Source organism: Psammomys obesus, unplaced genomic scaffold, assembly GCF_907164565.1.
Source record: "Psammomys obesus unplaced genomic scaffold, mPsaObe1.curated_primary_1811, whole genome shotgun sequence".
Classification (NCBI taxonomy): domain Eukaryota; kingdom Metazoa; phylum Chordata; class Mammalia; order Rodentia; family Muridae; genus Psammomys; species Psammomys obesus.
In genome coordinates, this window is record NW_026596162.1 from 683886 (window position 1) to 755974 (window position 72089).

Sequence of the window (72089 nt, forward strand, 5' to 3'; positions counted from 1 at the left end):
TGGCTAAAGAAACCCTCCAGATGACCTGGTGGCCCTTAACATGCTTTTTATTCTTTTCCTTTACCCATCTCACCCCTTTCCCTTCATCCTTGTTCAAGCTACGCTTCTGTATGGTATGGAATATGCTATCTTCTGTTCTTAGAGGACAGAGACAGCGTCTTAAACATCCCTGAATAGAGTGCCTTGTACAGTGTTTGGGATTCTATGAAAGTCCTTCCCCTTCTCCTCTTTCCATTCCTTGGGGAGTGATGGCGAGACATTTTCATCAGTGGTGTAGCCACCTGCTAGTTGGCCATACTCCTATAATTAACCCCAAATAAACTCAGTGGTTCACAGAGCAAGGAAGCAAACAAACCAGGAAAACTTGTCCACCAGCTGCCCTGGTTTCCCTCCTAGTAGTTTGACATGGATGGTTGTAAAACCAGTATAGGCCTCTTAAGTCATTACCAGGTTCCACTATTGATACAGCTGTCTTTTCATTTCGAGTATTTCTATTTGAGAAAGTTCCCACTCATTTTCAAAGACAAACTTAATTTTATACTAAGAACTGATGGGAAGTAGCTCCATGTTGAAGAGTTTAAGCTAAAATAATTATGCTAAGACTCTAAGTATTATTTTATTAGTTTTTAATCTCTATTGAACATTAACATTAATTGGTCAAACTCTATCTTGATTTCAAAATAATTTATCTTAAAATTTCACACAAATAAAGTAAGTTTGGTTTAACTGTATTATTTCTACTGGCTTTTGTTCATTGTGATTATTATATTTAATCATGAAATATTTCAGATGATTCCAAAGCTAACAGTTCAGGGATGTCACTTTGGAAATCACTTATCTCCTTTTTTTTAATGTTTCTCTTCCCAATGAATGAATGAAGCCAATTTTCATCTCTAGAAAATTTACATATATTACATTAAATGTAGCACCAGAAACTTTCAGTTCATACTGCAGGTTTTTGTTTGTTTGTTTGCTAAGAACAAGACAATCACTCTATTCCTCCTGAGTGGCAGAATGCCTCCTCCCCACAAGCTTATTTTTTCCAAAATATTCTTTTGACTCCTGAACCCCCACCTATAACCCACCCATACTCCACCTCCACTCGGGCCTTTCATCACTCTGGCTGTCTTCCTGCTCTTTCTAGTTCATGTTTCTTTACTGTGGGATACTTCAAAATGTAACATAATAAAAATTTTTGGTCAATAAGAAATGAGGCCTTTGGGGCACAACTAGTCATGGGTCTTCAGTATCATGAATGGGATGAGCTCTCCTATGAAAGAGGCTGGAGGGAGTCTGCTCGGCCTTTTTGCTGTGCGGAAACACATACAAGGTGATGACCTCTCAATAGACTCAGATCTACTGGCTTCTTCATCCTGGACTTTCTAGTCCTCGGAACTGTGAATAATGAGTTAGTTCCTGTTCTTCATAAATTACCCAGCCTAAGGCATTTTGTTATAGCATCCCAAATGGACTGATACTAGTCTCCTCAGCCTCATACCCTCAAATCTTTTCTCTACCTCAAACCAAGAATGACCCTTACACACAGCCCGTCTGTGCTCAAAACCCTACAGCATTTCCTGTCTCACTCAGAATAAGGCTAAAGTCTATGATGGTTCTGAGCTCCTCGAGGCTCCCGAAGGACCTGCCCTACACCTCCCCCCCACCTCCTAGTATTTGTTCAAATTTCATCTTCCCAGGTGAACTTACGTGGTCACCACATTTCAAACGGCACTACTACCGTCAGATTCATTTTCCTTGTTCAGCTTTCTCCAGGTCTCCTGCCAATCTTCTAACCATCTACACAGAGTTCACTTGTCTACTGCATTCCGCATCTGCTGGAAATGAAAGGCACTGTTCATTGCTGTACCCCTAATGCTAGAACAGCCTGTGTCCTTGCAGATGACCTATCTTTTAGACCTTGTACCTAGCTTTTAAATTAAGAGTGGGCGAGTAACATTCTGAAGTATATGATTTTGAGGTTTTAATTAAAAGAGAAAGGGAACAGAAGTTTTACGAGGAACTGTAAGAAAGGAAAAAGTCTAGCTTAGCCAAATAAAACGACATCAGTAAAAAGAACGAGATGGCTCTACCAAGAATCCGCATCCAAATCGTTAAGTGCGAAATGCAGGTGCATGAGCAAGTATGCTAGCTTTTAACAAAATTATATGCTTTTTGGGTGTTACCCGGGAAACTGGTAATGACAGCTGTTCCTAAATAAGGAAAGTGAGTAGCTGGGAAACAAGGGTTAGCAGGGACTAGCATTTCAGTGGGCAACACTTCACTCTTGAAGGTGGTACCATTACTGTGCCAACGGTATCTATTAATTCAAAATTTAAAATGAAATCCTAAGAGCAGCAGCTATAATTTGCAAATCACAAATGATCACCCAATTGATTAGGAATGAGTGGCATGTTCTTCGAGTAGGAAGACTTCGTCCCAAGACTTCAGTGTGAGACTCATCTGGACAGACTCAAATATTTAGAAAAGAAGGGACTCAGGGGCTGGCAAGATGGCCCAGCAGGTGAAGGTGATGGTGCAATTCCTGGGACTCCCCCGGTGGCAGGAGAGAATACGCTCCTGCAGACTGTCCTCAGACCTCCACAAGCATGCCGAGGCACTTGTGCAAGAGTGCACGTGCACACACACTAAATAAAAATAAATAAATATATGCAAAAATAATAAAAGGAGCATCCCAGGAAGGGCAGTCAGCTGCATCGGCTCTGAAGGGGCAAAGCTATTCAGCCCCACCAAACACCAGCTGGTAGAAAAGGGATCTTGACCAAGGTAACAAACTTGGAGTATCATATCCAGACTTTGGCTATTCCATCCACAAGGACATGGTTAGAGTACGAAACGTGTCCCCTCCCACTGTCCCACAGACACTCTCCTCCTGGAGAAGCATTTTCCTGATGATCAAGGGTGCTCCAGGACAAGGAAGAGGGTCCTCCCTCATAACTCCTTTTCTGACCATTTTCAGTCACATCGCCTAAGCAGGGCCATTTAGATGAGGAGAAACGAGAGTTCAGCTTCCCATTGGTGACACCGCCCTATTGCCTCTTCATTTGCCTCAAGGTTTCCAATAAATTCACTGCCCGTCTATGTCACATGTTCCCTGACTTGTAGGGAAATGAGGAACAGTCACTTTAAAGCAATTTATTCATTTATGTAATATGTGCCACAGAGTATGTTTGGAGAGTAGGGAACAACTCTCGGTTGTAGATTCTCATCTGCCACCTTGTGGGATCCGGGAATTAAACTCAGATTGTCAGGTCCATGCACAAGGGCCTCTACCCACTGAGCCAAAACAATAAACCAAATTCTTTATGTTACTGATTTATTGGATCTTGCAGGTAAGAAACACCTTCCAGGAAGATTCCAAACATTGGTACCGATGCTGTTTTCAGTAGTATTGATCTAATAAATTCTCTCTATTCTAATTACTGGTAGTAAGTAGGTGAACGCACTGGCCATCCATCCACTCTAAGTGTTGTCATTTCTGAGACATTCACATCTGGACATCTGGACATCTGGACATCTGGCTCAGGATAGTCTAATATGTGTGTTTCTACATGAGGTTGACATTCAAATCTACCTTCTGCAAGTCTGACAGCAACCCCTAGCATATGATGATCTGACCATTCTAGAACCTTCCACTACTCTATGTTTACCCTACCCACAAAATGGGAGCCAAATAACAGAAAAATCTATTACCTAGAAGCCTGAAAAAAATCAAACATGTCTAAAGAATCATGTGTTCTTATTAGCTAAACCCTTAAATATTTTGGTGTGCTTGAGTGTTTGAACGCTTAGTCCCTGGTGCACTGTTTAGGGACCGGATCATAGGGGTACTGGCCGAATTAATGAACTACTCCATTGATAGATTCAAAGCTAAATGGATCCTGGGAAGTGGTGGAAACCATAAAATGTGGGTCTGACTGGAGAAACTGGACTGTTTTTGAAGAGATTTTCACGTCCAGGCCTCTTTCTGTCTCTCTGTTTCTTGTGTGTGATGAGGTGGATGCTACTACGTCTTGCTGCTGTCAGGAGGCTCTTTCTCACCATGCACATACCCAGAAACAAACATTTTCTGTTTGTTTCAGTTGGCTATTTTGTCACAATGATACAAAAAAACAAAACAAAACCAAAAAACCAACACATCATGCATACTTTTGGGTGAGAGGTAAAATTTAACAAGGGTGACAAAATTGTTTCTGATGTGCCTATAGAGCAAACGGTTCCAGACTTACTGATTGATCACAAATGACAACTTATAGAGTTACAGAGGATCTCGAGCTGCTGCTTAAGAAGTGTATTTACCTGTTAAGTATTTGCATTATATCGTTGAGTGGGCTGAGTATGATAGCACACACCTGTAACTTCAATGCTTAGGAATTTGAAGCAAGAAGACCGTGAGTTAGAGGCCAACCTGGGCTATATAGAGAGAAACCCACATTTCAAAAACCCAAAGGGTTGGGATATACTCCGTGGCAGAGCATTTGCCTAAAGTAAAAGAACTTGGGTCTGATCCCTAGTACTGAAAAATACCACATATATGTGATGGTTGCATTAAACACTAAGCAATGTTTGTGAGGAGCAGAGTGGAAACAAAAATGCTGAAACCCTCTTTATTCTAGTTTTTGGACCATGAGAATAAGAAAAAGCAGCTACATGAAACCCTGTAGCCTTTGCAGAGTGTAGATTTTATCATGAGGCATATAGACATGCTACACTTTAAGTTTTCTTGGTATCGCTAAATGGGGTAAAACCATATGTACCCATGTATTAGGGTTCATAAAGTCAGGTATGTGATAACCACATTTTCTGGTTTCTGTATTTGATGTTTTGGCACCTTGGGGACACACTGACTCGGCTGTCTCTGATGGGTTAACCAGTTCTTAGAGATCCGTAATAAGGATTCACCAATCCAGAACCACACCCCCAGCCACCTCCTTTGCTGGCTTTCATATTCTGGGACTATCCACTGGCCCCAGTCAGCTTGGGCCCAGATACCCAACAAGTCCAGATGGTCTTCTGCCCCTGAAAGAGTTAAATTTTCTACATTGGCCCTTCCCATATGCCCTACCTGGTCCTTCTCACAGAAGCCAGGCTGAAGGCGCTTGCTAGATGTTCTGCTGGCCTTTCTTATGTGGCTCCCATGACATGTGTCTCTCCACTGGGGAACTGCAAAGATAATAAACTATCCCTTCAGTGGCTGTCACCTCCTGATCTATTGGGGATGTGAAAGCCAAGAATGTCACCTCTCCCCAGGAGGAGGAAGTAATGAAGGTTAGGATATGAGGGGGTCCCTGTAGGGTATCACACAGGGAAGCAAACCTCAGGAAGAGATAAGAATGAAAACCCGGTGCAGACTGACTCTGTCAACCTGGATCAGACTTTGGGGAGTCTAAGGCTCTGCGGTTAATCGTCGGCATATTGAAAACACAGTACAATCTGGGAAAAGGTTCCCAGGCAACCATCAGTCCAATCAGTCCAATTCTGGGTGCACAATAAAGCTTAAGGGGTAAACTCTTACAAAGTACATGTGACGACGTGGGTGGCTTCTATAGCTAAAAGCCTAGAATCTCGTGTGGTTTCTGACCAATAGCACGGAGGTCAGTAGGCCACAAAGTACATGTGACCTCTCCCCTAAAGATGGGTAACAGTCTAGGGAGGGGGGAGTCTGGTATAATCCTTCTGGGGAATTTGGGTGAGGTCTGCCTCCACAGATAGCAAACAGGTCACCAGGTCGTTAACAAAAATCCACTCTCAGCTTTCTGTATGGAATGCAGTATATTTGATTTTTTCATCTTCTCCATTGAGAAGACACTCCTACCTACATGATTCACATTCCTGCTCCTCTGTGAGTACAAGGCCTCTGTGTCACCAACAAGGATACTTGGCTCTGGGCAAGGTGGCTGCCAGCACCCCTATAAGAAGGTCTACTAAGTGCTCTCTGGGTGAGACCTGTGGCTCACAAAATGACTAGGTGGTGAGTGGTCTTCCAGGACGGCATGCTCTACAGAGCACGTGAATTCTGCGTGCCATGACCAGAGGACACATCCTGTTTGTGGATGATCGTATTTTGCATTTTTACTTTATGTAAGCCTCATATGAAAAAAACCCAGCATTTATTGTGTGTGTCTTGTGAATAACACGTATCCAAGGAGTCTTTTCCAATTTAGTTGACTTCAATGATCTTACTGGGCAAAACACCTTTAATTGCACACTGCTTGTCCCTTGTGAATGGGACCCAGAAGAGCAGCCAGCACACAATTCAAGTAACAAAGGGGACTGCTTAGACCAGGATGGTCTTTTGGCTGCCAGAACAGCTGGAGGAATGTGGTCCTTCGCCCAGGAAGCAAAGCGCACAAGTCACGCTTGAACCTGCTCCTCTGTCCATTCTCAGAATTGACCATTTAGAGGCTGCAAGCTCATGATTCTTTTCCTTGGTCAAGTTTCTTGTCCTTGTTTTGTGCATAACTGGGATCTCTCATCTAAGATGTCAGACTTTTTCTCTGTATTGCACACTAGTATATCTTATACGACCACGAGCAGCCATACTGAACAGTAGAGGCAGCTTCCTGTGTTCTTTGCCTATCACAGCTCTGTTGTCTGATGCGCCCCATGAGGGTGCTGAGTGGAACCATTCCATTATACCGTAAGGAATATCCATCTGCAATCCCAGCACTCAGGAGCCTGAAGACGGGGGATTTTGAATTAATGTCAGCCAGAACTTGTCTTAAAAAAATTCAAAGGAATATTCATTTATACTTCTGACTTTTTCTCCTTCTGGGGTGGGAGTGATAAAAGTTGAGATAGAGTCTCATGTATCATCAAGTGTCATTGAATTCCATATAGAGCCAAAGATGACCTTGAATTGATTTTCCTACTTCTATATCCCAAGAGTGGAGAAAAGACATGTGCCACCATGCCTGGTTTTACATGAACCCAGGGCTTTACATATGGCACATTAGCATTCTACAAACTGAGCTTCACCCCTTTTGCCCCCTTCCCACACTATATGGTTCTTTGCAATGTGGACACATGAAGAACTGGTTTGGAAGCACAGTTTCCCACATACAGACAGAGAACGTGCTATTTTAGAGGCCTCATTGTGAATTTCTGGAAGGAAAAAGAAAAAAAAAAGACACTTCCTCAGGGGAGAGCTGAAAGAGGCTGAGGAACTAAACTCACAGTGTGACAGAGAACTAGTCTGAGCCAATAGTTTGAGCAAGGAAAAACGTCACTGGCAAAATGCTGGATTGAGAAGCATGTCTGTAGAATGTGATCAATGGAGATTATCCATGCATTGAGCACTGAAAGATGGATTGGAATTCACTGAACACACTGGGTTCTGTTTTGTTTTGTTTTTATTTGTTTTTTGAGACAGAGTCTCATTATGTAGCACAGACTGGTCTTGAACTCAGAAAGATTCCCATGTCTCTGTTTGCCTAGTGCCGGGATTGAAGGTGTACTGACCACAAACATTGGTTTCATTGTAAATTGCTAAAGGAAACTATTTTTCTACCGATTGTAATTTGGTAGTAAGATAACCGGTCAACCGCAGTCAGTCTTTCAGTAGCATCAGTAGCATATATGAAAAGCAGGATGCATCAAGTTGAACACAGCTGGAAGGCAAAATTCACGGAAATACCATTTGTATTGTAGCTCTGGGTCACCAGAGACACTTCCTGTGACTGCCAAAGAGGAAAGCAGAGAAGGGAAAACCCCTAAGTTAAAATGAAAGCAAACCCAAGCTATTTGGTTCATTATCTTGTTTGACTAGATCACTCCCTGGAGTGAGAACACATTTCCTGAGTGTATCAGGAAGAGTATGAGGGCCAGATCTCAAGATGGAGATGGGGTAGGGGTGGATATCATCATTTGCCTTCTTTCTCCTCCCTAGTAGGGCATCTTTTTATGCAAACATCCTCACTAGATCAAAGTAGAGCAATAGATTTTATTTAATTAAAATAGATTAAAAACAGACTGTGTAAAAGAATTAGAATTTTCAATAAGTTACTATTATTTACATTAGCAAGTGCTGGTCATTAGTAGACACGGTGAGGAGATGAGCTTGCAGGACCCAGACCTTCCTGTGGTCTAAGCTGTAAGCTTCCCCTCCTCCCCATCCTTTTCTTTATGATTCATCCTGGCATTTATGCCACTGGGTGCTCCATGGGAGGAACTTGAAGCACCCTAGGGTGTGGTGACAGCATCGCTGCCTGGCAGGAGAGCTGACAGGTGCTGGCAGACAGGAAGACACTCACTTCTCTGGAAGAAAACTTTTACACTGGGTTCATGTGCACGTGACTGTGAATGCTCTCCCTTCCTGGAAGCCAGCACTCCTCTTCAGGCTTGATGTTGTGTAGATACTCCTTCCAAGCTGATGCCAAACCCAGTTTCCAAGGAGGAGATGTAAAGGCAAACCAAACAAAACCAAACAAAACCCGAAAGCCACACATCCTTCTCGGGGAAGTCCTGACTCACTTAATATCCCTTGCCCATTAGGTCCAGAACTTGATGACTTATCAAAAGTCCTCTTGAAAGGCTTTGTGCCTTTGATACACAAGAGGAAAGTGGAGAGTCAGGGCCATGTGACCAAGAGGAATGCTCCCCTCAAGTAGGCAGTAATAACAAGGGGAAGCACGGCCCGCAGGAACAGTGTGTCCCGGGAAAAGAGGCAGGCTGGCAGAGCTGAGTGCATGTAGAAGGCCCCACAGAGCTGCAGGACCCATAGCCTCCTGTTGCTGGAGACTTAGGGTTAGCCTGTGGTGGTTGAGGGCCCCTGTGCCTCCACTTTCAGGACACTCAGGCCTGGTGAACCTCAGGACTCTGGGCGGCCCAGGCTGAGCAGCAGCTTTGGCCCTTGGGGCCCACACAGTGAACGGCGTGAGGACATGCAGTCAAGAACCGAGGCAGAGAAGGCCTGATGGAGAGGCTCAGTCCAAAATGTCTGTCTCAAATGGAACCAGGTGGTAATAGGACAAGTTGGTGACATAAGCTGCTGGGTCATCACCATCTTCCAGCTCTGAGGTGAACTCACCACCATTCTCAAACCTGAAAGAGATGACAGAGGTAAAGGACACATTACAGGACTCCAGTTAGAAGAAGGAAGATAAGAGGTAGCCAGCACAGTGCAAGGATACTGAGGGATCCAGGCTCTATGGAAGAGGATGAGGGACATCAACAAGAGGAGGTCCTTCCCAGGTATGCGGCCGACACGTGGGAAGAACCGTGAATATATACACTGTCTAAAATGGGTGGCACTTCTAAGCTTTGCGGTCTTTGCAATTACTTTCTGCATCTGCAGGTTACTGAGTGAGGCCTTCACACTTCCTGATATTCTGGCTCCTGTTCTGTGCCAGGCCCTGTGTCAGCTTGGAGGTCAGCAGTGGGCAGGCAGATGTAGGTGATGTATCCTCAGGGAACAGGAGTTTGCAAGGACAACAGGGAAAGACACCACAGGAGGCTTCCTATGGCATGAGGGAAGGCTTTACCTGGTATCCAAGCCTGGTTTGATCTACAGTGATTCAGGCTCTGAAGGATGAAAATTGTGTGGATGTGGGAAGCTTACACAGTGTGTGCACGGGACCATCCTGACCTTCCCTCCACCTGCTCTGCCTTCACCTCCCCTCAGACTAGAGGATGTCCTGAAGATGGGAGGAAAGAAAGGACACCAGAAGAACATGCCTAACAGACAGAAGCCCTTATTCTGGAGCACTGTTTCTGAGACTACTAAAGAACTTTCACAGAGGGCATGATATTAGAAGCTTGCATGAGAACGTGGTGAGAAGCTATGTTAATGGAGTTCCCATGGCCTGCCTAGCCTCTAGGCTTGCCTCACCAAGACACCATGGGATGTTTCACCCACATGAGGTTTCTTGGGGACCCCTGGCTGGCAGGAATGGCATTCTGGTGCACACTGAGTGGGTGTTAAGAGAAGGAAAACCCCTCAGCTTTGTGTGAGATCATGATGGCTGGGGATTGTCGCAGTAGAAAAGTCGGATGGAGGCTTTTTCACATCACCAACTCCTACAGGGCCTAGGTCTGCCTCTGTAGCATTGCCAGGGACCCCTGTCTGTCCCCAGGGACACCCAGCAACAAAGCCTGACCTCCTGTCACCCTATCTGGTGACTCTGCTCCCCATGTAATTCACCAAGGAGCTGACTGGTAAGAGCCAAGCAATGTTGCTGCTGGTTTCTGGGTGGCAGGCCCTCCACACACAGTCTAGCCAGAAGTTCCATTGCAGAGGTGGGTAGAAAGTGGGCAACCTGTGGCCTTTGGCTGTCCAGCCCTCAGTAATCAAAGCTCCTCTCTAGAGCAGGGTTCTAACGCATCACCCGTAAACTTGGGAGGCAAACATATGTGTCACAGCCCCGGTCTAGGAAGTGTGGAGGCATGTGGATCCTGGATTTCGGATCAGAGGAGAGGGTTTCACACCTCAGAGCCAACCCAAACTAGATCCTGGAGTTTTGCAACTCTGCCTGAATGCCCCTCACATCTAGTGATTGGGTGACTATTCCTCTCCCTAGATCAATTCATCAAATTCTCACCAGACTATGAGACACAGTTTTAACATAGGAGCCTCCAAACTGGCAGAGTCTGCTGCTGTCCTCAACCTGTGGGTCACAACCCCTTTGGGGGAAGGAGGTTGAATGACACTTTCACAGGAGGTGCATACCATCTGCATAGTTATGCAAAACTACAGTTATAAAGTAGCAATAAAATAATTTTGTGGTTGGAGTCATGAGAAACTGTTTTAAACATACAGAACTGCATTAAAGGGTTATAGCAATAAGAAGGTTAGGAACCACTGCTACAGCTCATTGCACAAGCCACCAGCTTTCGAACCCATGTATGAAATCACATTAGAAACCATGTACTCACAAATGCTCTGTGGAATCCGCATCCAGGAGCTGGTCCTTCCCATTGGGTATGCTGTGGTCAATGACTATAGTTTCTGTGTTTGCCAAGCAAAATCCATTGGACCTCATGATTTCTGAAAAACCAAAGCCATGACGCAAGCATTCAGGAGAGGTCAGTACCTGAGGTTTAGTATTTCAGGACTTAATATAGATCGCCTGCTCTCAGCCTTGCCCAGAGATGTTTCTTTCTGCACTGGGCAGTTATTAATGCAAACTCATAATTGATCACAGTGCTGAGAGTAAGTGCTCAGCCCTAAACAGGACATCTACAATGCTCTCTCCAGCGCTCAGGGAACATTGTGGAAGATCAGATGGAGAGAATGTAAGAGCTGGATAGGAAACAGGGTTGTGAGTTGCTGCCTTCTGGATTCAACAGAGTGGCTGTACCCAGGAACTCACAGCAACGGTGGCTACCTGCGCAAGGTCGGACCCATCAACACTGTCATGGATGGAAGAGGAACCCAGAAGATCCCACCTCTTCCTGAGGAGCTGTGGGAGAAGTGACAGTCCTTGGAGAAGACACAGTCCAGTTGCCCCTCGCTCAGTAAATAAGCTTCTACCCACGGTCACACCAGCAACTCTAATTAGATATAGTGCATCATTTAAAAATAGGTAAAAAGGCATGAAAACAGGAAGGGGATCTTGTAACGAGAAGGGGTTTAGTGTGGGAGGGTGAGGGTGCTAAGAGAGAACAGTGGGCAAGGGGAGCATAATCACAGCACATTGTATGTGTGTATGTGTGTGTTGTATGTATATGTTATATGCATGAAATTGTGAAATAAAATTTTAGAACTGAAGTTTAAGTCAATCCCCCTTTCCCCATCGCCTAATGCCCCTGGTTGGCTCTCCCAATGCCCAGAAAATTCCTCTATTGTTCAGATCAGCAGATTAAGGTGCTTTCACCAGTGCCACGGGAGCCCCTTGTCTCTGCCTCAAGCACGATCGATCCTCTGGCTGTCTGAGCACCTCCCCGTGTGTCCTGCCCCTGGGTTTACAGTGGAGGATGGAGGGAAGGAGACGGACGGCTGGGCTCAAGTCTGAGGCAGGATCTATCTACCCTTGTAACACGTGACATTGCACAGCTTCCCTGCCCTTTCGGAGCTCTCTAGCCTGTGGTGGAGACAGGGCTGTCAGCGTCTACATCCAGGGTGCTAAGCGTCAGATGAGATCAGACTGCGCTTGTCATAAAACTGTATATCTACACTAATACTTTCTCCCAATAAGCCCAGATGTGGGTAGAGAGAGCAGCTTCCTGTATCAACACTGGCTGTTGGTTCACAAGGGTTCTACTGGTTCTCCTATGGTTCTCCTACGGAAGGGCTAGAGTGAAGGCGTGGTGGCTGGCACTAAGCTGGAGACTCAGGCCACAGCCTTGTAGCCTTGGGACTCTTCTCCTCCGAGGGAAACCTTCAAGACTGTATTTCAGAATCTCCAAGGATTTATCGCATTTTAGTATCCCATGATGCCCTGGACTCCATCATGGCAAGTGAGCATCCATTTAATTACAGACACCCTTTTTGAACATCAAAGCCCGGATGTTCAAATCCCTCATTCGAAATGGGACATCGTTTCTAGCCTCTCCACCCATCCTCCCTCTAGGCTTTAAATCATCTTTAGATCACTTATAATACCTGATGCAATGTAACTGATGTGTAAATCATTGTTTTAATGACTGAGGAGAAAGGGCTACACATCATCAGACACAGTACTTTTCCCCAGTACTTTGGCCTGTGATTGGTTGAATCCATAGATTCTAGACCCACAGACACAAAGAGCTGACTGTGTAAGAATCTAGCACATCTTGGCTCTCTTCTTTTTTTGCCTACCATAGCTTTGACAGTTCAGAGGAACTGCATTTCTCTCTTTTTAGGGGATCAGCAGGCTGGCTGCCATCCTTGGACTCTTCCCCTCTCTGTGAGCGTCAGTCATCCCTGTCCTTGACTCTCAGGCAGTTGAGCTACATGCTCAGGACCTCTGTAGTCCTTTCAAGCCAGGCTCTAGCCCTAAAAGACATGCATAACACATACCCCAGATTCTGGGATATGCTTAATCATCAAGATCACATCCACACATTTGAGACACAGCTGACTTTAACCCTTCCTCCTCTCCAGCCAACAAGAGAATCTCTCCCTATCCTAAGGGTCACTGGACATCAAATGCCTTTGCTTCTAAAGGATTATCTTAGTCCTCCCCGCCATCTGACGACAGTTTAATTTATTCCTGAGTCTATAAATTTGCTTTTTTTTTTCATGATGAAAATTATCTCTTCCTGATTATTTTTAACCTTTCTAGGCATTTGGTGTTCCTTTCTGTGAACTTCTGTCCCCATGCAGAGAATTAGGGAACTACCCAGAATGAAAAAAGAGAAAAGAAAAATAGGTTTTCTGTCACTCTTGCAAAAACAATATTCATCAATTTGTCAACTTGCTGAAATGTTCTGTTTTCCTGGAGAAGGGGCCAGCACTGTCACTGGCCTCTTCCAGCACTATCTTAGTCACACTCATGGGATATCAGCTTCTGGCTCCCTCCCCTGCCCTCTTCCCTTTTCCTCCACCCAGTGGTTTGCAGCACTGCAGGGGGGATCTACGAACCAAGGAGTGGGTTGGGGAACTCAGGCCAGCTACATCTCTGTGTACAGACAGCAAAGGGGAGCTGCTTAGCGAGTGAACTGTCAGATCGGAAAATCCCTGAACCCCACGGGAGTTTGGATCCTCTAGCTTCTGCAGTCAAAGGGTGTGGTAGCAGAGAGCCACCTTCTTCATTGCTCTTTTTAAATCTGACCCAAATCTGTCTGTCTGAGGAAGTGCAGGCAGCAGCCAGTACAGCCTCCACACTGCTAACTGACAGCCAGGGCTCTTTCTCCCACCCCTGTACCAACGGAAGCTGGGGTGGGGAAGGGATCCCAGGAGTTCAAACAGATGTCACTGCCACAAATCACTTCTGTGCAAACTCCTGAAGCTGCCATCATGCCTAACCTTTGCTAAATGGGAACTGCGGAGTGGAGTCAAGGAGGTGGAATCTTTACTGGTCCTTCCAGAACAGATTCGGAACAAGTTGCCCCTCAGATGTCTATCACTAAGAACCATAAATGAAATCCAAAGTTCCCAAGTCCATTTGGGCCCTGAGGACACTAAAGCATATAGGTATTCAGTGTCTCAAAGGCCTAGCCCCAGGCCACAGAGGAATATTGCTCAAACTGCTGGTATTTCACAAAATATGGCCTGCAGAAGCTCTGGGTTCTTCTTGGATGCCCACCCTGATCCTCATCACTCTGAGCCAACCAGTTCTCAAACCCCTGAGCACACAACTGGAGTCTATGCCTTCAGTGCATTCATTCCAAACTGGCCTGGAGGGAGATGGCTCATTGAGAAATGGTGACACAAACGCAGGTACCACAGCAGGCTCAAATCCTAGCCAGACACTCATGGCTCTCCCATGCCTGTGCTAGCTAAAACTGGAGCAAAGATTCTGTGACAGTCTATCTTTGTATCTCCCCCGCTCACTTAAAAACAATGCCTTAAGAAGAACTGTCACTTAAAGGCCTAAGAGAAGCTATCCGAAATTTACAACAAAGACAGCCTGAGCTTAGCATGTGTCTAACCGCCAGGGGCCACCTGTTTATAGTGACGGCTTTGCCAACAGTCCCGCAGCGGCGCCCTCTGCAGGCGCCAGCTACACACTGCACAACAACAGCTTGAGAGGGAGGTTACTCTTGGATCAGCCTTCCCTGGAAGGTGAAGCTGCGGTTTGCGTGTGCAGTGTCCTCCATAGGCTTGTGTGTTTGAAGACTTGGTCCCTAGCCAGCCATACTGTTTTGGAAGGTTGGGATAAACTTTAGGAGGGTAGGCTCACTGGAGTAAGTCGCTAGGGATGAGTTTGCTATCACACATCCCCACAACCAAGCCTTCCTTGCTAGGCTTCCTTCTCTTCTTTACCTGTAAGCCCAAATAAACCTGTTCTCCTTCATGCTGTTTCAGGTAGTCACAGCAATGAGAAAACTAGCCAACAGGGGTGGCTCAGGGGTGGTGTGGACCGAGGACTTGTGCCTTCAAGCTCAATAAAGGCTTGTGGATGGGTATCACACTGACCTCCAGTACAGCTGTTTCCAACCCTGTTCCTGCTACCTGTGCCTGGAGAACAGGTTAGTTCTGCTTCTTATCCTCTACATGGGCTTGGTTGCACATTAAATAGGATGCTATGTCTGAAGACCCTTACAAACCCTGGGGTCTCAAATAATACTAATTATTACCACCCCTCTTGGTCATGATTTTCTACCTGATGTGGTATAATTATCATCATCATCTGAAAGAAAATGTTATAATTAAAGAAAATTATAGTGCCTGCAGCCTATTTTCAAACAAACTTAAGATACGAATTTCTGGCCTGTCAGTTTAGAACATATAACAAAAATCACTAGCTAGTTTAATTTTTTTAAGTAACATCCCTAACTCTAGAAACAGTGCATTTTCAAGTTGACCCCATGCCCTATGCAAGGATCAAACTCAAGGCCCCACATTGCTAGGCAATGGTTCTGCCCCTGAGCCATTCTCCAGAACCCAAGATACTTTTATATTCCTATGTCCATATTTGGTAATGTTTAATTTATAGTTAACTTTAGCATGACAGGTAAGCCATAAAGACATACCCCACAGCAGCTCCCCTACTGGCAAAATTTCATATGTTAGGGGTCCCTCATACCATCCAGGGAATGACAAGAGGATGATGCTACTAAGTGTAGAGCCCTTTCAGTGGGGTTTCACTAGGGTCCCGCCATTGGCACTTTTCTTCTGCTACAGATCCAGTCCAGAACTCCCTTCCTGCACTGAGCCCCTGTGTCTTCATCTCCCTGACCCTGATGGCTTCTGGTCTTTCCTTGTTTCCCATGACTTGTAAAGAAGTCGGGTGAGCTACTTTACACCTCTTTCTGGACCTGGATTTCTAGGTGTTTAGACCTCGGTGATATGTCATTGGGAGGGATCCCACAGGGTATGCTGAGCACCCTCTGTGAAAACACGGCACATACATGCATACGCGCACACCACACAAGGTGCACAGGCCTACTGGATATCCTGACTGTGTGCTTAAAGTCCGAGTGCCTACCCTTGCTGAGGCCCCAGAATATTGACAACCGGTGCCTGCTGCCATCTGGTGGAGCCCTCACCATCTACAGCCTCGACATTCAAAGAAAAAAGTCAGGACACTCATATGGCTGGGCCTTGTAAATCACCATCTGGAGAGTGGGGGGACCTATGCCAACTCCACAGCACCCGTCCTCTCCCCAGACGCTACAGTGCATGAAGAAACCCCCCAAGAGAAGGAAAGAAAGGTCGGTGTAGGCCTTGACCATCAACATCTATTTCCTAAATGGAGAGAATTGTCGAGAATGGCAGCGGGTGGGAAGGGTTTGCCTTGGTGACCCTTGAGGGTCACAACACAAACAACGGCCAGGGTCCAGGATGACCCAGGATGGACCAGATCAAAATCCATCCATTGCTCACACAACCCAGACAGACAGCCTCACCACACGCAATCAGCTGGGTAGTTCTGGAGCCCAGGTGCCGGTTAACAAAAGGCTCCTAGGCCCCTGCTCTGCCCAGTCTCCTTTAAGATAACCCAGAGATCTGCCAGACAATGAACATCCCAGAAGGACCCCTCACCCTGTGCACTCAGTCATATCCAGCACTCTCCTACCCCAGGTCCTAAAACGCACCCAGCCAGTTCGCCCATTATACAACTGGGACTGTCATCCCTGTATAGCAAAGACACAGCAGCAGCAGCAGCAGCAGCAGCAGCAGCAGCACTGTTATCTGCCTGGCTTCCTTCCTCTCCTTACCCCTCCCGCAGACAGGTCTGAGCTCCTGTCCCATCCGCTTCTCATCACACACCCCCTGTTCCTCCTCCATCCAGAGAGGCAGCGATGGACAGCGGGCACCAAATCACACCTCTCCTTTCCACAGGTCAAGCCATGTTCTTCTCCCATGTCCCCCTCTCCTCTTGCAAACATTGGTATCACCCTTTGGGCCAACAGCTGATTACCCCTTGCCTGGGGAAACCCAGTCCCAGAAGCCACCAGGATGAGCTCTCTTTCCTACACAGTGTTCATCAGCATCATGGTCCAAAGTCGCACTCCAAGAGGTGTGTGCCTCTAATTACAATACTTAGGAGCGGACAAAGTTCGGGAGGACTGCTGTGAGTTCCTGGTCAGCCTCTCAAAGAAACAAAAAAATAAAAATAAAAAAGTAACAGAAATGCAAACCTAGTATTCTCTGAACAAGTATAACAAGCTCTTAAGAAAACAGCAAACAGGGCAAGGGGCTCCTTCCTTCCTTTGTAGATCCTACCATAACGACTCGACCTTACAGTGGCTGCTGTTTAGTGCTAGAAGGTACAGTCCAATGTCAATGCAAAGAGTACTGAAGCTAAGAGCTTCCCCAAAGCCAATAGCCAAATTCAATGCCCCCTCTCAGGAGCTCCCTTCCACAGGTTAGCTTACACGACTCCAGTCATTGCCTTAAAAAATATAAAATGAATAAAGTGTAATTAATAAAAAAATAAAAAAAGTTTAAAAAAATAAAATAAAATAAAAATGCCTTCCCGGGGCTGGAGAAATGGTGATGTTCTTCCAGAAGAGCTCCATTAGATTCCCAGCACTCACATCCGTCTACAACTCCAGTTCTGGGTGCACCAATGCCTTCTGTAGCTTCCATGCATTGCCAAGCCCACATATATAAATATATAAATATACGTGCACGCAGATAAAACACATACACAGATACAAATTTAAAATAATAAACTTTCTAAAAAGACTCCCTCTTTAATATTTTCATCATTATAATACTATTTAAGTAAGTTCTAATTAACATGCCAATTAAACCCCTTTGGAAGTAAGAATGGCAATACCGTGCAGTCACCAAGCGGAAGGCACACTGAGTAGGGGGATCATTTCTCACCCGCTATTCCTCTGTTCTAGGGAAGTGACTTTTTGGGGCCCAAGGGAGGAGGCTGAGCCCACCCACCACAATGCCACACCGGAAAGGCCTTGATCACCACAGCCACTGATAGCAGTTCCCCACGCCCTCACCATGACTCTTACCTGATATTTTGACGGGACTTTGAAAGCTGGGTTGAATTTTATGGACGTTATCATTTTTTAACACCTGATCCAGAGGTGATCTTTCAAAGAAGGTGAGCACAACCTCAGACCTAGAATACTGGGAATAAACACGCCAATTACCGAAGACAGAAGGCTCTCCACAGCAGGCCCGTGTGTGTGCTGAGGTAGTGTTTCTGCACAGAAGTGACCCCCCAACTGATGTGATGCTCGGGAGGCAGCCCCAGGCCTGTGCAGGGGCTGGTTGACGGCCTATGCCCAGTGACAGGATCACTGCAGTTTCTTTGTCTACAAGTGGCTGACAGGTGAGGCTTCTGGCTAGGGTGGGTGGCTCTGCTTGGCACACACCCGGCATTTCACACCCGGCTCTCTCCTTTCCTTTCCTATTTCCTCTCTACATCCTCCATTTGTCGGTGGAAAACAGAACTTTTAAGGCTAAGATGCTCTGCCCGACCTTGCAGGTTCTTCTTATTTCTCTGCATCCAGCTCATAGACCCAGTGTGCTGGGAGACGTCACTGAAAACCACGCTGTCAGTGTGGATGCTGGCACTGCCCTTGGCTTCCTGGTGCCTGTCCTAACCCTAAGCAAGAAGGGCAGTTCGGAGAGGAGGGAAAGAAGCAAAGGCCTCTGTCCCTTCCTGCATCACACCTCATGGCTCTACTTGAGAAAGGACTCCTGTAGGAAGCCCACAGAAGTCTTCCTTCCCTTGATTGTCCGCAGAGACTTCTAGTGGGGGTGAAATGATGAACGGGATGGAAGCAGCTGTCTTTGAGTCTGGGTGGTGATGGGGCACTCTGGCCTCCCTGCCCACCTTGGACCCCTTCCTCACCTTACAGGGCATGCTGATGACCGTCTCCAGCAGCTTCTCTACCTCATTGAGCCTGGTCTCTATGTCCTGTGCACCCTTGATGGCAAGTAGTCCTATAACAGAGACAGAAACGGACAGGTCAGTCAGGTGAGCAGCCCATGATGAAACAGGTGACAGATACACAACAGGTGTCCCACAGTGATGACACCAAGCCAATGTCACCTTCCACAGCAAAATGTCCTGTTCTTTAGGTAGATCACCTCAGTGCCCCCCCCCATGAGTTCTTGAAACCACAGAAAGAGCCAAACCCCCAAACACCAAGCCTTTTCCATCCTAATTCAGTTCAAAGCACACACCATAGCCATAGCTGTTGCCTTCTGCAGTTTGAACTGGGATGGGAAAACTTCCATGAATCTCACCTTGACAATTTCACAGACAGACTCATGCCCTCTAATGTCGAGCCCACACCTCTCCCGGCATGCATGGGGGTTTGGGTTTGGTTTCCTTATCCAGGCAAGACCTCTTCTCTTGAACAGGGGTGGGTGGCTGGCATCACTACTTTCCCATTTTATGACCAGCGTTAAGGGAAAAGGTGGTTATAGGGCCCCGAGCGCCGAGATGCCAAAACACGAGAGACCTGATAACCAGGACTGCTCCTAATGGTTGGTGGTATAGCCTGGTGACACAGACAAAGGAATCAGTCTCATCCCAAGGGAGACAGTGGGGGATGGCTTAACAATTCAACATGCTACTCAGAATGGGATGTAATTAGAAACTAAGGAGTTACTTGTTTGGGGAACTTTTGACCTAAAGGAGCAGGAAACAAAGTCTCAGATAAAGGAGACTCAGTACTCGCTCTGTCTCCTGTGTGGCAAGCGCTACCCTGTCAGTTCCTGTGCTGATCTTCCCCCTAAGAAGCATCTCAGCGACGTATGACTGCTGCCACTGAGGCCACACATCCAAAAACAACAGGGGGAGGAGGACAAGGGTGTAAGATCCTCCCCTGCAGTGGGGCCTTCTGGGGCCATGCCACTACCACCCAGACACACCCAGAAACCCCCCAGTTGCCTCCAGTATGATGACTGTACAAGGGCTGGGTGGCCCAGGAAAGGAGTCCCTCTACCAATGACAGTTTCCCAGACTACAGGGCCTGTATAAACGGAGCCCATATTTAGGCAAGCCATGTAAAGGCAAGGTTCAGAAGGAAAAACACATCTCAGGGAAAACCCATGTGGGCATGACTCACGGCCCTCTCCAGGAACCCAATCAGTCGCTGCTCATTCTGGGCACCACAGAGTGGTCACCTCAGGCTCTGATTGGCTGTGGGGCTGTGCGGTATTTTATTTTTAAAGTCCGCACAGCTCAAGGCTATACTTGGGAGACGTGGAGTTTTCTGTCTCCTGTGAGCAATGTAGACGTGAGCCTTCCTACTTCAGCTTCTCCCACCAGCTTTCAAGCGATGGAATTAAGACTCCTCTGTATGCTGGCCCTGCTCTAGATTCTGTATGACCAGAATGGCGAAATCCCGTGATTGACAAAGGAAGCCCCGAGACCTCAAGCCCAGAACCATGGGTCAGTCCCAAAAAGTCTCTCTCAGGCTCTGGCTTGGTTTTGTTCACAAAAGGTAAAGTATCAAGGATTTAGGCAACTGACCACCTGCACCAACAAACACCATTCAAAATAATCTCTACAGGCAAACTGACTGAAATTGGGAAGCGCCAGAACACAGGCAGTAGTTCCTGGGAGCTACTACCTGAGGGTGCCCAGATGAAATAAGAGGGCACTGCTAAAAGGCTAGCTTAGGCTATCCCTAATGGCAGCGCTCCTTCTCCTGGTCCTCCAGGTTTGCAAGCATCTTTGCTTGTTGATAGTGTTTTCTGATCCTGCCCCTCCCTCTTTCCATCCCTCCATTGTTCTTTCTCTCCCTCCCTCTTCAGCCATAGAGGCCACAGGTGGTCAGCCATGAAATGTGCAATACCCAGAGGTGACAGTGGGTTGTGATTGGCCCACTAGAAAACCTCAGGCTTCATACACACTGCATCTGTATGCGCTCAAGCACAACACCACGCCCCCATCACAGAGAAAGGGACTGAGCCACTCCCTCTTTCTAAGCCCCACCCTACCCCTGCCTGTTGAAGAAAGGAAGTGGAAAGAAAAGCAGAAAAATACCAGGGTGCCCGGGTTTCTGAATGTCTCTTCCCAAAGTCCTGAACATCTCAGACAGCTTCCAAATATTTATGTGGATAAATAGATAGACAGACTGACACACAGACAAAAATAGAGTCATACATGGCATGATGGTACTCTGGACACAATGTGGCCTGTATGACAGTGATGCTAAAGAGATATCACCTAGCAACAGCACAGCTGGCTCAGTTTCTGAAAATGCACTCATGATGTTCACACGGTGACAGACCTCTCCCAAAGACACTTTTCTCAGCATCACTGTCATTAAGAGGGCGTGGCAATGCACGCCGGAGGATACAGGCACTACTCTATGCACCTGGTCCCTCTGACCATCCTTCCTTGCTACAGAGTTGTCCACAGAGGTCAGAGCCCATTCAGAACTCCTTGGAAAGTTATTTGTAAAAAGGAAAGAGCGACAACAACAAAACCCCAACACATAACAGTTCTGCAGAGAGCTGCTTTCTTCAGAGCCGTCCTCTGGGTTCTGAGAGCTACAATGCTCTTTCTGAGTCATCCAAACAACACAGCGACTACATTTATCCTCTGAAAGCATGGTTCATAGGAGACCATCCTCCTGTACAGCCGGTATACAGCCAGTCTACACCACTCTACGGGGTGGAAGCATCTGTTCTGGAGTCTCAAAGAGCAAGCTTTGACTCTTGCTCATTAGAAGGGATGAAAGAGCCCTGGTTACACCTTTGTTTCTCTTGGTTGGGCTTACAACCTCCAAAAGAGACGTAAACATACTCTACTTCAGAGCAGTGGAGTGGTGTGAATGAGGATGTCCCCAGATAGGCTCAGATGTTTGAACACCTGGTGACATTGTTTGGGGAGGTTAGGAGGTATGGCCTGGGTCACAAGAGGCAGGCAGGCTAAAAACCCACACCATTTCCAATTCTCACTCTTCTTGCTTATGGTTCAAAATGTGAGCTCTTAGTTCCATGCTCCTGCCGCATGCCCACTGCTAGCTGCCACACTGTCCCACCCGTTTTGGACTCTAGAGCTACAGATAAGCCCACATAAGCTCTTCCTTCCGTGAGTTGCTTTGGTCACTGTTTTATCACAGAAAGAGGTTAAGCATCTACTACAAACAATCAGTCTTCCAAGGCGGCCAGATTTCACCTTGGGAACTGTGAGTTTCAGATAAACCAGGAAGAACACAATAGTAAGGGCCAGTCTACTGAAAACACATTTACAGTTTGTCTCATGCTCAACATGTACTTCATGCCCTGCACTGTCTTTGCTATGTCCGGTTTTCCAGGCTGCAGGAAAAGGGTACCCTTCGGGCCTCTGGAAACAGCATCAGAATGGTGGTCATGCCGGACGAGGCCCCAGCACATCTTACTAGTCCCATGTCTTGCCAGTTATCTGGGATAACACTGAGAAACAGGCCCAGCTGGCAGACAGGTCTCCCCCATGCTCACAGTTCGGCCCGTGTCTGACACAGGCAGCCATGAGAGGGGTTGTCAGGGGTACAGTGGCATTCAGACTACAAGCTCTTCTGGTTTGGTTACATCTGCTTCCTTAGACCAGTCTTTATGTTTCTGAATGAAAGCCAAGTGGTGCTCTTTGGAAATGTTAAGTGTGCTTGAGACCCAAACAAAGAGAGACAACTGAGTGGGGAAAGGAAGCCTGTGGGACCCTCACATGACAGGGGGCTCTCTGACAGCTGTGAGACTCTCCAAGCACCATCTAAGAATGGCAGCTGTCCACATGAGCTTCTGCTTTAACGTTCAGGAACGGGTGACAAGAGCCATAGGCCCAAGCAGGGTGGCTATCAACACAGTGCACTGCTTGTTCACATCTGCACATTTTCTTATTGCACCTGCTTTGTTTGTTCCTTGGAAATCAAGTCATTTGGCTCATAAAGGCTTGGGCCAGCTTTTCCAAATGTCACTTGTGTATAATAAACTTTATTTTCAACTTTATTTTTTTAATGTGCTTAAATACAAGAACTTCAGAGACCCTGGTGCTTCTGGTTTTTACATTCCTAATACCAACTGGTGGTTTAAGAAAAGTCAGCCTGGAGCTGGCCAGGGGCCCTGTCTCCAAATGGATGTAGCCTTACAAGAAAAGGACAGAGAATTTGTGCTTAACTGATTTCATCAAACGCAAGCACCTGCTCTGGTCCTGGAACCAGCCCTGAATGAAGCATAGACACCTGTGATTTCCAAATCGTTTCTAATGTGATTTTGCTGTCTGTGATTGTACTGATCAACTGCAGGTGGACAAGATAATAGTGACTGCACAGATGGACTCACACGCTTCTCCACTGGGAGGCTGTGGTTCTGAAGACTGGCCGGCAGAGGGTGCCAACACACCGCATAAGTCTAAGGATTTTGTTCACACTCTCAGAAAGGGACAATTGCCCTCTACTCAACACCAAAAGAATTCATGGTCCCTGAAAACTTATTTCTGAAAAAGTATAATTACTCATATAGCTCTAACTTTTGAAGTCCCCCAAAACCTTAGTTTGTGACACAAGAATTTTATTCAGGTTTAGCATAAGCAGTTAAAAGTGCAAAAAAATTTAATAATATCGTACATGAATTTCTGCAAGCCAAACACATGAATACCCAGGGACTAAATGTCAGCCTGGCTGAGCACGGTGATGTATTACTTTAATTCTGGCATTCTACACAGGGAATTCTAGGCCAGCTAGAGCTACATAGTGAGACCCTATCTTTAAAAAAACGGTCAGCCAAGAGCTGCAAACACCCGCCCCCTCCACCCTCCGTTCACCCCCCCCCCGGGGGGGGGGTGAAGAGCAGGGACTTTAGTCTCATGAGAACACAGTTTGTGGTTATTTTAGAATTAGCCGCTTTGGCAAGAGTAAACACCTGCGTTATTCCTGGAATCAAAACTGAATGAAGCAAGCACAAACAATTCAGTTTCCTAATCTCAGAAACCCTGCTCTCAAGTCCCACATTTTCTGTTCAACAGAGCTTGGTCTCCGCACTTGTGACAACTGCCCCAGGCCTCCTCTGCAGAAGATGTGGACGGGGTGGAGGCGGGGGTCCTAATGGGAGCGCTTCTTCTACAGAGGAATTCTGGCAATAAAGGCAAGATGCAGCAGAGGCCAGCAGAGAAGGAGCTCAATACGGGCGGTCCTCGCCCACAGCACCCGCTTCTCTTAAGAGGACAGCCCTGGGGGGAGCTTTTTTGTTGGGAGCACTTTCAAATGGGGCCAGATATCAAGCTGCACTGAAATGGCTTGTCCATTTAACAAATGCGCCCATCAACACCCTGTGTTCTGCTGACTGTGTTCATTTGTGCACTGTGAGCGAGGTATACACAGACTCACCATAAATTTTGGAAACAACATGATTTGCTTTTTTTTTTTTTTTTTCCAAAGAAAAACATTCAGTTATTTCTAAATATTTCCTTTTTCTCCTTTCCTCCTTCTTGCTTGTACACTGGCTTGCTGGGGACAGAACCTGGGACCTTGAACGGGTAAGGCAAGTGCTCTCCCAATATACTGAGCGGGAACCCCAGCCTGTAAACAGGTGCTCCCACTGGCTCAGAACGCAGACTTAAGACATAATCAGGCGCTCCGGTGGAGGTTCCAGAGGCCCGGAAAACCCGCAGTGAGTCTTTGCTTAGTGCGCTTGCGCAGGATGAGCGCGTGCCATGTACACGCGCAATGTTGACATAGGCAAGAACTTAGATGAACACAGAAAGTTCCCTTGACCCCTAGCGCTCAGCAGCGCCCTCGGGCTGGGTGACCTACCCCTCCCTTCAGTCCTAATGAGCCTGACACAGCCAGGCCTACAGGGACCATAGGGGTAAAGGTAAGGAGTGGAGACAGCTGAAGTGCTGAACTGAGAACGCAGGCCACAGGCGCAAGAGGCAGAAGAGGTGGAGCCAGAAAGAAACTTCCCTGGGAGCCACAGAAGGAAGCTGCTCTTCCTTCCTCTTGTAAAGCTTCCTGCTCCCAGTAGGGCCCTCCTACTAAAGGGACCAAGCTGTTTTCTCCAAGTGGGGAAAAATATACATCTGAATTGAACTCCTTTTTTTTTCTCCCATTTTCTTAATCCCTCCTCCCTGTTATTCTTCCCCAACTAAAGCAAAAACTTCCTTCCTAAGACTCAGTTTTGAGAAGCCATTCACAAATGGGGCATGGTGGCACATGCCTGTAATTCCAGCATTTAGGAAGCCGGGGCAGGAAGCCAGCCAGCGCTACAAGATGAGACTATTTAACAAGACAAACGAACAAAACAAAACAACAACAACAACAAAAAACCCATTCACTTGGCCATTCTTTTTCCCCTGTGCTGGGGATCAGTCCTAAAGCTTCTCCCATACTAGGCATATGCTCTACCACTGAGCTACTCCTCCAGCCCCTGCCAACTGGGCTCAAATAAATGGCACAAGGTAACCACCCATTTTCACCTCTCCACACAGGAAGGGCTCACAAACCAGGGTTTGGGAGGATGTCATGTCCAAAGCTGTGACAGGACCTCTCCTGGACATCTGCACCTGTCACAAGGTGGTCAGGAGGCACACACCTCCGGCACACTGTTGACAGGGCCCAGGCCCTAGAACAACACAGGAGGCCTGGAGGATGAGCTGATGTAGAAGGCGAGGGAAGGGCAAAGGGAAGAAGGCAGTGTGGAGGCCCACCAGAGGCCCTGAGGCTGGGGAGGGTGTGGAGTGGTGAGAGCTGAGGCAGAGAGACCACAGCTTTCCCGGCATGTTTTGGCAGCAAGCGCCCCACACGATATTTCTTAGACTGACGCACACACTGACCCGGGATTCCTCAGTCACTCAAGTCTGACCCACACCATCCACTAAGTACTAGTTTGGGAACATAGGCCCCAATCAGTCCCCGCTGTGGTACACGGCCTGGAGTCACTGGGAAGGCGGGGTCACACTCTAAAGGGCATTGTTGGGAGCAGTGAGCAGGCTCTTAGGTGGATCAGCCTGTGGTCTTGCTGGACATCAGGCCTCAACATTCTCCTACCTAGAGCCCTTTTATTGGGGTTACGGGGGGGGGGGGTTACTCGAGGCAGAGGATAGACAGCCCGAGAAAGCCAGTAACTCCATGTGTCTAGCTTGGTGCTGCGTACTTTGTGGCTATAATTGCTCAGTAGGACTCACCACCTCGCCACACAGATGTTCTTATTGCTATCATCTCAAGAATGAGCCATCATCAAGGAGAGAAGAGGAGAGAGGGGAGGGCAGTTGGATGGGCAAATGAAAATAAGAGTATAGACTGTCACCATGGAACCTGTTACTTTGTATGCTTACTCTAAGAAGAGGAGGAAGAGGCAAAGGAGGAGGAGGAGGGGCAGAGGGTAAACCTTGAGGATCAACAACTTGGCTAAAGCCACATGGCCAGCAGGTCACAGAGGAGGCATGGGAATACAGGCAGTACCTGCCATGGTAACCCAGATGTGTCCCGACTTGCCACCCAATCTCCCAGGCCGTCGACGTTCTCACACAGGAAAGGCAATGGTGGGGATAAGAGACACTGCGTGCAAAGTAGTATTTCACTCCCCTCCTTTCCCTGTTCTGCCCAGGTGCCGCAACATGTTTTCCTCATCAGCAAAGGGTAAGGAGGCATTTGTTCTCCAAACAAATTGGAGAATGGAGTTTGCATGTGAAAGGTACCTTATGAGAAAGATATAACTTGTGACCATCGTCACTCAACCTGGGGGTGGGATGGGGACAGGCACTAGCCTTCAGTGTCATCAGGACTGCTAGCGGCATGTGAACATAGACACCAGCGACCTGGCCTTATTCAGGAGACACCACAGTTTCCAGGAATAAACTGAGCACAGAATCATGGCTACTCTTCTCCGGTCTTGCCGCTAGCAGGCACAAAAGTCATATTGAGGGGCTCTCAGTGGCCTCTCCAGACTGAGAAGTAACAAAACACAACCTTTTTTAAGCGATGGCAACTAAAACCGCCCAGCTGACACATACTGTGACCCATAGATGCCAAAGTGGAACAAAAATAGCATTAATGCGGGGTTGGGAGCATAGCTCCAAAGCAGAGTGGGTGCTTAGAATGCACAAAGCCTTGAGTCCAGTCCCCAGCACACAAAATACTAAAAAACTGTAACTGTCTTTCTGTGGCATGGCCATGCCAATACATGATAGTATGTACCTTCAATCTACTGTCTCCAGCCTGCTGCTGGCCCAGGAGAAGGAGCCATGGCCTGCACCTTCACCTTTAAAAATATTCAAGCAAAACACAGGCTGGCTTGTACCTCACTGCCAACTCCTTGCACCCACGTTCAAGCCCACACTCCTCATTTGCAGCGAGCTGAGCTCTGTGGAGAGGTATCCCAGGCCTTGTCTTTGATTCTCTCTGCATCACTGTCCATACGTACTGTGGCTGCTCTTATTTTCAACTACGCACAATGCATGAATGGATTTCCTTTTACTTCTGGAACATGTCTGGCAAAACAGACTGAAAAGAAATATCAGGCCCAAACTTTTTTGAAACTGGCTTTGGACCTAAGTTTCTGGAGGGCACCCTGAGTGCACAGGATTAGGGGTGCTTTGCCTGTGGGCCTACTGTGAGGACCAGTGGAGAAGAAGAGACATGTTTCTCCTTTGGCATCCCATGGGGAGAAGCTGTGGCGTAGGTGCAAGCTGTTCTAACTGGTTCCAACCACAGTTGGGAAAGGAAACCCAGGTGTCAGGTGGTCCGGGGCATAGTACAGGACCTACAGCATGAAACAGACCAAGTGCAGCCGAGAAATCATTCATGGGAAAAGAAGAGATTCAAGGATGTCGGAGTGGAGCCTGGTGTGGGCAGCAGAACGTAGATTTGGGAACAAATACAAAACAAGAAAGGGAGGGGAGGAGCACGCACCCCACAACAGGATGGGTCACGGGTCCTATATATGGAAGGATCAAAAACAGGTGAGTGAGTGAGAAGAGATGCCTAAATCCCCTGAGAAGAGAAAAGTGCCCAGATAGATGGCAAGGTGTCCCTGCAGAGGCTCTATATGGGGATGGGGCTGCAGCAAAGTTTGGGGACACTCCAAGATCAAAGGCTAAGCAGAGGTGGCATCCATGTCCTGCTGTGCTGTCCCGACCTGTCTACAGCTGGGCAGCAGCTGGTCCATCCATTGGGAACCATGCTCCCTGTTTGGTGGTAACATCACACTTCTCTCTGATGTCCAGGTGAGGACAATGTGATGGGAAATTGGGACAGACTGGGGTAGCAGAGCGCAAGTCTTGGATGTGGGACCCATGTACTGTATCAGTGTCCGAGTGTTCCTGGTACTGTCCCAGCTGTGGCTCTCAAGTCTTGGAAGAGACCATGCCCTTCCTATACATCGAAAATGCTCATCATTGGTGACGAAACTGAACAGGAACACCATGTACAGATTTGTATTACAAGCTGTGCTGCTAGATGCCAGGTCCCTACTCCATAACCCCCTGAGGTGACCCCACTGCAGCCCAATGCAAGCCCTGTGCCAGAATTCTGGGCTTGAGCTGTGTGCTACACACCAGCCGCTGGTCTCTTCATGGATTTCTCTTCCAGGCCAACCTAGCCCAATCCAGCCTCTTCTTCTAGCTCCTTCTCACACCTGCTTGATTACACCTGGTCCCAGCAGCCCTCCAGACCGTGTTCTTGCTCATTTTCTCAGCACATCAGCTGGAGTTCGGCTCATATTGAATCAATTCCCTGGCTCAGAGCTCTCAGTGATGACGGAGATCATGACTGACCATCATCTGCCTCTCTCCAGCTCCCTAACCTACACTCTCCACTACAGCCATAGTGATCTCTTCACTGCTACCCCCCAACCCCAAAGCACACCAGAATCAAGGCCTTTGCATCCACTCTTTATCTGCCTGGATGCCCCCCAGAACCTACTGCCTTGGTTTTCCCTTCAAATCTCTACTCGTTAGTAGGACCATCTTGGATCCGTTTATCTAAACTATCTAAGCATGTTCCCTGCCCCTCAAGTCATTGCTTCTTTTGTGGCTTACACATATATATATATAATATTGTTTCTTCCGAGAATTTATCGGTATGTAACATATTTTATTGCTTATTGATCTTGTTTATTAATGCATTAACCAAAATATAAAAGCCAGAAGGACAGGCTGCAGGGTTTTCACTGTTATTGTGTACTTATTTCCTTGTCCCCTGTCCCCGCATGGTGCCTGGCAGCCGATATGTGACCACACAAATGAAAGTAAACCTAAGACGTACTCACCAGAAGTCTAAGCTCACCTGGCCACTTTGAAATAGAATCTGTATCAGCAGAGATAACCAGGCCAGCTCAGACGTCACACCTCTCCAACAGGTGCTTCGAAAAAGAGGATCAAAATACTCCAAGAGACTCAAATGATCAACAGGAAACATTTGCACTGTTGTGCTTTTAAACACAGACCTTTCCATATATGTGAGATGTAAACAAAGCGAAGAGACCTTGCTCAGAATCTGAACCAGTAGGTATTACACACCTCAGGGGACTTAAACACAAGACACAGTCCCTCGGTGAAAGAGAACAGAAAAGTAAGAGGAAGAACACCTTGGCAACTCAGACAGAACATCCACTGGAAGCAGCTACATCCTCCTCCCAGGGCTGGAGGACAATACAGCAAGAGGGACCTATATCAGCCCTAGGTCATAAGCTACCAACCTGCTGCTTAGTGTCTGGGGAGAGACCTGGTTCCTGAAGAAAACAATACAGGACAGAAGCAAGACTTGAGATCAACACTACCCCATCTCATCCAAACAGAACGCCAGTAAGGCAAGGATGTGAGCACCATCATCCCTGCCTAAAAAGCCCACAGACATCCACCAAACACAGCACCACAGAAGAAGAAAACAGTCTGACTCTCCCCACCTAAAATCTCTCTCCTGGAAAAACTGGAGGAACCAAGGCAGCGGGCTCAGCGGCTCCTCAACTGCATGAAGATCCAGAAATGCAAAGTGGAGCTTCCTCACTCTCTGTGTCAGGAGCTACCACCAGCCTGCCAGGAGCAGTTCAGGAGCAGATTTCCCGGGAAAGCTTTTCTAATGAAGCCAGAGGACATAAATCTAACCCGCTCTAGAAATTTCAATAAATAGAGACTTCGGAATCAGACTGACAAGATTAAATTGCCAGTACTATGCATAGCTGGATGCCTTTCCTGTTGATGGTTTGAAATTCCAGACATTTTTTTTAATGCAAATAACAAATTTGCAGGGAGAAGAGGTGGAGTCTTCTTTTGAGTTCCCCCTCAGGTATTTTACTTGGCGCATGACTTCCCTAGACTTGAAAGGATCAAAGAGAGAAAAGGGGCTTTTCTGGCTTGGTGAAACAGAACTCAGACGGTACTAGGGAAGAACGGAGCAGAGAAAGAAAACCCAGAATAGATCGTGATACAGGGTCACCCCTCTACTGCTCCCAGGATTCATCTTCATTCCATCCAGGGGGTACTGGCTGGACCTTTGTAAGAGGTCTGCATCAGCTGGGACTTGGCACCAGTGATGGACAGTTCTAACGGTCACACAGGAGGTGGTCAGCCACTGGGCCTCACCCCAGCTGCTCCTGTCAGCTCCATCGATACGTCTGACCCCCACTTCTGCTTCTTCCTACCCTTTTAGATACTTGAAGGGTTATGTTCTCATAGCTCTTGATTTTCTCCATGATAGCCACCCACTTCTAAATATTTTCTTTACCCTTTGGAGACTGTGTGGGTACACTGCAGAGCCTGACTTGACTCCAGAGGGTTGCATACAAGCAAAAGTGGCCAGGTGAACAGGGTAAAACGGTTTCCGCCCTTCTGCTCCAGGGAAGGCCTTTTCACCTGTGAAGCCACACCTTCCCACACCCACTGCAAGCAGCACCTCTGGCCAGAAGAGGCCGGTGTTGGCAGGAAACCAGTGGCATTTACAGACACTGTCATCAGATACTATCAGGCATTTTGCTCCCCACCAAAACCCACAGGCAATCGGTACTCTCAGAAACGACAACCTGAGTCATTTGTCTGGGCTCAGCGCAGACCTCTGAGACCTGCTCAGAGGGAGAGCTTGGAAGTTCAGCTTGTTTAGGGCCCTCGAAGTCAACGGAGTAAAGCATGGAGCCTTCCTCATGCTTTCCTGTCTCAGATGTTCATTTGCTAAGTTAAAACTATATAAAAAATAGCAAATTCAAAGCAATAAAAACAGGTTTAATCTTGAAATGGTACTCAGCCACCGGGAGGGCTCGGGGTGGAGATCTAGGGCAGGCTTGTCACCAGGGGCCTCCACACTAGAGTGGCTTTGGGACCTTGTCCAAATGATGTGTCTGCCAGGGGATGTGTCATGAGAATGGAGCTAATTATCCACATAATCCACACACGGGTGGGGTCTATCACCAAGGGGGAAACGGAGGTTATCTCAAATCCTTGGCCAGACAGGCAGCCAAGGAGACTTGTAGCAGCGATAACTTCGCCCCAAACTGCCCCACGATTGCTGCCTGCTGCCCGGAGGACTTTGCCAAAAGGAGAGTTTCTCCGGGTCTCAGAGCCCCTGGAGGCCACACACTGGGAGGAAGTCTCAGAAGTCTACTGTCCCTCCCGTCCCTAGCTAACTGCACACCTCGCTCTTCCCCGTCTCAATCAAGGCCTCTCTGCGGTTTCCTCAGCTCTTCCAGTCCCTTTTTTTGCTGGCGGGAGGAAAGGGGAAGCCACCACTGTTTGAGAAAACAACAATCACAGCCAACCAGGACCAGGGCCAGGGAGGAGGCGGCCGTGGCTAATCAAATCCGAATGCGGACCCAGCTCTGGGGTGGGGACCCTGGGTTTGCCGGTCAGATGCAAGGCGGGGCAGTCTCCTCCTTGGAGAGGTGGAAAAGATTGCTGCGTGGCACCCCGCGCTCAGGCTCGGCTGTCCTTGAGGGAAGAATACGGACGGGGCCTCTCCCACCCGATAGGATTCCCCAGTTCCGACACCGCATACTCTCTCCAACAAGCCCACTCCGGCGACCACGGGTTCTCCATAGCGGGGTAGGCGGCTGGGACCCAGCAGCTGTCAGTCCCCGCCGTCGCCTCCGCAACAGAAAGCTACGCCTCCTTCAGAAGCGACTCGTTCTTTGGGACGGTCCTGCTGACCTCGTCCCCTCTCCCACTCATCTCATTTATCCTCCAGGAGTGCGCGCCCGAGTCCCCACGCCGGCACCCAGACCTTCCTAAACGACCGCCCGGTGCCCTTCTTCGGGGAACCCGGGGGGTCTCAGACGTCCTCCATCAGGTGCCAAACGGCAGAGGGAAGAAACGGTCTCAGTTTTAAGTAACTCTCCCCGCCGACTTCTTTGCACTTTGTCGCGACCTCGTAGCTCTGTTCCTCCCCACCCCCACCCCCAGCGCCTTCCCGGGTCCCCAAGCCCCCGACCCGCCCGGCGCCCCGCACCTTGCCGCAGCGGCGCGCGCGCCAGCTCGGGCCGGTCCTCGGGGAAGGCGTCGCGGAGGCGCTTGCACAGGCGGCCCAGGTCGGCGAAGCTGCGGTGCAAGTAGAGCACACTGCGGTCGGACCACTCGGTCCGGATCTCGAAGAACTCCTCCTCGTCGCCACGCCGGCTGACGATGAGCCGGCGGATCCCGTTCACCCAGCAGCCGCGCACGAACATGTTGACGAGCGACGTTCCCTCAAACACCGCCGAGGCCATGCCGCGGACCGAGCATGCCCTTGCCGCCGGGGGGCGCCCTCGGCCCCCGCCCGGGGTCCGCTTTGGGCAGAGTGGGGTTCCGGCAGGGGCGAGCGGGGCTCCTCCGTAGGACGCGGTCGACGGCCCGCCGCGGCGGTTCGGAGTCTCCGCTGGGCGAAGTTGGTACCCCGCGGGGATGCCCGGGGATGCGCACGCACTCCGGGGCGGCAGCGAGCGACCCCGCGCTCAAGGCGGCGCCGCCAGGAGTCCGTCCTGCCGGCGCGGGTCGCGGCTTTATAAGGCACTTCCCATCGCGGGCGGCGGGGGCGGCGACGTCGAGCCCCGGCTGCGGCACCTCCTCCCTCCCCGTCCCGCCTCCTGCTGACCCGCCGCGGGCCGCGCCGTGGGCCGTCCTGGGCGGGCGAGCGCTCCACGCACGGCGCCGCCCCCTAGTCCTCCGGCTGTACAGCGGGGCGGGCCCTGCGCGGCGTGCAGGGAGCCTGTCCTCTCTCCTGCTCCCGATCCGCGGGGTTCTCCAGCCCGGGGTTGGGCGCTCTTCCCGGCCCACGCGGGGTGGGGATGGACGCGCCACTGGAGTCCCCGGGTCCCGGGGTGGCGCTCGGCGGGGCGGGGCGGGGCGGGGCGGGGACGCGAGCTCGCCCTGAGCGGGAATCGGGGCAGTGGGCTCGGTGCTGGTCCCCGCCGCGCCGACCTGGGCCGGGACTCAGGCAGACCCGCCCTGGGTCCCCTCGGTTACCGGCGTCTCCGCCCCGGGTCCTCCCGCGCATTCCGGTCGTGCCTTAGCCTGGCGGAGGCCGGGGACGTGGCGGGACGGACCGACCAGAAGACAAGACCTTGTGGTTCTTAGCGGGGGGGGGGGGGGCGGTCGGCCTCCCAAGGGGTTGTCCGCCAAAAGGGCACAGAGGATAAAGTTGTGGAGGACAGGGGTCTCCCTGGAGAGAGCGACTTGGGAGGAGCTTAGGAAGTCCCGCTGGCAGGGCTGCCAACTGAGAACGAATACACCGCACTGCTCCCAACTGAAAAATAGTGTGTAGCCTTAAGAATTTCAAGTTCGTTCCAGATACACTCTTCCGCCCACAACGGGAGAGAGAGACTAAGCCTTTTACACGGTTCTAGAGTCACCGAAGCCCAAGGTGGAGCAGATTAGAAGCCTGCAACAAGCCTTCCTTCTCTGGACTCCACTGACCCTGTTGTCCGTTGTCCCCTACCCCTGGGAGTGGGGGATATTTAGATCGCAGTGCCTCTTGGGCAAAGGAGTGCTCCTCCTCCTTTTAACCAAAGAATTCTCCTGTGGCACTTCTGTGCCTGCCCCCCCCCCCCCCGCCCCCCCCCCCCCCCCCCCCCCCCCCCGCTCCTCCCTGGACCCAGGTCTTTTCTGAAGCCGTCCTCCTGCTCCTCCCCCACCCCAACATCATCCCCAGGACGTACAGAAATACTGCTCTTCAAGACACCCTGCCTTCAGGTTAGGGTTTGCTGAGAACAATCAGGTCTTCAGTTTCCTGCTGCCCAAGTGGCCAAGCTTGGTGGGGCTGGCCTGCGCTTTGAGCCTGGCATTCCTGAGCGCTGAAGAAAGTGTTTTCATGTTGGTAGTACTAGCCTGGAGAGATCTGGAAAAAAGAAAAATGGATGGCAGAGAAAAAAGTTGCTGCTGGAAAGTCACTAGTTTAGAACACATTATCTTTTATGCCATTATCTTTTATCTTTCATGTAGGACATGAATCATTTCTGTGTACAGCCTAGAAACTTCATTTTAACACTAAATAATAATAATAATAATAATAATAATAATAATAATAATAATAATAATAATAAAGATTGTGTGGGTCTGGAGTAGTGGCTCACATATGCAGTTCAAGTGAACCAGGTAGGGGCACCTGAAGCTGAAGACCAACCTGGGGGCTCCACAGTGTCTTCCAGGCCAACAGCCGGGGGCTCCGGGGCTCCGGGGCTCCGGGGCTCCGGGGCTCCAGGGTAAGCCTCTCTCTCCTCTCTCTCTCTCTCTCTCTCTCCTCCCTTTCCCTTTCTCTTTCCTTCTCTCTCTCTTTCTTCCTCCCTCTCCCCCCTCCTTCCCTTCCTCTCCCTCTCTCTCTCCCCTCTCAGGAAAAGAACGAACACCAAGTGTCCCTCCATGCCTGTTCTTTTTTGAGTCAACCACTGATCATTCTGCCTTGGTCCAGAGTGCTGAGATTGGAGGAATGTGCCACTCAGAAATGGTCTTTGAATCTATCTTTTTCTTCGTATTTTAAATTTTACCACTGGTTATCGAGTAGATACTTTTTGGCACATATGCATTCCACAGGAACATCTGGGACTTGTATTTCTAACCTTTAAAAATCAGGCGGACTTGACAAAAGCAAAAGCGTTCGCTTAGTTCTAAGGGAAACTTGGGCTTTTTAGAGACTGATGTTTCTGTTGAAACAAGCCCTTTGGAAGGCAGCTAGCATGACTTGCTAAAACTAAAAATATGTGTAACTTACGGCCCAACAACTCCTCCGGGGAGCATGTTTCCCAATTCTAGAAAATTGTGTGCACACTAGGAGACACGTACCAAGCGACTGTGGTTGCAGTTCTTGCTGGTGTGAGAAGTGATGAAGTAGACGCTTTTCCAAAGGGGATGAATAAACTACTGGCATGGAAGCAAGAGGCCTTCTATACGGATACAAAAATGAATCGGCTCCAACTCTGAGTGCCACAGCATGGACCTGCCTGGCAAGGTGTGCCCGCTAGGACAATAGTGGTTTCGTAGGTATGGGAGCATGTGAGGCCGGCTCCCCTGAAGGGATTTCATGGCTGGTACTATAAACCTGGTCAAAGGCCCATGACTGGGGAGATCACAGGCCCTGGGAAAGGTATAATTGTATAACTAAAGGATCGTGCTGTCAAAGTGCCTTCTAAATGTTACAGTCAGACCTATAGATTTGTGTGGCTCTCGACTTCAGTTAGAGAAGCCTCTTTTTGTAGTGGGCAACGGTTAGCACAGAGACTCATAACTGGCCTAACAGCCGAATACGAGTCGCTGTGAGTGCTCAGCTGTGGATGAGTCATCTGTATCAATCTCCCCCATCTAAGGCTCAGAGAACATCGAGAAAAGGGGCAGAAAGAACGCAAGCTGGTGGGTGGGGAGGAGCCACGAAATGCTGACTTCTGGACATGACATCAGCTCCCAGGAACTGTGGTTACAGGCACTAGAGCAATGCTTGGAACCGAAAGGTATTTTCTAAGTTTGGAGTCCTTTAACATTTCAGATATGTACATAGACATGACCAGGCTGATCAGCTCTAATCTGAAACCCAAAATGAGTCAAAAGCTGGAACTTTTTGAAAAGCATCTCGAATTAAGTTGAGAACTTAAAGCAAGCATTCAAAAGCTCTCCACTGACAAGGTATACAGTGACGAGTGTGAACGCCTTTGAGGACCCGTGTTACATAAATGTCAGTTACAGAGGCACAGGACTTGGAGTGGTTTCGGGTTATAAGTCAAGCTGATCGGCCGATTCAGTGCTGAGAGCTACATAATAGAACGTGAAAATGGAGAGCCAACAGGAGCTCTCTGGGTCACCTGCTCCACATCCAAGCCCGGTTTACAATTACCTAGTTGTATCCAAGGTGGAGCTGTGCTCACCGGTAAGAGCTTTGAGAATCGGATACTTCAATCCGATCCATAGGAGTAAATAGAGGGTTTGTACACAAGTCTGCATGAAATTCAAAGCCTGTGTTTGGGAGGGGTGCTTAGACATTCAGTTCAATTTCTTCTGTGGTTATTTTGTGCCTATTTATTTTTTTCTTCAAGTTTGTCCTTTCTTATCTTTCAAAAGTTAAGAGAAGGAAAACACAAAGGTTGGGAGCCTTTCCCCGAGCTAACCCTGAGTGACCCATATATTTGGCAACAAACTGCATAATAGCAGGGACTTCAGATTTGGGAACAGGTTTTAGAAGCCGACAGGTATGGGCCTCAGCAGCCCAAGGGCACAGGGAGGAGGTCATTACTCCTTGACAGACAGAGGAGGAAGCTAGGGGTAGGGGCCTCCAGAGCAGAGACCTAGCTCCAAACCAAGGACCTCTGAGGACCTGCTCAGTTCAGACTACTCATCCACTATCCTCATCAGCCCTTGTTCCCAGAGTATTGGCCTTTCTTCACTGTCCCAGAATACCAAGTATCTTCACATCCGGGGCCACACTCAAAGCTGGCAGGCTCTCATTGTGGAATGGCCTTCCCCCATCACTCTTCCCTCCAGCGCCTCTCAGACTCAATGGGCTTGTGAATTCCCCACGACTAGAGTACAAAGCAAATCATGATGTTGTGTACCTGGGCTTCTGCATTGCTTATGAGTACCTAGAGTTTATGGGTCACTTATATTCTGCTCTGTGTAGGTAGCATGGCTGACCATGGCACAGCCTCACTTAGTCGGGAAGGTGCCGGGAGATGCTGTGGTTTCAGGGTTCATTCTCACAGTCATTGTGAAGTAGCCCTCAGATTTATCTGACTAAAATGGACTCTTTATGGGACAAAGGCCTGCTTCAAACACATCTTTCATGTTTCTGTTCCCAGGTCACAGGGCCTGGCACTCCGTAAATGCTCACTATCTGCTGAATGAGTGAACCAATGGCGTGAAGAACTGAATGAGATAGAGAGACAAGCTGGCCTTCACATAAAACTGCCATTCTTCCCCTTCAGTCATGGGACACTGGGAGCAATTTCACAACCCATTGTCAGCCTGGAGCTTTGTTAGTGACGCAAGCCCTATGTACTGAGCCTCCTTGAAAAAGTACAATGCTCATGGTTACTGTCCCTCAGAAGTGGGGTCTTAGAGCGTGAGGTTGTCCTTTATACAGTGGTTACCTCTTCCAAACTTAACCCAGAGCCGGGGCATCAGTGCTGTAATTGCAAAGTAATTTCAAAGTTCATCCAAGCAAATTCTTTGCTCTCAGCGATCACGTTCTTTTCCTCCTGGCAGACGGTGAACTCACAGTGTGGCCACTGTCTACCTCTGTTGCTCACGTCAGTCAGCGTACCATCATTGTGATAAAAAAGCCAATGATAAGGCGATTTAAAAGGAGGAGAAAGGTATGTTTCAGTCCATGGCCACTTAGTCCTGTTGCTTTGGGCCTATGCAGAGGTCATACATAGAGGTGGAAGCACAGGGCAGAAATTCTGCTCACCGGCAGCCAGCGAGCCAAAGAGGGACAGGAAGGAGCTAAGAGTTCCAGGATCCCTTCAGGAGCATGACTGGAAGGACCTAACTCCCCTACCCGGCTCCACCTCCTAAAGGTTCTACTACTTCTCCGTAGTGCCATAACCTGGTGGCCAAACATTTAGTATGGCACTTCGGGAGACATTTAAGATCTAAACCACAAAAGTCACAAAGTAAGTTTTGGCTACAAATGACCTCTGGGGCCTTCGGCCTTCCCAGTATGGTGTCTCCATGATTCTGTCTTTGAATGTATGTTTGCTATTCCATCTCGGCCTCGCCACTCACAAGATGAGGCAATCCCAGGACCTTTCCTGACTGCCTCATCTCTGCCACCCACACCAGCCTGCACACTGTCCTGTCTGCCTGTTTCCTGAGGATAGGAATAGCTACTCATGACCTAGGTCACATATTTCACCTTTGGCTGCCTAGGAGGGTCTTAGCATAAATTTAAGTAGATTGTTTTTATTTGGGACTTTTATTTATATATGCTACAATAAAGCGAATACAACCTTATTGTTGGTCAGGTTTGGAGGTGCATGCCTTCAATTCCAACATTCAGGAGGCAGAAGCAGGAGGAGCTCTGTGAGTTTGAGGCCAGCCTGTTCTACATAACGAGTTCCAGGCCAGCCAGGACTACATAGTAAGACCCTTTTTTAAGAAAAATTATGGTCAAGAAAAATTTAAATTTTCTGTGAAAAGTAAACCTAAAATCAAAGAAGCGAAACTCCCATGATCACAATTTGGATTGGAGACATTAGTAAGAAACAGTGACTTACATTTTTCCTTCTATAGTCATGCAGTTACCCCACAGTACTTTGAGAAAATTTATTTTATTAGGAGCCTTTCCTATGCGCCATGTTAGTTAGGTTTTGGTTTTTGTTTTTCAACTTGACACGAGCTAGAGTTATTTGGGAAGAGAGAACCTCAATTGAGATTGGCCTGTGGGCAAGTCCATGGGTTTTTTTTTCCTTGAATAATGATTGACGTGAAAGGCCCAGCCCACCATGTGTGGTTCCACCTCTGGGAAGGTGGTCCTTTGTGGTGTAGAGAAAGCAGGTTGAGCAAGCTATGAGGAACAAATCAGTGAGCAACATTCTTCCACGTGTCTACGTCAGTTCCTGCTCTGATTTCTCTTCATGGTGAATCACAACTGTAAGTAAGCTGAAATCAACTCCACCCCAAGGTGCCTTTGGTCACAGTGCTTATCATAGCAACAGAACCAGAGATACTCAGATCCCTTTGACCAAATGGTATATAGTGTGTACACAGAATGTACACAATCCTTCCAAATGCTATAAGTCATGTTTAAATGACTTGTAATATGGGCACAGTGTAAAGTTTAAATAATGTATATAGCTTTTTAGAAACAATTACAAAAAGAAATATCTGTAAATATTCGGTACAAACATTTTTTTTTTCCCTCGGTGACTGGTTGGATCCATGGATGTGGAAGTCTGATTATATTATCTGGCTTCAGTGAAGATTTGTACATGAATCACCACTCTTGAACACTGAGATTCCAAAAATCCAAAGAAAACTCAATGTTGTGTGTAACTATCCAGACTTGGTAGCTCAAATCAATAACCCCAGCTACTCAGGAGTCCGTAGGCAGGAAGAGTGAAAGTTTAAGGCCTGCCTGAGCTGGAGTGAGTTCAAGACCAAAATAGACAGCTTTGAAAGACCCTGTGTTAACGCCAGTAGTAATGGTGCATTGATTAGCAGGTGAGAATCCACAGCTCAAGAATGAAGTGTTTGCCTGGCATGCAGGGGGCCCAAGATCTGAGACAGTGTAAGATATTTGCAGCTTCAAGTAACCCCACTGGGAAGGGACGCATGGAGTTTTACACTTTTCCTAATACTGAACCTATAAAGTCAGTTGGCGAACAGCCTGTGGTCATGAAACGTTGGTACCCCTCCCCCACCCACTCGGTCCTGTCCCTCACTGGCAGGAGTACATGAGTGTTATCTTTGGGCTTCATGTTTCTTACTGGTGGAAGCGCCTACTCGACCCAGTTTCCATGGGCTGCCAGAGCTCTTCTTGAGCAGGTGAACTAGTGAGTATGTATGTTCGTGGAAGCTGTAGGGAAAATAAGAAAAGTCTAAGGGTCAAACTGGAAACGTTTATGGGTCAACACCGTGACTGGAGACAGTGACGTCATGCTGGTCTGTGATATTGCTCCTGGGAGTGCCTGTATTTTGTGAGGTCAGATAAATTCAGGTTCACTCTTACTACCAGGGTTCAGCGTTTCCTTGCAGAGCTAAAGTCCTCAGGTCTGCATGTCATTCTTTCCTGTTTTGAGCTAATGAACGCCTCATTACACAGCAAAATTATGTAATGAAAAAAAAAAAGTAATACAACTATAAAATTTTTGCCATGTAAGTTGATAGAGGAATAGAGACATGGATATACAAACATAATGCAGATATGCTTGATGTCCCCCACAAAGGATTTAAGATAATTTGCCCAAACTGGTGTACAATAAGACATGCATAAATTAGGACTTGAGGCTCAGGAAAATGGGTACATAGATAAACAGACCGTGGAAGTGTCAAAAGAAAATTCGAAAACTTAACGTGGCTTCCACACTTCCGCGCTCATTACCCTGTCACTTTGTTATCCCCATCTTCCATTCCATTCCCTGACACTTTCACGCTCTTGTGGTCCATTCTCCTATAGATATACCAGCTAAGCTTCAGCAGTTCCTACAGGGTAGCAGGGTGCCCTCCGTCCTCAAAACCCTCCCTCCCTCATTATAGTTCAAATCTAGCACATCTTCAGACTGTCGCCCTGGAGTACCTCCCAGGACTCAAGGGACACTCTTGCCCATTACCTCTTCTCTGTACTGTGTGACCTTGCCTGTTTTCTGCGGTTGTAACAAAATACCTGAGACTGGGTACTTTATAAAGACTAAAGTGTAGTTTTATATAATTGTAGGGGCTGGAAGTCCAACAGTATGTTTGGCAACTGGCAAGGGACTTCTTTGCTGCATCATGACATGGTAGATGACATGGTCACAGTCACGTAACAAGGTAACAAGGAAGTGAGAACAAACAAGCTCCAGTCTCACTCCCTCCACCTTCATTATCTGATACAGAACTCTCTGGGCCCCATTCATCGAATGCCATCAGCATATGAATGAGGGAGCTAAGTTTTCAACAACTGAGCATTTGTGTGTGTGTGGAGGGGGGTACATTCAAGCTATATTTCTTCACAACACGTGGCAGGTAGACTTCTGATTTAGTTTTTAGATGGTGCATAAACTCTGTGGAGGGGTGGGGGTGGGACTTTTCCTGATTTTATACATGGCTGGATCCTGTACCTGTCAGATGGGTGAAGGCATGTTCTCTGGTCAGAATCAGAGGGCAGGGATCTTCTTTGCTGACTGAGATTATCTCTGTGTGCTTCTGAAAATATGGTAGCCAAGGATTGTAGGATGGATATCACATAAAATGCCATGTTCATGTCTGATCAATCCTCATGCCTGAAGACTGCTTTGTATAGTGACTGGGCAAGGAGAACCTGCCACTGAAGATCCTGGTAGGCCAGGAGCTTCCTTAAACAATGGGGGGACAGTCAAGACCCAGTGTTGTCTGCCCCATAGTTGCCATGGTGCCTGGAACCTGAGAAAATGTCAAATTTGTATTTACTAATTGTTGTGTGTTTGTATGCAGAAGCAGATAACCGGCATGGATTTCTAGAGGTCCAACCAAATTAACTTTGTTATGAAAATAGAATGTGCTTCATGGTAACTAAGATTAGGGGTACAAATGATCATTTGGCTATTACAATGCCCTAAATCTAAGAGCAGGAGAAATGAACCAAGTGTCAATAATTCACTCCTAGTTTGTAAAAATAAAATTATATCATGAGCATAAAAGTAATTCTTGGGCCACTTGGAAATTATCCTTAATATAAATGGAATATTAGATATTTTATAATTTGTGCTTCTTTTCTTTTTTTTTTTTACTTTGTGGGTTTGGATTTTATTTATTTTTTAATTTTTAATATTAATTACAGTTTTTTTTCACTTTGTATCCTAGCTGTAGCCCCTTCTCTCATTCCCTCCCAATCCTACCCTCCCTTCCTCATCTCCTCCCAAGCTGTTCTTCAAGTCTACTGATAGGGGATGTCCTCCTCTCCCTCCATCTGACCCTAGCTTATCAGGTCTCATCAGGACTGGCTGCATTGTCCACCTCTGTGGCATGGCAAGGCTGCTCCCCCTCCCTTTAGGGAGAGGTGATCAAAGAGCCAGCCACTGAATTCATGTCAGAGACAATTCCTGTTCCTATTACTAGGGAACTCACTTGGACACTGAGCTGCCATGGGCTTCATCTGAGCAGGGGTTCTAGGTTATATCCATTCATGGTCCTTGATTGAAGTATCAGTCTCAGAAAAGGCCCCTGTGCCCAGATATTTTGGTACTGTTGTTCTCTTTGTAAAGCTCCTGTCCTCTCCAGGTCTTACTATCTCCCCCTTCTTTCATAAGATTCCCTGCACTCTGCCCAAAGTTTGGTTATGAGTCTCAGCATCTGCTTTGATACACTGCTGGGTAGAGTCTTTCAGAGGCCCTCTGTGGTAGGCTCCTGTCCTATTTCCTGTTTTCTCCTTCTTCCAATGTCCATCCTGTTTGTCTTTCTGAGTGAGGATTGATCCTGAGTGAGGTATCCCAAAAGCAGAAAGACACACATGGTATATACTCACTTATAAGTAGATACTAGACATATAATATAGGATGAACCTACAAAAATCTGTACACCTAAAGAAGCTAAGCAAGAAGGAGGACCTTGGGTCAGATGATCAATCCTCACTCACTCAGAAAGACAAACGGGATGTGTTTATTTTCTTAAACATGCTTACACTTTATAATATAAGTATCTCTTTTGGCTTTATTTGTTGAAGAACTTATGGTTTAAAAAATGACTGTAAACTATTCTGCAATCACTAAGCATATAATAATGCATATATACATATAAGCATAATACATAGAGACATACAGGTAGGAAATATATGAAGGAAATGTAGCAAAATGTTAAAAATTGTTTTATTTAAGAGAATCAGTTCAGACTTTTGTCAGACTGCCTCATTTTCTCAACTTTTCTGACTAAATATAGATGTCACAAGAAAAAGCTGGGGAGGAAAAATAATATACTTCTGCTTCTTAAAATATCCAAATACTCTAAACATGGCTTCAAATCGATGGACTGTACATCAAAAAGAAGAGAAGGAAAATGCAGGGCTTTAGAACCTGTATTTATCCTGTTATTCTCATGGGCCATGGCTAATGAATTTCAGAGAGCGAGGATCTGCCCTTCCATCCTTGTTGGGCCAGAATCTCTGAGAACACCTTCTATCCACGGGGGGGATGACCACTTCTACCCAGATACCCTCATGAGCCCCCTAAGAAGTGCAAATCTAAAATCAATACTAGAATCTGCCTTTCTCCTACAGTCACTAAGAAAATAAATATAAAAGGCTCATAATGTGTAAACCCAGGAGTTCCTGCGCTTTTACAGAGCACCTTAAAGTTATTCTCACTATTCATAGATTCAAGGGTCAAGAAAGAAGATCAGTACCATCTTGTAAGTAATACAAGTTCAGAGTTATGAGCTTGTAATTTCACAGAGGACTTGTACAGCCTGTGAGACAGCCTTGGAGCATTCAGAGCGTTTAAAGGACCACATGGAACATTTACAGAATGTATGAGACAGCTTCATAGAGTGTTTGTGGAGTATTTTAGACAATTTCCTAGAACGTCCATACAGCAAGCAAGACAACTTCCTGGAGTTATCCACAAGGTAAAAATGATGTGGCTCTCAGACTGAAAGCCTCTGTACTCCTGGAGAGCTGAAGTTTAGGACATATCTGGCTTATCAAAATTCTCAAAAGCCTTTAATGAAGTGCGTCTAGGATATTGCTCTTTATACCTAAATTTCCCAAGGAGATTCAACTAAACATTTACATAATCATTTCAGATGGTCATGGAAAGGGATGATCGTAGTCATTTGAGCGTAGTAAACATTGATTGTAAACTACTACAGGCTCTGTGGGACAGCAACAGTGTTCTGAGTGCATCAATTCTGTCTTACAGAATGGATGTCTTAGTTGTTTTCCTGTTGCTAGGATAAAAATACCATGACAAAAAAAATCAACATATGGAAGAAAGAGTTTCTTTTAGGCTTATGGGTCCAGAGGGCTAAGAGTCTATCATGTCAGGGAAGCATGGGACCAAGTGGCAGGCATCGTGGCCAGAGCAGGAACCTGAGAGATCACATCTTCAACGATGCGCACGAAGCAGGGAGACCAAACTGAAAGTAGCTCGAGGCTGTAAACTCTCAAAACCTGCCCCCAGTGACATGCTTCCTCCAGCAAGGCTCCTTAAAATTCTCAAACATCTACTACCTGGGGACCGAGTATTCAGATCCCTGAGGCTATGGGGGGCATTTCTCATTGAAACCATAATGGACCTCCTAGACTGGTACTCAGTAAACATTTTATTCTATGAGAGAACAAAAGGAGAAGCAAGTCCTTCAGGGATGATTAAGGAGTTGTTTAGGAGTATTTGGAATGATGCTTCCATCATTTGGTACCTGCTTATACATGTATGCCCCACACCGTAGGGGCTGTGTGCACCTTTAATTTTGCACATGATCACTTGGGACCAAGTAAGCAGATGCTTTTGGTTCAGAACATCAAGGCTGAAGTTCAGTGTCCTTCACCTTATGTGATGGATATGCTGCTGAGCAGACATGGATAAACACCTACATTTATTAAAAGTAGACAGGAGTTTGTAAAAGACGGTGTGTTTTACCACCTAATCTCACCTTTTCAGTAGGCCAGCGTATGTCCTCAACAACCACTGGAAGGATCTCAAAGACCTGCTGTGGTTTGGGAGGAGCTACAGGGGTAGAGCATTCAGGAGAGGTCGCAGACCATTCTTAGGTGCCCATCAAGGTATGTGGAGTGAGGTGTTAGGCAGTGGGCAAACAGGTGTTCCTAGAGGATCCTGGCCGGGCAAGGATACATTAAACATGGCCTGGCACCCACACAGCAGGATGGATAGCCACCAGTCAATCCACTTCATCCTCAAGTCCCATCCTACCCACGTCCGAGACACCAGGTTCCCTGCTACACACACTAGGGGTGTAGGTGGTTCATGTCCTACTCTCCTGTGACCACTCCTCTGGAATCCCAAGCACACTGTTACAGGCCGGGGGGCTTGGGTTTATTTCTTTTCATGTTCATGATGATAGTTCTCTCTCTCTTTTTTGAAGGCTGGTCTAAGGAAGTATGGGAACACTCATAGCAAGATAAGTTTTGAAGATCTTACACATACAGATCAGGAGAACTTTAGAGTTGGGTGATGCTTCATTTTAATGGAAAGGCTAGTGGTTTCCTTCTTGGTTTCTTTGTGTATAGTAATCCCCCATTATCCCCAGGGAGTACATTCCCTGTGGACGCCCAGCGGAAACCTGAAGCCATGAGTAGTATTCAACCCTATATATGCTGTATTTTTCCCGTACATGCTGTACATGCTTACCTATCATGAGGCTTAATTTATAAATTAGACATAGAGAGAGGCTGATGATGCTTTAATAATAAATAAAAACAAGTGTGACAATGTACTGTGGTAAATTTGCTGGTGCCACTGCTCTTGTGTCTGGGGGTCATTTCTAAAGAAATAAATATTACTGATTACAGCACTGAGAAGCCTCTAAAGTTGTCTGATGACCTAGAGGCCCATGAGTGACTAGCAGCTGAGCAGCTTCAGTGTAGCTATTATATATATATATATATATATATATATATATATATATATATATATATACATAGATTATAGATACACTGAGCAAAGGGAGAGCTCACTGCAGGTGGGATGGTGTGAGAATCTTCTGCTACCCAGAATGGCATGCAATTTAAAACTTGTGGGTTTTTGTTTCTGAACTTTCCCATTTATTATTTTTAGATGCACAGCTAATTATGGGTAAGTGAGACAGAAAAATGCAAAGCTGTAGGCAAAGGGGTGGGAACTATGGCACTTACACCCAGATTTGCTCAGTGCGCGTGTGCTTATAACACTGGAGTCCAGTTTTGCCTTTTCTTCTATTTGTCCTGTGCATTTATTTGTATGTCACCTTAGTTGTCCTGAATCCCAGACATTCCAGCTAATTGCCAGTTGTCTGCTAATCTTGGTCTTGCAACTATTCATACCTTCCCTAATAAATGTCTGCCTGCCAGCGTTTGGTGAACCCAACCTAGGAAAGGGCTCAGGGCCTAGAACACATGTTTCAGGGGTGAGTGTTACAGTATTAACACTGTGGCGGTTTGAATAGGTGTGGCCCTGGAGACTCATGTGCTTGAATGTTTGGTCCATAGGCCTCCATTGTCAGGAGGTCTGGCCTTGTTGGAGTAGGTGTGCCCTGGCTGGAGGAAGTGTACCAATGTGGGGGTGGGCTTTGAGGCCTCCTATGCTCAAGCTACACCCAGCGTGGTACACGGTCTCCTTCTGTCTTCAGGTCACCACGCAGAACTCTCAGCTCCATCCTGAGCGCCATGTCTGCCTGCATGCTGCCATGCTCCCTGCCCTGACAACAAGGAACTAAACCTCTGAAACTGAAGCCAGCCCCAAACAAATGTTCATCTTTAGAAGAGTTGCCATGGTCATGGTACCTTTTCGCAGCATTAAAACCCTAGTATGTTTGTACTAGCGTTGTGATGAATTTGCTCTGACACTTACCCAGACGGGGAAGTAACAGAAGATTCCTTTTCCAGGGGCTTCCAAATTTGAACATTCAAAACAACCTGGCCATGGGTGGGGAGGGTAAAGGTCTGGCCTCCACACTGTGGAACATAGGGATCATAGGCTAAGATTTTTTTCAAATGTGTAAATAAATAATGAGGAGAAACCACCAAACATCTCATTTTGATCCATGATTCAGGGAGAACTAATAATAACCAGGGCACTCATTCCCTACTTAATAATAGAGACTTAATTCCCTGTGATGCTTATGTCGGACCTCCAGTGAGAAATGTGGGTGTGTCTGTATACATGTGCATGTGCGTGTGCATACATGCATGTGTGTGTACAAGTGTGAAAATATTTGTGCCTATGTTTATTGGTGTGCGTATGTGCATGTATACATACGTGCATGTGTGTGTGCACATGACTGAAAAATTTGGGCCTCGTGGTATCTATTGCCACCAGTCTCTTGTCCCACTTCAAAATGTATAGTCTAGAAGATCAGAATGCTAGTTCTGGTGCCATAGTTTAGGAGGTAAGAACTGCAGACTGCTCTTTGCTAATAACCTATTTTAAACTGGCATCGCTTTGGATTCTAATTACACTTCTTCTAAAACCCCACCTTTAGCTCAGCATCAGCAAATCCCTGTCTGACAGTAAGTTAGATCGTTCTCTTGGCTCCCCGGTTTGCTACTTCTAAAAGGCAGACAGAACAAGAGCATTGCCTTGGAGGGTCCACAGGGCTCCTTCCCACCACATCAAAAGATGGTTTTGCTCAAAATTGGTTGAAATAGCTGGTAGACCCAGGGTGGTCATGTGGGCCTGTGCTGGCAAACAGCTGGGGCTCCTGTCCTCTCCTCAGCGTCTCACTCATAACCACACCTGTGTGTAGTTTAAGCCCTGTCTCGTCTTCAGAGGCCTTTGTGTAATTTTATCCTTGATGATAATAGTTCTTGGTGATTAATTTTCCTCCACTTTCAGGGAAACGAGTTCTAACATGTAGCCAGTATTTTTCAATCAAGAGAAAATGGAACTGAGGAGAGTGTTTTCAGATGAATTAATCTCAATGATTGAGGACTCCACCTTTGAAGAAATGTAATTCTTCTAAGACTGTAACTGCACAGAATTGTTACAGCTACGCTGGTGCCTGCAGGGGACTGATTCCAAGATGCCTCAAAGAGACCAACCTTCTTTTACAGTGACAGTTCTTCCACAGAGCCTGTGCACAGATGTCCATATGCTTCATTTTATTCTTATTTTATTTTACAGGAATGGAACCCAGAGCCTTGTGCAGGCTACACAAATACTCCATCACTGAGTTACATCCTCAGTCCTTTTCCATTTATTTCAGGACAGGTGCTTACTAAGTTGCCCAGGCTGGCTTTGGTTTTGCTATCCCTTCTCTTAGTCTCTTGTAGCTCCTTGCCCTACCATTTCCATTCCCCCCCTTACTCCAATGTGATGTAAATCATTTCTGAAGGACTTGTAACTCCATATGAATAGTTATCAGTCTGTATTGTTTAAGAAATAAAGACAAGATTGTGTTTTTGATTTATGGTTGGCTGAATCAGGGATGTGGAGCTGGTGGATTGGGAGAGTTCTCTGTGTCTGTAACTACTTCATTGCAAGAAGGATTAAAAGTCACTGCAAAAGGATGGGTTAACATAGCTAGGGACATTGTGCAGACACTGAGCATACGTGGTTGATTTTACTTCCCTGATACTGCTGCTGTTCAGGTCAGTTCATGAAGTAGGAAACAAGAGGATGAGTGACAGGCCAGGGGAAAATGACACCAATGCTGGGAGTATCCTTGTTCAAAACTGGACTCACAAACAGGACTTATTGACATCCTCTCGCCTGTTTTGATGCTGTTTAGCTGTTTCTCATAAACATAGAGTGAATACGTTGCAATATGGGGATGATAACATTTCCATATGACAATATCTTCTCAAAGCTGTCCTCCCACCTTCTGCCTCAGAAAGTAATCATTTTTTTTGAAACAGGTACATTTCCTACTCACTATATGGATTCCGAGTTATGTGAAACAGTCTGAGGTTTTAAAGCAAACATGCTTCTAGGATTGCTCATGTCGAATGAAGGGCACAGTTCTCTTGGTTTGGGTGGGAAGATGAGGAAGCAGGTGTGGGGAGCATTCTTATTCTCCCTTGAGATAGTACATGGTTCTTCAGTGGAAGAGCAAGATGGCTGGAAACCAACACTTCAGAGGGGTTATTGTATAACATGATGTGAACAGCACGTTTCCTGGGGAAGTGAAACTCCCAAGTGCTGCTGTGATTTTATTGGTGATTTTGAGAGAAGTTGCTTTTTTTTTTTTTTTTTTTTTCCAGTTTGATGAGTATAAATTCACATGTAAAATCCTGGTCTACAGATCTATTTTCCAATAGTAGACAGATTTTTTTTTTTTAGATGTATAAAAAATTTTGTTCTTTTTAATCTTTCTCAAACATATATATATACATCCAGAACTATTTTTCTGCCCTTTAAAAGCTTCTTTGACCACATGTTTTCCTCACCCTCCTTCACCACTGTTCATTTACTCACTCAGCAAGTTTTTACTTCCATATGGCAAAGCAGAAGAGACAGCACCCATGTTAGTGGAGAAATCTTCAGTGCCTCTGGCTGCATCTTAATGAAAGATAAGCAGTCAAGTGTTCTGAGAATAAACAAGGTGACTGCTTGTTGTTTTAAGGTTTGAATTTATTAGTTGCTGTTATTTGGATCCAGACCATCCTCCAAAGGCTTGTTTCCCAAGGTGGCCCTGTTAAGAAGTTGCCCTACCGAGTCTGCTTTCTATTACTGTGATAAGCAACTTGGTAAGGAAACCATTTGTTTTAGCTTATGGTTGTAGTCCATCATGAAGGAAAGTCAGGGCAGGAACCTGGAGGCAGGAACTGAAGTAGAAGCCATAGAGGGGTGCTGCTTACTGCTTGTTCTCATGGCTTTCTCAGCCCCAGGACCACCAGCCCAGGGATGGTACCACCCACAGAAGGCTGGCCCTCCCACATCAATTATTAACAGGATGCCCCTATTTGGAATAGATGCTCAAGTGTATAACAAAGACATTTGCTCAGCCATGTTCATAGCAGCTTTATTCGTAATAGCCAGAAGCTAGAAACAACCCAGATCTCCCTCAATGGACGAATGGATACAGAAATTGTGGTACATTTACACAATGGAATACTACACAGCAATTAAAAACAAGGAAATCATGAAAATTTCAGCCAAATGGAGGGAAATAGAAAAGATCATCCTGAGTGAGGTATCCCAGAAGCAGAAAGACACACATGGTATATACTCACTTATAAGCATATAATATAATACATATAATATAATATAGGATATTATAGACATATAATGTAGAATAAACATACTAAAATATGTACACCTCCAGAAGCTAGGTAAGAAGGAGTAAGATGATCAATCCTCACTCAGACAGGCAAATGGGATACATATTGGAAGAGGGAGAAAACAGGGAACAGGACAGGAGCCTACCACAGAGGGCCTCTGCAAGACTCTATCCAGCAGGGTATCAAAGCAGATACTAAGGCTCATAGCCAAACTTTGGGCAGAGTGCAGGGAATCTTATGAAAGAAGGGGGAGATAGAAAGACCTGAAATTGTCTGGAACTCCATAAGCAGAGCAACAGAACCAAAAAATCTGAGCCCAGGGGTCTTTTCTGAGACTGATACTCCAACCAAGGACCATGCATGGAGATAACCTAGAATCCCTGCACAGATGTACCCCACAGCAGCTCAGTGTCCAAGTGGGTTCCCTAGTAATGGGAACAGGGGCTGTTTATGACATGAACTCAGTGGCTGGCTCTTTGATCACCTCCCCCTAAAGGGAGGGGGAGCAGCCTTACCAGGCCACAAAGGAAGACAATGCAGCTAGTCCTGATGAGACCTTGTAGGCTAGGGTCAGAGGGAAGGGGAGGAGAAATTTCCTTGTCAGTGGACTTGGAGAAGGGCATGGGAGGAGATCAGGGAGGGGGCTACAGCTGAGATACAAAGTGAATAAACTGTAATTAATAAAATAAATATATAAATTAAAAAAAAACGAGAGGAAATGCCCCTAGACTTGCCTACAAGACAATGTGATGGAGGCATCTTTTCAATTGAGGATGCCTCTTCCCATGTGACTCTAGCCTGTGTCAAGTGATGGAAAACTAACTAGCTCAGAGGTGGTGGACCTTTAAAACATGAGGCATAGTGGAGGATATTTGGTTTACTAGAGATGTACCTTCAAGGGGAATTGTAGGACCCTGATGTTTATCCATCCTCAGTCCTAACCCTGAGATGAACAGTTTTGCTCCACCATATGTATGTTCCCACTTTCATGAGTTGACTCACGACAGGTTCAAACCAACAGGACCAATTAGTCGTGGTTTGGCAGCTCCAAAACTGTGAGCCAAAATAAACCCTTCTTCTTTATAAGGTGATCGTCTCCAGTATTTGTGGTAGCAGAGCAAAGCTGTCTAGCACCTTAGCCTGGGAGAGCATGAATTTCCCAGTTGCCAGATACTACACACGTGGAAAGATGATATTCTAAGAGCTGATTGTCTGGCGTCTCCAATAAGTTCATATATCAGATTTTAGTTCCGCCATGGCTGCATTTTCAAAGCAGAAGAAGTTTGTGGTATAACAGGAACAACAGTCCCCACAGCCCAAACTGTAAACAAAGTGAGCTCTTCAGAACACAGCCAGAATGCATGGATACATGCGTTTTTCTATAGGATGCTTCCTGGAAAGTAAGGCTAGGATTCTCCCCAGATGGCAAACAAGTCATTTCTAAAAGTTTTATTTATTTTTTGCTCTCTTGTCATAATGGTGCTGGGGATTGAACCAAGCCAGGGCCCTGCACACACAGAGCACACTGGGTCACTGAGCTCTACTCCTAGGCAGACAGTTTATTTCTGTCCTGATTTCCACATGCGCTTTGAAAGTCATGTTTGAAAGACATGCATGATTCAGGCCTCATTTCGTGGGAAGCTTTCCTAATGCATTTTAAACGGCATATTGGATTTGTCAAGGGAGAGCTCTCCTGTCCTTCCTTCCTTATAAAATTCACTTACAGATTTCTTGGCCTGGGTTTAGTTGTACCCTATAAAGAAAAAAAAAAAGTCATCGAGAGAAGAAGCTGCGGTAATAAACAAGAGTCCCAAACTTCCAATTTCATCCCTGTGATAAAGAGTATTATCACTGAGTTGCATACTCCTACTGTCTTGAGTTTCTGCTGAAATATGCAAATCACAAATGTGCTAATCATAAATATGCTAACCATTCTAAGCAGTTCAGAGCATTGTGTCTGCAAGGAGGCTGGAGGTATCAAAACACAATCAACTCGAACAATGTGGTGAGAGAAACCATGCTTAACCACAAGGGATAAAGAAGAAAATAGCCAGTTCATTCTTCTCCCTCCTTTGCTCTTGATTGCTGCAGCTAGGTTGCATTTTAGAGCCTCCATTCTCAGCAGCTTGGTGGGCTCAGCCCTTCTGTATTCTTCAGAGCCACCCCGAAGTGGGGTGAAGGGTCCTCTCAAGGGGCCAATTCCAAACCATTTTCCCTCAGGAAAAGAAAACTCTAAAGATTGCTTGCTATGAATACATACCCACTGTATTTGCATAACAGCTACCTGGTGGTCCTGGGAGCCCATTCCCAACTTCCTGGAGGGGTACAGGGAGGCATTTTAATATGCATTCTATTCGGTGTGGTGGCTAAGGCTTGAGCCTCTAATCTCATTACCAGCCTGTGTGATTCCAATGAGTTATTCCCCTGTCTTCAGAATTGCACTTCCAGTTTGTAAGCCCAGCTAACAATTATGTTTTCATTGCTGAAAGATGTTCAATGGGAGAATGCTTTTGGCAAGAATTAAATCAAACATCACAGCAGGGCTCGACAGGGCCTGGTGTTACACAGCTCCTCTTTGGAGCATTCATCTTCACCCAGACAACCACACAGAAACTATGTTAAGCCGGCATTGATGAACCCCATTCACTGGATGTTCAACCTGACCACGCCAAAGAAGAATAATGCTCAGGCATGGAGAGAATGCTCAATTGCTGATGTGTTAGCGCCAAGGAGTATGTAAACAACCCCCTTCAGCTGAGGCAGATTCACCAGCTTGTAGCCTCTCTTGGGTTTTGCCACCGTTGTGAGCATGTTGTGATCCGTCAGCTGATCTGCCTGAATGTCTAATACCTTCTCCACACAGAAGAGACAGATCTGAAGTGCAGAACTGCATCTGTCCCACCAGGTATGAATTAAAGCATGTAAAATTCTTCATTCACCACTGAGAGTCTTCCAGGACATCTGCTTTTGGGCAGACTTTCTAAGATCTTAGAAGGCAGGGCTTTACAGATCTGACCTTCTTTGGCTCAGCATATACCAACCAAGGAAACTGCTTTTCTGGCCTCTTGTTGCCCCAGAGACCTGCTTTCTGACAAGGCGGGCATTTCCAACCTGAAGTTCATCCTGGTTAATATCTAGGGTGCTTATTAAAACCACAGATGCTCAGCATCTGTCTCAGAGTCTCTAGACCTTGGACCTACTTGAGAACCAGAGACCTCTACTTAGAAAGCTGTGATAATGGCGTGAGTGTGTCTTGCACAGATGTCGAAGGCACACTGGGGAGTGTGGTAGCAGGATGTGGAGGTGGAGTGAGGGTGGGGGGCAACCTTTAAGAGGTGGAACCTAGTGTAAGTGGAAGCAGGATGTGTGGGGAACCTTTGAGAAGTGGCGCCTAGTGCAAGGAGATTAAGTTATTGGGAACACTACCTTTGGAACACATCACTGCCTGTCCTCTGCAGGAATTAGTTCCCATGAATGCAACTTGTTATAAAAGAGCGTGACTGGCCTCTGTCCTCCATCTTACTGAATGACCATCTCTGTACCTACCATCGTGGTACTGAGGCACAACAGAGATGCAGGGAAAATTTGGGGGGCATGAGAAGAGTGTCTTACCCTGGAACCCAGTTGAAGCCTCTTCCTAGCAAAGAAGCAAGAATTTCAACACAATTAAGAACTGTTCAAGGTATTTCTCCTTTCCCAGATGTAAGCCTATAGTATGATTAGTAATCACAGCAAAAATTCTGTTTAAAAGAAAAGGACATATCTTAAGTCCCAAACACAACTAGAACGACTCCTGGTTTTACCTCCTCATCAGATTATAATTCTACCCAAAGTACTTCAGGAACCCCCTCATTTAACTCTCCTACTTTAGGATACCAAAAGATACTTTTCAAACTTATTTTGTTGTAATGTTGTCAGTAATCACGATTTGATACAGTTTTACCTTTTCTTGTCAAATGGCTAGCACTATTTAGCATTTTGACTTAATGTAAAAAGGTATAATTTATTGAAAAAACAATTTTGGAATGTCCTGTCACATGTGTTGGGTCTGGGGAAACAAGGGTTAAAAGAGCTCCTGATAGACCATGTTCATGGAAAGGAAAATAACCCAGGGACTTGGTGTCTTCTGTTTTTCATATTTGGTTTTAAAATAATAAGACAAAATATTTTTTATAAAGAATGGAAAAGAAGTCAGACAGTCACAACTTTCTCATTTACACAGGGTGGGGAGGTATGGGAGACTCAATGTCCTCTAAGAATTTGGACTCAGTGGATGCAATCAGTAAAAATGTTGGTGCTTATCTGAGGATAAAGTACATTATATTTTAAACATTTTCATTTAAATGTCAACGTTCCAAATTTCTTGCTTATTTAGCTGATGGCCTATTCTGGGTATGAACTAAAGCACAAAAAATGTAAGATTAAGAATAATGTGGTCCGAGAGAGAGTTGATCAATAGCAGAACACTTGGCTGTCATGCACAAAGCCCTGGGTTTAACCCCTCCCCACCTGGCTCTACTGAAAACACAAACAAATAAATAACCCAAATACAGTAGCAACCTCGATCCCAGCTTTGAAGCTGAGGCAAGAGAAACTTTAGTCCCACAGCAGCCTAGCTACACAATAAGAACATGTACTTTAAAGAAGAACATGAACCTGTGGGCTGTTAGAGACAAAATCTGGACCTTGTCCGCTGAGAATCCCTGGGACTCACCCCAGAACATTCAGGAGCCACAAGACCTCAGGGGACCATCTTGAAGTAATAGTTATATTTATTGATTATCATTTAAAAAATTTATGTATTTATTATTTATACAGTACTCTTCCTGCATCTGTGTCTGCACACTAGAAGAGGGTACCAGATCTCATTATAGGAGGATATAAGCCACCATGTGGTTGCTGGGAATTGAACTCAGGACCTTTGGAAGAGCAGTCAGTGCTCTTAACCACTGAGCCATCTCTCCAGCCCCTATTCATTATCTTAAACAAAAATAGAAGCAGGTGCCTTGAGCATCTCAGTGACAGAAACTCTTTGGAACCATCTGAAGACTGTCAGGGTCCCTACCACAAAGAACAGAACATATCTCAGGCTTTGTGAGACAGGCCAGGAAATAAACCCTGGGACTTGGGAAGAAAAAGATGCCCTTTGGAATCTTGTTGAAGCATCTCTTGCCAGCAGAGAATCAAGGACCTCAGTGCTATTACTAATATTGCTGTGACAGTTGCTAACACAAACACATTTCTTTCATATAGAAATATTTTCAAGCAAGAACATTAAAATAGGGCCAGTAGAGTGTATGCCTAGCAAGTTCAAGGCCTTGGGTTCAGTCCTCAGCTCTGGGGTGGAGGACGAAGTCATTAAATTATCAGAGAAAGTAAAAGCAGCAATAAAGGCCTGACAGTGTGTACTTTTGGACTTCTCTCCCCTTCCATATATTTTCTGGGATTCTTACAAACAAGACTATTAACTCTGATTACAGTGGAAATAGCCCACTGGCCTGCCTCCCTATGCTCTAGACAGATGGGTTTTTTTTTTTTTTTTTGCTTTTCAAGACAGAGTTTTTCTGTGTGACCTTGGCTGGGCTGGAACTCACCGATGTCTGCCTGCCTCTGCCTTCCAAGTATTGGTTTTAAAGGAATGCACCACCATATCCTTCAAGTTATATCTTATTAATTGCCATTCTGTCAAGTGCCCCCAGGAACCACCCTGTCATCTCATTCAAAGTCCTTAGCAATGTTTCAATAGCTCCAAAATTCTCCATATGACTTCTGTAAAGACAATGAAGAAAGGCTCTCTGGTAAGCCGCACTCATGTCTTATTTTCTACCCAAGTGCTTCTCTTTCTATTAACATTTGTTTTTAAATATTTATAGCTGTGCTTCCAAATGGCCCTCTCTGAATTTTTTCTTAGTTCATGTGTGTATGTGTGTGTGTGTGTACAAATGCATGTGTGTGTGTAGGCTAGAGGTAAACCTTGGGTATTACACTTTGCAGACCCTCCACTTTGTTTTTTGAGTCAGGATCTCTCATTGGCCTGGGACTTGTCAAACAGACTAAGCTGGCTGGCCAGGGAGCCCAGGAATCTCCCATTTGCTTTTGCTTAGATAACAAGCCTGTGCCATCGTGCCTGGCTTGTTCACACAAGTGCTGGGAATCAAACTCAAGTCCCAATTCTTAGCTGCTTGCCTGGCATGTACTTTATTCACTGAGCTATCTCTCCAGTCCCATGGTCATCAAATTCTTTTCTGCAGCATGTCCAAGGATCTTGTTTTGCAAATCCCTAAAAGATTAATGAAATGTCTCGGGTTGTTGATGACAGCAGTAAACTGTCTCCTCTCCTGTCTCCACTGATGATTCTCAGTCCTGGTTCCATACTAAAATCATCTGCAGTACTTTTAAAAATGATGCTCAGGTCCAGCCTAAGCATATTGAAACTAGAAGGTTTGGTGGAAGCTGTTATGCCTGAGCTCCCCAGGTAATAAGGAGTCCAACTGAGGACTAAACCACAAACAACTGAAGAGATGAATCCTAGACACAAAGACAAGCTTGGTAGGGGAAGACATTCTCGGGGGTGGGGGGAGACTTGGGCCTTCCTAAGAAGTCAAATCTCATTGTGGGACCCTAGCAAGTGACCTCCCAAGAGCTCTCCCTGGCTTGCCCCTGCCACTTTTTGAAGGCTCAGTGGTGTGGATTGGCTTAAGTACTCCACCCCCCCCCCAAATCATTTTGCTAAAGAATTTTGAAAGTTTAATCTGCAAGTTACTTTAGCAGCAAATGCAGGCTTAAGGAAACTCATCCCAAATCACTGGACATCCCTATCTACCATGATCATGTTTTCTCCACTTCCAGGACAGGGCTCTGGATCTTCCCTGAGTATAGAGGACACAGAGACCAGAGTTTGCTCACACCCCATGCTGATCACTGAATGTACGCAGATGGGAAGAAATGACCCCTCCCTCCTAAAATCTTTAAATAGAGCACGATGGCCAAGAAAAGAGCTGAGATAGGCTGAGAATAAGTATAAATGAGAATAAGCATCTCATTTATATAGGAAATTCACCTATTGCTGCTCCAATAGAACAGGCAGAGAACATGCATTTGGATGAATCTTCTTCATGTACCCAGGTCTCTCTCTCTGTACATTTTCTCTCTCCCCCCCCACCCCCTCTGTGTGTGTGTAGTTGTATTGTTTTCCTTAAAACAAATAAACACAAACATGAAACACAGCACTGGGAAGTTCTTTTCACTACAAATGAAAATGTGCCATCTTTGGAATGGGTGGAGACATAAATAGAGAAGCACATTGCTGTTACCTATGACGGCACATGCATGGCAACCTGGGGGTGGCTGAGTAGTGTTATTTTGAAGGCTGTAGAGAAGTATGTATACATGTGGTATATGCTAGATATGTGTATCTTGGGTGTGTGTATGTGTATTTTGGCATATGGGTGTTGGAAATGTGTATGCAGCGGGTTTGTGTGTATTGTGTTGGGTATGTGTGCTGGGTGTATACTGAACGTGTTGTTGATAATATTATGTGTTGGATACATATATATTTGGTATGTATATGTATCTAGTTATGAGTGTTTAAGGTGTGTTTGAGGCATTTTTTAAGTATATATTGAACGTATAGGTGTGTTGGGCATGCATGTGAGTTGAATGGGGGAACATGGATTGGGCATGTGTGTGGGCTGGATTTACAGTTTGAGTGTATACTTGTTAAGGGTAAATGTCTGCTGGGTGTGTCTATTGTATATGCATGTTGCATATGTACATGTTGAATTTGTGTGCCTGTCAGGTTTATTTGTTGAAGATACATGTTGAGTGTGGTTTGATTATATATATATATATGTGTGTGTGTGTGTGCGTGTGTGTGTGTGTGTCTGCTGATCATATATATTTATCTGTTGGGCATTCATGTTGAATGTATATATATGTCCATTGGGCATCCATGTTGAATAATAAATGTTGCATTGATAAATGCATATATTGAGGGTGTGTGTGTCTATTGGGTATCTTTTGGGAATGTACATATTGGGTATGTGTTTATACACACTTTTGTGTTGAAGATGGGTGTGACAGAGACAGACCTATAGTCTGTCTGCTGAGGACTCTTGGAAGTGTGCGCAGAGCTACTGTTGGGGACATTCTTGTCTGGGATGGAAGAACAGGTAGTGCTATGAACTCCAGCAGCATGGGAGGACGCAGAGAGGGGTACCAGCAGAACATAGCCAAAGGGAACTGCACTAATTCCAGGTCTGGAGGAGATGGTCCTCCATGATGAGAGCCTTTCATACAGGCACAGGGCTCTGGGAGACACTGGGTAGAAGACAGGATTTAGGTTCAGTTGAGTTTGAGTCAGTAAAGGTTTTTTTGCTGACAGGAACTTGAAACTCAAGAGTTGTTTAATTCTATTTATTTAATATACCATAGAAATACTCGTTAAAATGCTGTCTTAGAGAATGGGAGGAAGAAATGTTTCGGCGGGCAGGAAGTGGTGACAATATGGAGCAGCCTCCAGAATGTGGTCCCTGTGAGCGGTTACTCCCAGGTCTGTGCGAACTTGAGGCAGCTGAGGCAAGCCCGTGGGAACTGCACAGCGTGGGTCTTTTCTTGACTTGCTGTGCACACTCCAGCAACTGGTGGCTGCGGCTTCTCTGCCTGGGTCAGGATAGCTGAGGAGGAGGTCTGCTAAACCAGACAGTCCTCTAATGAAATTCCACTTCTCGCACTGGCCCCTTTGTTCCTTGCATTGGGATCCTGAGAGGGCTTTTTGTGTCTGCTCTTTTCTGCTCCAAATAAATAGATCCATAAGCGACAATTGGCAGCAGAGCAGGAAGAAATGGTTTCTGACTCCCACAGCCCCCCCCCTTGCCCCCCTTGCTGCGGGCTAGGCAAGAAAGCTGTGCTTCGCTTGTTCTCTTTTTTCCGCCCTTAACTGTAATTTTCCTGCAACAGCTTGAATTCCCTTCCAGGAAAACAAAATGGGATGAAATCAGCAAGGGTATGTACGGACATGCATGACTGACTGTGTGCCAGGCATAACCTCATCTCCAAGGCTGCCTGTTCGGGATGAAAATACAGTTCCTTCCTGACCAGAAAAGCAATGTGTGTTTAAGTTAAGCCAGTTTAGCTGGCAAGAAGATAATTTCAGTTTCTCCTCCCTTGCGCGTGATTGAAATCCATGTCTACTTCCAAAACCACACTCACAATAATGTATTACTTCATATATTAGGGTATGTGAGTCTCATAAAGTATCTGTTGTATGCTTTATTTGATTCAACCCAAGGAACTTTACCTCTTATACTTCCTATAGCTTCAGGCACTAGTAGCCCTGCACTGCCAAAGTTAGTGAGATTTCGACAATCCGTCAGTAAAAGCCCCAGAACTGCAATCTCTCATGGACCACGACATCAATCACTAGAGCATGACTGTAACCCCCTCCCCCTTCCAGCACAGAACACTGGTTCCCCGGCCTCCTGTCATTTCTACCATTTAAAAATTAGCATGAAATGCGATATCAGAGTGTCAGACAAATTGCCCTGACTCATGTCCTAATTAATCCTGTAAATGGCTTACTGTTCTCTGCTTCAACCTGCACGTCCAAACCAGTCTGAAGCTACCCAGTGTCTACATCTGAAGTGAAATCTCAGATATTTCCTGTCCTTGGAATATGAGCAGCCATCCTTCCCGCAATGATGTGGAAAAATACTCCAACTTTGGTTCTGAGGAAATGGTGCCTGTGGCTCGTGCCCCGCCTCTTTCAGCCTGCCTAGTGAGGACAGTAATCTGTCTCATGGTTTGGCAGATGCGCCCTTTCCAGTGTGTGCTTGTGTGGCTCCAGGTCGCTTAGCAGAGCATCCTGGGGGTGTTAAGTGGGAAGTTTTCCAGTGCTCTTACTTCCCAATCATCCCAGATTCCAGAATGCCATTTGGCCAGAAGCCTGTGCCCACTGCTTTTCTCTTGCTGCCAGGGCTGTGTTACTCTTTCCAGGATGGTGATGACTCCTGCAGGGGCCCTACGGATGCAGGGCTGAGAAAGGGCCTGGAGGTTCAGGCCAGCGTGCCTTTACTCAGTGGGTGTGCCAGGTGAAGGCTCTCCTCTTCAGTGTGCTCCTATCCCAAACTCTCACCACAATGGGACTCTGTTCCAAAACTCAAGCCCAGACTGTATAGTGATGTTTTGGTCAAACAAGGCCACATACATGGCCCCATATGATTACAATGGAGCTGAAAAGTCCTTATCATTTGGTGACATTGTAGCTTTCATCATAGTAAAATAACACATTACTCATGGGTTAGTGGAGATGCTGGTGTTGATGCATCTACCATGCCGTCAGTCTTGTAGAACAAAACACATAAACACATACAATTATTCACGCTTCATGATACTTGATAACAATAATAATCAGCTATGGCTCTGGTTTACATATTCACTATGCTTTACTTCGTGTTTTTATTATATCTTTTAAAAAATGGTTGTAAAACAGCCTTCTGAGTGACACATACAACCACCTCATCCATCCTGTCTACTGAATGTGTTGACTGCATTGTAGCTATTAGAGTGACAGACCTGGAAATCCAGGTTTATGTAACATTCACATAATACAAGACATACTAACATAGCATTTTTCAGAGTGTGTTCCATGATTATATGACCTATGAGAGTCACAGCACTGGCACTAAAGGATCAAGGTGACTGTTTTCTGAGGCCCTAGCACAGGATACTAGAGTGTCTGTTGTGATGGCTCACTCTGTATAGAACCTACATTCTGTGTAGATTCCTAGAGGCTCTATGGTTTCTGGGAATCACTTTCCTATTTTGTCGCTGATGCTGTTGTTGTTTTGTTTTGAGTTTAATGTCACAGGAACCTCATGAGTGAATCTATAATATTGTCCTTTTATGTCTGGCTTATTTTGATAAGTATGTTTTCAAGGTTTGTATCAGTTACTTTTTGTTGCTTTGAGGAAACATCATGGCCAAAAGTGACGTATTGAAGACAAAGTCTATTTTGGCTTATGGTTCTAGAGGACAAGAGCTCCTCACTGGGGCAAGATACAGCAGCAAGAAGCAGGCATGGCATCAGGAGCAGGAAGCTGAAAGATCATGTATCCAACCACACTCCAAAAGCAGAGAGCGCAAACTAGAAGTGGGACAAGGCTTTGGACTCTCCAAGCCAGCTTCTCATGACATATGTCCTCCATCTAGGCTCCATGCTCCAAAAATTCAATAAACTCCCCAACAGTAGCCACCAACCAGAGACCAAATCTTTAAATACACAAACCTGTGGGGGACATGGCTCACCCAAAACACTACCAGGCTCACCCATGCTGTAGCATGTGTCAGAATTTCCTTCCATTGTATGGCCATCCACTTCATCTGTCTGTAGAGATCTCCTGGCTACTGTGAATAATGCTGTGTGTGAGTATCTACTCAAGTCCCTGTGTTCAAACTGCTATTGGTTTTGAATTTTTTGAGAAAATCTCATGTTGTTCCTTCTATGGCTACACTGTGTTTCATTCCCACCAACTGTGCACAAGAGTTCTAATTTCTCCATGACTTCACCAACACTTATTTTCACAGTGGCCACACTAATGAGAGTGAAATGGTAAGCCAGTGTGGTTTTGATATATATTTTCCTAATGGTTATTGTAGAGATTTTTAAAAACACTATTCTTTCTCTTAATTATTTTATTTCATTTTTGCGTTATGTAGGGGGGTGAATCCAGGGCACTGCGCATGCTGACTCTATGCTCCACCACTGAGTTATATTCTGAGCTCCAACCATCTCTAAACTTTGACAGAGTAATATGAAGAACACTAGAATCAACGTTTGCTAATGAATTGAATATAAGCTACAGAGGCCATGACACATTGCCCCTGACTAGTTTCTTGGGCATCACTCTATAACATTCTCTTTCTCTTAGCAGGGTACAATGGAAACATTTAAAACACTATAGTAGAGAGATATTAACCATGGAGTAGAGTGACAGGATTGCCTGAACCAGGAGACCTAGGATCAAACCCTGAGACAAAGATTCCAGGTGTGTGGTCACAATGATATAAAAGTACAGGCCCCACTTCATGCCCCCCCTCCTCTCTCTCTCTCTCTGTGTGTGTGTGTGTGTGTACACATGTGTGCAGGTGCATGTCCATGTAAAGGCCAAGGGTCAACACTAGCATCTTTCTCCATTGCTCTGCACTTTATTTTTAAAAACAGATATTGCCTCCACTTATTTGTAAAGAGCACAAGACACCTAGAACCTGCGAATAGCATGGGGGGAGAGGGGAAGATCGCACTAATTCATCCATTTTCATCCTGGCAGATGAAGGTGTCAGGCCTGGGCAATCTTATATTGTTTGCCTGTGTCTTCTTCAGGCCTTCCTGTCGTGTTTCTTAGCAAAACACAGGCTCCTCAGGAACTTGGCATTGACCCACTTAAGAGATTCATGTCTTTCTGACTGGGGTTTCTTGATACCATTTCTGTGCTATTTTCAAAATTGTGTGTGTGTGGTATGGTTCTTGGACTTGGCCATGGTCATCATAGTAATCCACAGCTCCCAAAGCACCTAGGACCGGAAGTATTACTTAATTTTTTTTTTGAGAAACCAGACCTTACCATTTGATAGACTGGCTGGCCAGCTCCTCTTTTCTACACTTCCCAGAGATGGAATTACAGGCATCCATTATCATGCTTGACTTTTTATGTGTCCTAGGACTCTGAACTCAGGTCCGTATGCTTGCGCAGCAAGCGTTTTATCCACTGAGCCATCTCTCAGTCGCATAGGCCCCACTTCTTCATACCATCACAACCACAATCAAATGAGTTTCGGAGAGATCAAACCATAATCAGATACAGCAGAGCACCCTGGGAGACCTAGGAGTCTGCTAGTGAGAGCAAAGGAGAGGTGGATTGAAGCCATATGCAGGCTTCCTTACCAGGGTGCCTGGGAGGGGCTGGTGGTACTTTTCTCTTACAGAGACTAAAGGGCACTGTGCATGCTGAGGCTAGGGAGAAAAAAAGATGGTGATTCCTCGTGGCAAGTGCTGATTTTGAGGTCTTCGGCACCATTGGGGATAGGCTGGACCCAGGAAGTTAGTTGCAGTTCTGTGACTTAGAGGAAGTATAGGGACCCTGAATGCAGCACAGAGCCACAGGGACACAGAGCTTCACTGGATAATGTTTCTATAGATGGAAGGACCTCTGAAACTCCTGAAGGATGGACAGAGTTTGCATCCCTAGGGCAGGAGGGAAGCCCCTAACTTGGTTGCTTTCGCCGAGATTTACCATGGGAAGGAGTAGAATATAATAATAGGAGAAGATAGTTAAAACATGTGCCCCAAAGCCCTGTGTGAGGCTCTGATTTTTCTCTCTGAGAGAGGGCAATACTATTAACATCCTACAATGAGGAATTTGAGGCATAGGAATCAAAGCCATAGACCTACGGCATAAGTGATCATGACTCATTCTTTAATTCCCCAGTTGTATTGGCAATCCCTAATAACATTCCTTTAGGGAAATGTCCCTGTGAGAACGCCTCAGCAGAGGTTCTCTGTGTGGTTCTTTGCACTTCTCCCTCTTTAAAGCCAGTGCACATTTGCATGCCAGGCTGCTATCTTGTCTTAAGACCTGAGCCGCTCAGTCGCCCTAGAGAAAATCACACATAATTCATTTAAGGACATTTCCTAGGCATGTAACCCCATTACTCTGCTGAAGAAAACAACATGCTTCAGTACCAGGAAGGGGCAAGGTCTCTGCAGATGGTAGTGTGCCCCAAATCGAAACAGTCCCTCCAGGAAGGGCTCATGAGACTCAGGAGGAAAACAAACCCACACTCTGAAACTTGGAAGCTTCTTGAAGGCCCTTCCCCTGCCTTATAGAAATAATAACCAGTGGTGGGAGGAGGAGTCTGACTAGCCAAGCTGCCTAAAGGAGATCTCCCACCTGTGAAAATGCCTGAAAGTTGTGCAGAGCTCTGGGGTTGTGGCTTTCTGTTTGTCACTTGTTGGGGGCTGGGCTTTCTGCGCTGATCCTGCCCTCGGTCGTCCTTGCGCCTTTAAGTCAGCCCTCGCCACACTCCAGTCAGTCACCCCAGTAAAAACGCAACAATTCGCCAAGTTGGACTTCAATGCCATCACTAGTTTGGGCTATTGCAGGCCTTCAGGGGAGAGTAGATGAGTGTTGGTGTAGCATTCCCCAGGAAAGGTCTGTCACAGAGCAGTCTCTAAACAACCGCCATTGTCCAGAGCAGCCCCAGTGCGTGGCTGTAGTCCCAGTTTGGACGAGACAGCCCATGCTCACCTCTCTTTCTGGTCCAATGAGGCTTCTCACACTAATTTGAGAAAGAAAAAAAAAATACCGACTTCCTGACCAAAGCCTGTAGTCACTCTCTTCCCCAGACTTAGAAAATAACAGGCCAGATAAGTCTCCCTAGGTGAACACACCCATTCCCTCACTTTGTGCTAATTATGCCACCAGCCGGAAATCTCAAACATGCAGTCTGTGGACATGTTAGAAGAACAAAACCACATTCCAAAAATACACACAGTTCAAATCTGTGGGTGAGACGTCATGGTTGAGCAAGCTCAGTTAGAGGCTTCACATCCTTTCATCTCAGGGGCCCAAAATTGCATCTGGGTGGACCTCAAATCAGAACGTTTCGCCAACAAGGAAGATGCTTGTTTGGGAGGAAGGCAGCTAAGATAAGTTAGATCAATGCCAATCCTGTCTTCCATTTACATCCTTGAGTTGGTTGTTGTTGTTTTGGTGTGTGTGTGTGTGTGTGTCTGCATGTGTGTCTTACTGGGGGTGGAACCTAGGGTCTCAAACATGAGGTATATATAAAGCCTAACCACCGAGCTACATACGAAGCCCTACTTGGCTGTTCTTAAGAGACTGGGTTGTGGATTCCTGATTTGAACCTTGCCAAAGCATCACAGGGATTCACTCAGAGGAACAGGTTTGCACACTGCTGCAGTGTTACAGGCAGAAGCGCTGCAGGAAGGCATTCCCTTCAAAAACATTTTAGAGCCTCAGGAGGCCTCTCCTTTGGTGCTTTCCCTCAGCAGATCTGAAGGCTGCAGCATCTGCTGTGTGGCTCCCCTCCCCTTTTCCCACCCCTCAGGAAATTTCAAAAGGAACCCATCTGGTGTTTAGCATCTTTATGTTGGTTCTTTGTGTAAACAAGTTCTGTGAGGAAATCAAGGCTCTGACCACGTGGTTCACCCTGACAGTCCCCTCTTTCCTGATTGATGACATCTAGTATTTCCATGTTCTCCTAGAGCCAAACCTTAGCATCTGAACATCTACATGCCTGGGCCTGAATCTGAGGACCCAGGGCAGGGGTGAAAGTCACAAGGGAACTAGCTTAGGAGAATATGAATCAGTTGGTGGCGAAGTTCCTGTTTGGTAGATGTCCTCACAGTTCTCTGCCCCAGGCCTAGGTCTAAACACTGCCAAGTGTGGTCTCACTTGAAAGGAAGTAGGAATTTCTCAGCGGAGCGAGGGATGCGCAGTGCTTCGCTTGCCGTTCTGAGGGCCAGCGACTTTTCCTTTTATTACTCTGTTGCGTTTAGTCGTGCTCTGGTGACAAGCTCTAGATTCTCAATCTCACCATAGACCGAAGCCACCTGGAGGCTTTCTGAGACTGCCGGTAGCTGGGCGCTACTGTGTTCCAAGTGAATGAGCATGTGGTGACCACAGTACTTTTTACGGCTCCCCATGTGGCTCTGATCAGTAGCATGGTGTCGGCACCAGCCTCGGGGGGGGGGGGGGGGGCTCCTCCCAAACATGTTTGTGCTCAAATTGCCCTCAGTACTGCCTAACTGGGGATTCTTCTCCTCAGGTTCAGGGAGGGGGTGGGGTTACTGCGTACCTGTCACCCCTGAAGTGATGCTGCCAGCCTAGGGCCACACTTTGAGTAGGAAGGCTAGAAGTTTGTATCAGAGCTTTATAAGCTGCGGCCCACGGGCCAGCTGCTTCAGAGTGCTCCTGGGACATTAGGAGAGCTAGTCTTTATTATCAACTTAAATAGACTTAGAGTCACCCACCATAATGGCGTACACCTATCATTTCAGTACCCAGGAGTGGGAAGTATGCTAAGTTTGAGACTAGTCCAGGCTCTACAGAAAGGTCCTGCCTCTAAACACCACAGCCTGAGCCTTTGGGTAGTTCAGTTGTAGAGCAAGGCTCCAAGTCCTATGCCCAGCAACCCGCTCCCCCAAATCACCTGAGGCATCACATTGGTGAGGGTTTTTCCAGAGAGGACTAACTGAAAAGGGAACTGAGACTTAGCATGGGTAACACATTCCTATAGTCCGGGCTCTCGTCTCTACTTGTCTGCTTGTGTTGTAACTATATCCCAACTAACTACCTTCATCCCATAGCCCTGGGATCCCCTTACCTGGAGAACAGACCCCAGAGAGTCCACCCATCCTGACCACATAGCGAGAACATGGACAGTTTGAGCAGGAAATTTTGGGTCCAAGCTACCTGGAATATGATCCAGAGAAAGACACAGGGCTCCAGGAGGGTTCGGTCCTCTCCCCCAACAGATGCCGAGGTGAGACCGTGTGAGCTGCGCTGCCAACGGCATTTACATTGCCATCTGTGCTAAGCACCGCCCTCTGGTCTTCCGGTCGCGACCATTTCCACACCTCGGGCCCCGCCAGGAGCTTGCGCCACTCACAGCAAGTGAGTGGAGAGCTAGGATTCCTAGTGCTGAAACCACACACTCGCCCCTGCCCGCCGCCGCCCCCCCCCAATGCTGGGTTTACTGCTTCTCACAAAATGCAAGAAGTCTGGATCAGATCAGCTCCTCACGCCGCTTCCTTCTCCATGATGCTTTTCAGCTGTGCCAGCAGGGAGCTCCCAATGTGGTCAACTCCAGAAGAAGAAGATGGTCCGCACACGCAGGCTCAAATCCTGACGTTTGATGACTGTGTGCGACTTTGGACTTGCACTTTCCGCACTGCTCCAGAGTATTACACACGTTAGTTTATTAATTTTTAATTAATTACAGATACTGATAACAGGTATTACAGATTTCCCCCGGCCAGCTGTTAGGACCGCAGGTGAAAGTCTTTGTTGGAATTTTCTCCCCAACTGGGCAGAAGTGTTGAAAGAGCCTTCCGGGAGGACCTTTTTCGGGTCCTGATGAAAATTCTGTGTTCAATCCTGCCCTTACGCTCACAATTCTGTTTCTAGATTTTTTTCACGATAAAGTATCTTTCTTATCAAAATAATACTTAGACAAAGGAGCCTTTTCCAACTTCTGGGAACTTGGCTGCATGGAGACTTCAGCCAGGATCTAATGTCTGATGGTACCTTTGCATTGCTGGTCAGGAGCAGCAAGGGGCCAAAAGGATCCCCAGTCTTTGCTCTATAGGGCAGCTTGGGAACTGTGACCAAGGAAAGGGAGGAAAGGCACCCTGTTCGGCCAGGTCAGCAGTAAGCCTGCAGATTTGCCTTGCTGTGTGCCTAGACTGCAGACAGACAGGCGATAGTTTACCTGACCCAAGCCTGTAAGGCAATTCACATCCCTGGAGTTACCCTCTTGTACCAATTCAACAGGAAAGGGGCTGGGAACAATCAGGCTGGGATCGTGGTGCAGATGTAACACGGAGGCAACTTCTAAATGTCGCCCCAAGCAGAAGCCATTTCAGTGCATATGCTTCACCATGGACTCCATGGCTCCAGGGGCAAGAGCATTCTGCTTTTCTCTTTGCACTTATGCGCTCTGGTAAGAGCAGGCTTCACTATTTTTGCTTGTTCGCATACTCATCCCTGTTGCAACTAACCCTAGGACCGCTGAGATAGTTGTCTGAGGTTGGCAGTGGTGGTGCATGTCCGTCTTCCTAGCACTGGGAAACAGGGCTCGGGGGCAGCAACTTCAAGAGAAGCACAGGCTTGAGCTCATCTTCTCAAACAAACCCACACTTGAGGAAGTGAGGAGGTGGTCTTGTAAGATGGGAGAGAAAGGCTTGTGTTCCTCCTAGGGGGTATTTAAGCAAAGCTACAGACCAACTTGTTCATTTTCCACATTTCAATTTTTGTCTATTTTTTTTTTCACTCTTAGAAATACTGCTCAATAACAGTTCAGAGCCCTTGGCCAATATGGCTATCAGAGAATGGCCTGATTAGTAGGCCTGTGAGCTTCCAAGTTTGAGTCCTATTTGTACCATTTCCTAACTTTCATCAATTACAGACCCGCCCCTTTGTGCCTTGATTTCACCAGCAAGGAGCTGGAGATAGATGGCCTAGCCTTGGCCAAATGTCAGTCCTGGAAGGTACCTCCCCAAGGACCACTCCAATCAACACCAGCAGGTAATGAGGCTAATGAAAAGAAGCAACTCTTATATTTTTGGTTGTGAGCCTAGCATTTAATGGTTGAGCCATCTCTCCTGCCTTCATGGTCCCTGCGCTTAGAGAATACAAAAAGGAAATGGCCAGCTGTGGCCTGGAAATGGCCTACATGGGGCAAAAGGGGCTCTCTGCATGAAAAGGTGCTACTGTTTGACATTTGTGGTATGACTATAGTGTAGGAGGAAACAAAACCCCAAAGTGTCAGTTTAGGATGCTCAGAGTGAATCAGGTTTGGTCAGTCAGAGGAAGACAGCTTCACTGGGCTCCAAGGGAAAAGCCAGAGTTCATCTGATGGCAGCTTCTGGGGTTGTAGACACAGCGCCCAGGCAGAACTGGGCTTTAAGGGTTGAGCAGATGAAAAACAAATCCATTCGGTTAAGGTTTTCTCAAACTACATTTTTGGGATGTACTTGTACAATGAAGAAAGCTAGGGCTCCATGAGTTTGGGGCGTGCTGCATACTGTCCTTGAAATTCCTTATCTACAGTAACATGTTGAGAGGAAATGAGACAGCCTGCAAGGCATTTAAGGGCCCCACTTTAACATACTTGGTTGAGACCTATCTTAGGCAGTGCAGGTTTGGGAAATGCTGATGTTCAACGCTACAGCAAATATCCTAGGTGAGTACAAAAGGACACAGGTAAAGGATTGGAGGAGGCCTAGAGATATATTCATAGTTCAATGACAGGGCGCTTACTTGCCCAGTATGTGGAAGGTGCTGGGGTCAGATCCCAGCACTGCAAAAAACAGTAACAACAGACCGTAAAAATGTTGGAACTCTAGTCAGTGGAAACAAAAACAACCCACAGCACATGACTTATAGACTGGGTAAACCAAAATGCAGATTTCTATCACCATTGTTTCTTATGGCTCACGTGGAGCTCATGCCAATCCTTCCAGCATTCCATGAGCAAAGGCCCAATAACTCACCGGAACAGTTCTCACTTCGAGTTAGTATTTTGTTTTAGAGGTAGATTTGAATCTGTTGTCTCTGCTTGACTGGTTTGGGTGGATCATTTGACCTTCCCAAACACTCACTGGCTCCATTTACCTTCAATAAAGAAATAAACAAGCAAACAAACTAACTTACTCCTACCTAAGATGTGCTTAGCAAACTCTTACCTTGTGTTAAAATGTTAACTATCATCATGAATTTTGCTGAAAACAAAACAAAAACAAACAAACAAAAAGTTACAATGATGTCGTGAGGATGAAGGAAATACCCCTAAGAGCATCCTGCCTTGGTGTGAGGCACAGGAGGTCATTTGAAATGAATGGTTTCAGCAGGCTATCAAATGACCCTAAAATAATAGGGGCAGCTTATGCTAGAGGAGTCCTTGTACTTAAATGAAAACTGGTTTGCTCAAGGCTACTGTAGGGTTCAGAGGGAAATTATATTTCAGACTCTGAATCTTGAATGGCAAGAGAAAAAATGACCTAAAGTAGGTTTCATGGCTTCTACGGCTACTTCCTTCTTGGCCCCAGAGAGGAGACTGTAGATGTGAGTTGAGTCTTGCAGAAAGCTGAAGTGGCATTGGTGTCTTTGTGGCTGTGGCCCACACTAGAGCCCAGGATAGTCCCTCTTCTGCTATGACTGGCTGTGGCCAGGACTAATGTCATCCAAGCATTTCACTTCCTTTATCCATTTTTCTCCTCTGCCCCCTTGTGAGTGTTTATACAACTAGAGGGGAAATTTTTTCTGCCAAAAAAAAAAAAACCCACGGGAAGTGGTGTCTACATTTCTGCTGTGAGAGAGTTAAGTCATCCATCTGCCATCCTTCCCTCTATTCTCCTATCTATCTATCTATCTATCTATCTATCTATCTATCTATCTATCTATCTATCATCTATCTATCTCTCCATTTATCTATCCACCAGCAACATCCCCATTTACTGGGCACCAACAATGGAAGGATGGTTCAGCCTCTAAGCCGCTTGATGGACAGCTCACCACACAGCTGCGCATACCTTTTGCCTCTACTTGCCAAGTAAAGTTGTAGCTCTGAACTCTAGTCCTGCAGAGCCATCTCTCTGCCTTCAGACCCAGGTCAAATCCTTCAGACTCACCATTCAGTGACGGACATGAAGGCGTGGGTGTCCCAAGTGGTACGTTTTCATTTCATAAGACCCCAAAGCCTCTAAGGATAGACTTGCTCCAACACTGTGAAAATGTTCAGACTCCTAGTCAATCCACGACGGGTGGGAGAGAAATCATGGGAAGGACTCATTGGCCCCTGAGGTGTTCCCAGATCAAATCGTGGCAAATAAAAAATTTCTGGAAGCCGTAGAAAGGGGAGAGGCATGTGCAGATGGCAAAGCATGGCTTCATATTTTGGTATCACACTCAAAGGGCTACTGTTTCCTTTTAACTATGTTATACAGGACTTTGTGAACTTTAATGAGGGGCAACATCTCTTGTACTAGTTGTGCCCAACTTGACAACTTCTCCAAAAGCGACAGCCCTGTGTTCTGTCTGGGCTTTTCAGGTAACAGAATTAGAAATGTTAGGTGACTATTCCCTTTATCAGCTCAGTTTCCTGAGTTTACCAAAATAGGAATAATAACTTGTAATAGTGACAATAAAAAGACTAGAAGTAGGGGTGAAGAGCTCAGATTTTAAAGAAAGGCAGAAGTGTGTCTGAATCTAGTTTACACAATTTACAAATAATATGACTTTATGCTCAGTGGGATTGTGCCCATCTGTAACACCAGCATTCAGGTGGCTGAGGCAGGAAATTTTTTTTTTTTTTCATTCTTGGCAAACCAGGATTGCATAGTAAGACCCTATCTCAACACATAAATAACAACAACAGCACCTACCATAAACAACCAAGGAAAATTACTTGAATTATTTAGGCTCTAGTTTTTTCATCTCACAGATGGGAAAATAATAGTCATCTCAGAATATCAACACAAGATGAATGGGTATAAACAACATGGCTGGAATCGGAAGCACTCAGTAGAGTGAGCTGCTGCTATTAAGCACGCTGACTAAACTCACAATAATGTTGTCACTCATGAAAATTAAATCAGTAACATGGATACTGAGGTGTTTTATAACGTTTGCTGCATCTTGTTACTTGTTATTAGTGGCAGCAAGTAGCTGTGGCTATAATGAGTGCCTGCTTTAATGGTTCTCTGTAATTACGTGCTCTACGAAGGACTAAATAAGTTACTTCTTATCCTACAACACATAGACTGAAGCAAATATTGCTAGGTATCAGTGTGTGAGTGAAACAAGAGCAGGAACCCCTGCAGCAGGAACACAGATAAACAAGAGAAGTTGCTGAACCTTTCCACAAAAGCTTCTCTACTTTACCTGATACTGGCTAAAATAAACATTGATGATGAGGCCAAGGATTCATGGTAGAAAAAAATGGTTTAGGAACAACCTGGACATCAGGAAAAGAACATACCAGGTTGATGGGTAGAAAACAGATCCCAGATGCTTCAGGTCCCACTTGTCCCCACAGAACAAGGTTGGTGTGCCCAGCACTCTAAACACAGACTGAACTGCTTTGCAGAGCAGTGACTCATTCATGAAACAGACTCTCCAGATTGTGTATGGGACACGGTGATACTGCCTTCTCCCATGCTCATGGAAGACATCACTAACTGAATACTCCTTTCTGCTGATCCCAGAAATGCACAATTCTTCCCAACAAGACACGTGTTCAAAATACTGAAACAATGGCATTTGTTTTCATGGGATGAAATCCAAAGCTAATCTCCCTTCACATCAGTTTAACATTCACTGAGCTTTTCTGGGGAGGAGGGTGGTGGCATACCT

General features: G+C 46.3%; 1 protein-coding gene across 1 annotated transcript; it reads right to left on the reverse strand.

Moving 5' to 3' along the window:
• Positions 1-7940: 7940 nt before the first annotated feature.
• Positions 7941-32944, reverse strand: Pxdc1 (PX domain containing 1). Its single transcript, XM_055595219.1, has 5 exons — positions 32383-32944; positions 18870-18961; positions 18022-18139; positions 10891-11002; positions 7941-9060 (listed from the first exon to the last, which is right to left on the reverse strand). The coding sequence occupies exons 1-5, from the start codon at positions 32636-32638 to the stop codon at positions 8943-8945; spliced, it is 696 nt and encodes a 231-aa protein (XP_055451194.1). The 5' UTR covers positions 32639-32944; the 3' UTR covers positions 7941-8942.
• Between the last annotated feature and the right edge of the window lie 39145 nt (positions 32945-72089).

What these genes read in the sequence shown, in the direction of transcription:
- Pxdc1 (XM_055595219.1), bottom strand. Translation starts at nt 32,638, where the DNA reads ATGGCCTCGGCGGTGTTTGAGGGAACGTCGCTCGTCAACATGTTCGTG. An exon ending in TCATCAGCATGCCCTGTAAG is followed by an intron (nt 18,140 to 18,869) that starts GTGAGGAAGGGG and finishes GTTTATTCCCAG; the next exon opens with TATTCTAGGTCTGAGGTTGT. An exon ending in AAGTCCCGTCAAAATATCAG is followed by an intron (nt 11,003 to 18,021) that starts GTAAGAGTCATG and finishes TTGGTTTTTCAG; the next exon opens with AAATCATGAGGTCCAATGGA.